This window comes from Zeus faber (assembly GCF_960531495.2).
Source record: "Zeus faber genome assembly, chromosome: 19".
NCBI classification, from domain to species: Eukaryota; Metazoa; Chordata; class Actinopteri; order Zeiformes; family Zeidae; genus Zeus; species Zeus faber.
Genome location: NC_137206.1, coordinates 4,580,610 through 4,652,698, shown reverse-complemented (window position 1 = coordinate 4,652,698; position 72,089 = coordinate 4,580,610). Strand labels below are relative to the sequence as shown.

General features: G+C 48.3%; 1 protein-coding gene across 1 annotated transcript; it reads right to left on the bottom strand.

Moving 5' to 3' along the window:
* Nucleotides 1–29,258: 29,258 nt before the first annotated feature.
* Nucleotides 29,259–53,928, bottom strand: dipk2ab (divergent protein kinase domain 2Ab). The gene is made up of 4 exons (XM_080020310.1): nt 53,474–53,928; nt 41,688–42,571; nt 32,598–32,901; nt 29,259–30,903 (listed from the first exon to the last, which is right to left on the bottom strand). The coding sequence occupies exons 2-4, from the start codon at nt 42,339–42,341 to the stop codon at nt 30,554–30,556; spliced, it is 1,308 nt and encodes a 435-aa protein (XP_079876436.1). The 5' UTR covers nt 42,342–42,571; nt 53,474–53,928; the 3' UTR covers nt 29,259–30,553.
* Between the last annotated feature and the right edge of the window lie 18,161 nt (nt 53,929–72,089).

Below are 72,089 nucleotides of genomic sequence, written 5' to 3'. Positions count from 1 at the left end.
GATCCTTCACATGGAAGCAGAGTGCAGCTCGGTGACCTCCACCTCGACTCTGCAGGCGCTGAATTGTTAACCGGCGTCGCTGTCTGACCAAGTCTGCTTGTAAAGAGATTTTTCGAAGCCGTGGCCCCCCTGCGGCCACCGGCCTCCTGGCTGCCGGCGGCAGGGCTGCAGCTCCTAATGAAGCAGAAAATTAAAAACGTTCGCTGGAGTTTGACCTCGGAATCGGAGAATCAAACCTTCCAACGACCGAATACATCAAGTTAAGTAGAACGCTTCAACATGGCCGATGGCCAGCCATGCCATTTCAGCCATTGCAACCAAGTCCAAAAAGAACCCAAAAATAGCCCTTGTTCATAAATTAGCGTATTTCCTATTGATAGGATTTTGAGGAGCATAATATGTTTCAGTGAAGCATTGGTTAATACAGTAAGATGATGGGAGACAAGATAAGATATAGTAATAATATGCAATGATAGTACTAGCAAATATGTATTATTCATATTGTGTAAATATATCCATTACAGGAAATCTGGGACCTGTGTGTGCGGTGTATTTTATCCGTCCATAACTCCACATCTATGTCTATGTCTGTGTTAAAATCCAGTATTCCTTCACGAGATTCATGTCCAACAAGCTCTGAGAAGCTCCACTCCTCGCCACGACTCTCCACATTTAATAACCCTCACCGCCGCCACACCCTGGCTTTCCCACGAGGCCACTTAAAAGCCGTCGCAGGCTAAAAACATTCTCTGCCTTTAGACGTGGTCGCAATTGAGCGCACTCCTGGATGTTCAGAGGACGCTGAAGAAGCCTCTTCACCAGAGGAAGGGTGACAGACTGCCAGTGTCTCCAGCCCACTACCCCCAATTAAACACAAGCAGCCGAGCCCTGGCAGAGCCACAGAGGCACCCGGACCGGCCACGGACCGGTCCGTTGAGAAACCGACCGGTCCCATGATCGGTTGCCATGGGACGAGAATGATTAGAACCAACGTAAGAGGAGCTTTGCTGCAGGAGGCGAACTGAGAACTCCTGCGCTGACCTCAATAGCCCGTCTCCCCGGTCTCCCACAATCCCTTTGGCTTGTGGCAGCTTTTCTGCGTTGCCACAGCACTGACCTTATCTGGAAAGGTTGCCGTTAAAAGGAACAGAGTGAGGACTGGTCACTGGAGCCCCCGGCGCTCTGCTCCGGTTCCTTCTGCTTCCGGAGCTCTGAGCTCTGGGAAAGGTCTCACATCGTCCGGACTGAGCTGTCGTTTGTTGGAGCTCACGTGTCAGCCTTGTTGTGGTGTAACACTCCATTCCAAGTCTTTCTATCACATACAGTATATTCACTGTATGTTGTGTGAAAACATGTTCTGACGAGGATCTTTATTATGTGCTTTGGCATTCAAAGGTAATTAGCGGAAGAAGCATGCAGACACAGGTGTAAAACTCCATTATGGTCTAAGATGAGTCATTTACACCTGCAGTAGCAGCGTGGTCTCGGAGGACGGCGTCTTGGCAAGGAAATTTAATAGGGAACATTGAATATTTTGTGACAGTGTTCACAAACTCTTGCTTTGTATAACGACTCACTAAACAAAACAATGCAAGTCCAAAAACTCATTTACAGCCCTGCTGTCTCAGAGGCACACTGAGCAATTGAAATTCTTTCTAATAGTAAAATAACGAAGGGTGGAAAGATCTGCAGGCGTATTCCTATAATTAGCCTCTGTCACTGAGCGTAACCTCGGAGAATTGAGAGCATTTTGTTTCCGTGCAGATAGGATCCTTTCAGCTCGTATTATCTGCCTCTGTGTTTGCTTGGGGCCTTGAAGTCGTTCCCCGAACGGAGGGAAATGAGTTCTGTTTCCTCGCCGTCTCTCCGCAGGGGACTGCAGCCATCAGTGTTTCCAGCTTCATACAAGATGTTCCGCTACACCGACTTCTCCCCGCTGACGGCGTCGTGTTCGGAGAAAAGCTCAGAGTGATGGAAGCCGGTGCTGCCCGAACCTCCAGCCCCGGGGCGGGAGCTGCCATGTTTTGCACAGTATCAGCTCCAATCACCCCCCTGCAACAAATTCCAAAATAAAGTTAAAATGCTGAACGGGGCTGGAGCGACTTGGTCGCCAGGAGTGACTGTGTCTCTCAGTGATGGGATGGTTTGTGCCATGTTTAAAAGAAGATTCAGCCTTGTGTTTAAGAACAACTTGAACCTAATGTCTTTCAAAGCCTTGGATAAATGGTGGTAGAGGAATAAACACAACGAGGTTCAAGATGTTTGGATGTTGGGCTTTGTTTCATTTAGCGGCCGCTGAGTTGGGCTGCTTCTCTGATTTAATGTCAATTCATTAAATGTTGTTTCTTTCTCATCCAGGATCTCTTTTGGTTTAAGGCCCAGTTACATTAGTACCCACTGGGTCTCAACGGTTTGATGGTTTCCTGCAGGTCTCAGTCCGTAGGTCTCCGTCCAGTGGTCTCCGTCTGGAGCTCTCCGTCTGGTGGTCTCCGTCTGGAGCTCTCCGTCTGGTGGTCTCCGTCTGAAAGTCTCCATCCGGTGGTCTCCGTCTGAAAGTCTCCATCCGGTGGTCTCCGTCTGGAAGTCTCCATCTGGAGGTCTCCGTCTGTAGGTGTATTTCTGATCCCTGAACCCTCGTGTGGTCCTGGGATGTGTACAGGTTGTGACGGTGTGAAGAACAGAAGCTTTGTGCGTTCTCAGATGAGATGCTGCATCAAGGCGTCTTTCCTCGTCAATAAAACAAATGGAATCAAACTTACGATCAAAGGAAGGGAGCAGCCGCACCCAAAAGGTAAGAAAGAGCAAATTGAAGTGAAACAGCTGGCGGTGAAGGTCACCTTTAACCACGACGAAAATACAACTTTGTTGTTGTTTACCAGAATTGTGTTTAGCCCGACACATCGCTGGCGGCGAACCCGCTCAGATCACTTCGCTGCGACGGCGACTTTGATACTGAAGCAGAGCTGCCACTCTCTCCCAGGAACCATCACCTACATCACAGATGGGCTGTCAAGACGCTTAAATCCCCCACCACCCTGCGGGCTATAAATACTGCAACAATAAAACCAGCTCAATCGAAGTTTTCTGTAAAGTACATGGTGTAATAATCTGTCTGGTCTCTTTAAAATGACCTTTCCACATCTCGTGGTTGAAGCCTGTTTGGTGTTTGATCTTCAGAGAGCTGCTGAGGTTTCCATCCTCAGAATGAGAAAAGATCAGTGAAGAGTTTAGTTTCAAACGTGAAAGCCAAGGACCCGGGACAACTCCGTCAGACACGACAGCAGGGTGACTGGATGAACTCAAATATTGAATTACGGGACATGAAAGTCCTGATGGTCCAAGTATATTTTAAGGAGGTAATTAAAAGTTGATGGTGAGGTTCCCGTCCGAGCCTCATCAGGGAGGAACCGGCCGGGGGCAGAGCAACCAGTGAAATGTTAGATGTTATTCTTAGAAGCAGGAGGCCAATGGAGACACGGCGAAAATAGGAGGAAGATCTGCTTCTCTTTCTTACTTCCAGTTCAAAGCCTTTCTGCAGTGCTCTGTGCACACTGCAGTTCAGCCTCTTCGGGGTTAAAACCGGTAAAACTATGATGTTAAATGAACACATTGATTCATGAAGAAGAATAATTTTTGCCACATTTCTTAATAAATCCAGACCGGTCAAATTAAGGCTCAGGACCAATAGGACTGAATTCCTGAATCATGCTGAACTACAGGATCGAGCCCGACCGGGCGCTGTTCACAATAGCTTGAGGTTTGTGTGGATGAAATTGGGTGAATGATTTTGACGTTATACCCAACTTGGCTGAAAGGTCAAACGGTGTCAGCGTAGCAGCGGAAGAAGCTATGTCGTCTAATTATAAAGGAGTTCTCATTAATTATATCTAGGGGGAATAGAACTGGTCCACAGAGTGAGCCTTGAGGAACACCACGTGGAAACAAGTCCACACTAAGAATAACGTAACGTGAACAATGAAGGCGTTCAATAAATCCATTCCTCCATTAATGCTTTGACTGATGTTACAAACCTAGGTTTATTAAAGCATTTCTTCATGCCTCAGTAATCTGTTCATCATCATTATTTGACGCATAATCAATTTGTTAATTCATTAATGCATTAACTTAATGAAATTCATTATTCTGTTTGGGACTTTCACTGTCTGTTTCAGTCTGTATCTAACTATCATCCATCCACCCATCTATCATCTATCATCGATCATCTATCATCATCCATCTATTATCCATCCACCTTTTATCTATCATCCATCTCTCTCTCATCTCTCTTTCCATGGTTTCTGTCTTTGGGCTGTGAAGTTCTTCCTAGTGGAGCTGCTTTAAAGGTCTCGACTTATAAACTGGACTCGGTTCTCTGTAAAAAGTCTGAGCTGTAAATTAGCAGCTGCTTTAAATTTAGGATTCTACTTGTCCGAACTTTCAGCGTGTGACGTGACCTCCAGCCAGTTCCTGCACAAACCAGGAAAAGACTTGAATAATGAGCTGGAAAATGGGATTTCAATGAATATTTAACTCCTTCAGAGAAAGCAGCTGATGAACATCTCGACACATTTCCCGTGAATCAGACACAGACGTCTGTATTTACCGCCCTGTCACCCCTGCCCCGCCGCACCACCCCCCCTGCCCCGCTGCCCCTGCCCCACCCACCACCACCCCTGTCCCGCCGCACCACTGCCCCTGCCCCGCCGTCCCTGCCCCGCCGCACATCCGCCCCTGCCCCGCCGCCCCTGTCCCACCCACCACCACCCCTGCCCCACCGCACCACCACCCCTGCCCCGCCGCACCACGGCCCCTGCCCCGCCGCCCCTGCCCCGCTGCACCACCACCGCTGCACCAGCCGCACCAGCGCCGCTGCCCCGCCACCCCTGCCCCCGCCGCACCACCGGCGCTGCCCTGCCGCCCCTGCCCTGGTCGGCCGTCGCTGTGTACTCGCGCCTCGTGGTGTTGGAGAAAAGAAATGGTTGTAATGTGTTTTAATGAATGTTCCATGAAGAAGAAGCCACTCGGCCGTACGCGGCAGGACCAGAGTCTGACCCGCCATGTTTTCACACCAGCATCCTCATAATGACTCTGACTTTGACACGTTTTATTTCCAATAGGTTTTAATGAAGCTGAAGAGGCCCAAGGTCTGTGCTGGCTGGGAAAAGTGGACCCTGTTCAAATATTCAAATAGTAATAAACCTACTCTTAGGGTTGTGCACTTATTTTAAAAGGAAAACATTCATATCGTATTAACTGGGGGTGTAGGAGGCCTTCGCAAATGGAACAGGAAGAGTTGGATGTTTTAAAATTTGTTCTGTATTTTTTTCTTTCCTATTTAAATACGAGGGACCCGTGTGAAATATTAATTATTGCGATAAAACAGTATGTAGAAGGTTGAGCGGAGTGGAGGAGGCAGCCGCTGATAAATTATACACACATCCACCAGAAAGATTAGAAACGGAAAGTGAAATATGACTTGAACGCCTTATTACACGCTGCCGCGCTGGGGCGTGGACGTGTGATAAAGACGTTCAACACGTTCACTCTTCATTCCACCATTTACTGGAAAGTGTCACAAAGCGCTGACGAGAGACGCACCACAATCTGTTCAGGACGATAAGTCTGTTGACGGGAAATGTTTCCGGATGAGATGGAGGAGTGGGACCAGAACTCTCTCTCGTCTCGCCCTCCGTCTTGTCATCCTTCTTGTCCTCCGTCTCATCCTCTGTCTCGTCCTTCGTCTCGTCCTCCGTCTCGTCCTCATTTCCAATCCCATTTTCCAGCTTGTACTCTGCCTCATCATCCTTCTTGTCCCCCTTCTCGTCCCCCGCCTCGTCCTCCTCCTCGTCCTCCTTCCTGTCCTCCACCTCGTCCTCCCTCCCCGTCCTCCTCCTCGTCTTCCTTCCCGTCCTCTGTCTCATCATCCTTATTGCCTCCGCCTTTGTCTTCCTTCTCGTCCTCCGTCTCATTCTTCTTGTCCCGTGTCTTGTCCTCCTTATCGCCTCTGTCTCATCCTCCATCTCGTCCCTGTCTCCTCCTCCGTCTCGTCCTCCTTTCTGTCCTTTGTCTCGTCCTCATCATCCTTCTCGTCCCCCGCCTTGTCCTCCTCCTCGTCCTTCGTACCATCCTCCTTATCGACTCCGACTCGTCGTCCTTCTCGTTCCCCCTCTCGTACCCCATCTTGTCCTCCGCCTCATCCTCCTTCCTGTCCTCCATCTCATCATCCTTATTGCCCCTGTCTCGTCCTCCTTCTCGTCCTCCGTCTCTTCTTCCTGCTCCTCCTCCGCCTCGTCCTCCGCCTTGTCGTCCTTCTCGTCCTCCTTATCCCCTCTGTCTCATCCTCCGTCTCGTCCTCTGCTTCCTCCCCCTTCTCTTCATCCAACCCGTCCTCGGTCTCGTCCACCTTCATGTCCTCCACCTCATCCCCCTTCTCGTCCTCCGCCTCATCCCCCTTCCTCATTCTCTGCCTCCCCAATCTCGATCTCTTCCAACATGTCGTCCCTCGCCTCATCGTCCGCCTCGCTGTCCGTCTCACCCCCCTCCTCATCCTCCGTCTCGTCTCCGTCTCGTCCTCCGTCTTGTCCTCATTATTGTCCTAGTCCTCCATCTCATCCCGTGTCTCATCCCCACCTTGTCCTCCATCTCATCCTCCGTCTCGTCCCCTGTCTCATCCCACTTCTCGTCCTCTGTCTCGCCCTCCATCTCGTCCTCCGTCTCGTCCTCCTTATCGTCCTCATCCTCCGTCTTGTTCTCCGTCTCCTCCTCTGTCTCGTCCTTATTTCCAATCCCATTTTCCAGCTCGTCCTCTGCCTCGTCCTCCTTCTTGTTCTCTGCCTCATCCTCCATCTCATCCTCCGTCTTGTCCTCCTTCTCGTCCCCCGTCTCGTCCTCGTCCCCTGACTTGTAGTCCGCCTTGTCATCCGTCTCACCCCCCTCCTCGTCCTCTGTCTCGTCCTCCACCTTGTCCTCCGTCTTGTCCTCCATCTTGTCCTCCATCTCGTCCTCTGCTTCATCCCCCTTCTCTTCATCTGTCTCGTCCTCCGTCTCATCCCCCTTCTCGTCCTCCGTCTCGCCCTCCGTCGCATCGTCCGTCTCGTCCTCCTTATCATCCTCTACCCCATCCTCCGTCTAGTCTTGTCCCCCATCTCGTCCCCAGTCTCGTCGTCCTCCTTGTCGTCGTCGTCGTCCTCCGTCTCGTCCTCCGTCTCGTCCTCCGTCTCGTCCTCCGTCTCGTCCCCCTTCTTATCCCTCTTGTCCTCCAACAAGTCCTCGTCCCCCGTCTCGTCCCTCGCCTCGTTGTCCGCCTCATCGTCCATCTCACCCACCTCCTCGTCGTCCGTCTCGTCCCCCTCCTCGTCGTCCCTCTCATCCCCCTCCCCGTCGTCAGTCTCGTCATCCATCTCGTGGCCCTTCTCGTCCTCTGTCTCGTTCTCCGTCTCATCGCCGTCTCGTCCCCTGCCTCGTCCTACTTCTCGTCCTCTGCTTCGTCCCCCTTCTCTTTATCCGTCTCGTCCCCCGTCTCGTCCTCCGTCTCGTCCTCCGTCTCGTGCCCCTTCTTGTCCTCCGTCTCGTCTTCCTTATCGTCTTTGTCCTCCAACTCATCCCTCGCCCTTCTCGTCCTCTGCCTCATCCGCCGTCTCGTCTTGTCTCCAGTCTCGTCGTCCTCGTCCTCGTCATCGTCCTCCGTCTTGTCCTCCATCTCGTCCCTCTTCTCATCCCCCTTCTCGTCCCCTCCTCATCCTCCGTCAAGTCCTCCTTCTGATCATCTCTCCCAGTTAAAAGGCAGAGCAGACGGGGAGGAGAGGAGCGGTGCCCAAAACAGCTCCCATCACTTCTGCTCAGCTCATGCATGATTGAGGGGCGGCTGCCAGCGTGGACGATGCATCATTTATAGATCCTGCAAGAATCAAAAAGCAAGCAGCAGCTTGCTCAATGTTGACAAAGCATTGTCTAAAAAACAAGAGAGAGAGAGAGGGAGCGAGAGATTAAAGGAAAAGAAGACTCTAAATAAAGAACAAGCTGATCCCTCCTGGGTGCCGCTAATCTTTCAGATGGAATCAGATTGTTTGGCGATGGAGATTCAAGGATTCAGGGATTCAGGGTGGCTATTAGGCGACAAACTGAGTCATCAAAGGCAGCAGGGGGTGGGGGAGGAGGGAAGGAGGGAGGAAGCAGGGAGGAAGGAGGGATGAAGGAGGGAGGAAGGAGGGAGGAAGGAGGGAGGGAGGAAGTCATTCTCTCTGTTTCCGAACTGCTCAGAGCTCATTTTCACTCCTGACCCTCGTGAGCTCCGTGTATTTGTCCTTCATCACAGCAGCATCAGGAGCATGAAGCCCGACGTGCGCACCCGGCTGGGACAGTCCACATGTTGCATTAGATGTCTGGAGCTCCACCCGTCTGCTCCGCCCTCTCTGTTTGATGCCGCTTGCTTTCCACCCTAGAGAGTTGTGATTCTGTAAGGCGGCTGCAGTGAGCCCTTTCGGCCCGAGCCGAAGCCCAAGCGGCAGCAGCGTTTATCTTCAGCTTTTAGCAGAAAGAGAAACACGCGATCTCCAGAGGATGCAGCGTTCAGCGATCAATACTCTGATCAGCTGGAGCGTGACAGCTGTGCGGCTGGGACCAATGTGGAATAACTGGAAGACACGGAGTGGAAAAACAGGACTCAACTTTAGAAATTACTATGATTTTGCCCCCAATGCTCCAAAGGCCTTTCCATAGCAATCTTACAGATTAAATCAGATATTTGCAGCCTGGCATGGGCAGAAGAAGAGAAGGAGGCAAAGAAGAAGAAGAAGAAGAAGAAGAAGAAGAAGGATCACCACTTTATTTGGAAATTTAGCACCAACTTGCTCAAAGGTACAGTATCTGCAACACATCTCTAACCTGTCGTGCATGTCCTTAGGGTGGAAGGAAACCCACAGGAACATGTGGAGAACATGCTGAGAATATGTGGAGAATTTGTGGAGAGCATGTGGGGAACATGTGGGGAACATGTGGAGAACATGTGGAGAACATGCTGAGAGCATGTGGAGAGCATGTGGAAAACATGTGGAGAACATGTGGAGAACATGTGGAAAGCATGTGGAGAACATGTGGACAACATGTGGAGAACACAGACTCCACACAGAAAGGCTCGAGTCAGGTACAAACCCAGAACCTTCTTGCTGTGAAGAAGCAGTAGAACTACTGAGGCACAATTATGATCTGCTCCTGATTGGTCCTGACCCTGAGCAGAACCTGTTCGTCTGAACTCCAGTTCAGGAAAGGGAAGCCATCCTATTGTTGTTCTGTTTGAAGCGACCACAGCACGTGGGTCCATCACTGTGAGCAGAAAATTTTCTCACATTACTTCTTTGTGCCTTTCTTAATTTCCTCCCTACTTCTTGTTCTCACTCCTTCCCTCTATAGGAAGTACAGCTCCAGATTCAGTCTGCTTCACACTTCCTGTTCATATAAATCTACATCAAGGCTGAGGGACATATAATAATAATAATAACAATAACAATAAAAATAATAATAATAATAATAATTATTATTATTATTATTATTATTATTATTATTATTATTTTTATAAAATTATAATACTATAAATAATGATTTGCAGCCGAGCAGAGCAGCATGCTTCCTGCTGCCCTCGCTCTGACCAGCTGAGCCCAGCGCTCTGTGAGTGATCACTTCAGCCTGGCTTCTCAAGGACTCCCCACCTGGGGGGCGGGGTTATCGATTCATTCCGCCTGATTTGTGCCTCTCCGGCAGAGAAGAGGAGAACACTCTGTTTTCCACTTTAATAACACCACAGTTAGAAAAACCTCTCTCCTCCTCCTCCACCCTCTGCCATGTGGAGCTCCATCAGCTTCCACCACCACCCTCGCCCTACATTCTGATGGACTGACACCCGAGGAGCAGCAATCCCCACAGGGTGTCCACCTGCGGGGTGTCCACCTGCGGGGTGTCCACCTGCGGGGTGTCCACCTGCGGGGTGTCCACTTGCACGGTGTCCACCTGCACAGTGTCCACCTGCGAGGTGTCCATCTGCAGGTTCCGTCCACCTGCAGGTTCTGTCCACCTGCCGGGTGTCCACCTGCTGAGTCCACCTGCAGATCACTGAATGGAAACAGCCTTAGATGGAGGTCTATGGATGGAGATCATTGGATGAAGAAGATGCGAGGACAGGCTGCCCTGTAGCCCCGCCCCATGGCCTCTTGTCCAATCAGCAGAGCCAGGAGTACTTGGTACTAAACAGTACAATGATTCTACCACTTCACGACAGTGACCTGTTCTTCTGAGTGAAGACCATTGTCTCTGTTCAAGGATTTTAGAACCTGGACATTTTGTGTACTGTGTACTGGATAGTACACGGTGTACTGGGTAGTACACTCCCTGGATCACTCATTACCATGATGCTAAAAGCCTGAACGTCCTAGGGGAATAATAAAATATATAATACAATGGGATCTGACACACCAAGCTGTATAAATATATAATAAAACATAATAATATTATAATGTAGTAATGATGAGGGAACACGGGTCGAACCATCTGTCCAGGACAGAAAGAGTGAAAGGACAGGAAGTAGTTTATCCTGAGCTGTGTGTCAGGGGGCGGGGTCACAACGCATTTGCAGGTGTCTTTGCAGGTGAGTTTTCCACCTGATTCTGTATTTTCACTGTTTTATCATTTTCTTTTTCTCTCTGAACAACGTTCTTCACGACGTCGACTCCTGCTCAATAAAGCTCCAAGTGGCAGTGAGTTCAGATACGAAAAGTAAAGCCTGATAAATGAACAGATAAGTGTGAGTCAGCAACAATCCATCATCCACCCATCAACATTCCCGCCATCCATCCATCTCTCTACAGACCGTGGCATCAAGCCACTGAAATCCTGCTTATTTCCGCCACAGAATAATATTTAAATTGACTTTTCTGTTCACACACTTTTATTTAAGGTCCATGTATTTCATAAAAGACTATTTCAGAGAAGAGTCTTTCAGATAAGAGTCTTTCAGGGAAGAGTCTTTCAGAGAAGAGTCTTTGAGAGAAGAGTCTTTCAGAGGGCGTTTACTGTCTGGATAAGGATGTGGTTCGGGCTTTTCACCAATAAACACAACTTGATTGTTGAAGGGAAACAGAAAGTGGGAAACAAGCTGAAACTGGAGTTTTATCTCAAACAGTTTCAGACGGAGGGAGGGAGAGAGGGAGGGAGGGAGAGACAGAGGAAGGGAGGGAGGGAGGGAGGGAGAGACGGAGGAAGGAGGGAGAAGGGAGGGAGGGAGGGAGGGCGGAGGGAGGGCGTCAGCAGAAACCTCCGCCACCGCTCGCTGCAGATAAAAGAATCAGCAAATTCCTGTAATGATGGTTAATGGGATCTTTATTAAGCAAATTATGGTCCCACTGATAACGTCGCTCTCAATGTCGAGTAACTGCCGTCAAATTAATTTAGGGTTCCGACAGAGTTGATATCCCACACCTCCCCCCCATCCCCCCACCCCCGGGCTGGAGGAACGTGGAGGTTTGTAACACACAGAGTTACACGATTTTCAGCCCAAACTGTGTCGACGCCCTTTAAAGCCTGTTTGAAGGGCTGTGAAAAAATGGACATTTAGAATCAGGACAGTCTAGTTCCACAGAGTTGAACCAGTTCGAACTGGTTTCAGGGGGGAGCAACCAGATCTGAGCTCCGTGAACGCTTCAAACATTATAACTCTATGTTTGAGATTAATTTCAATATCGAAATGAAATGGCATCCGGCCGAGACACTTTCCTGCTTCTTCACTGAATATTAAATAAAATGAGATCAGTCCAGATCTGAGCTGGATCAAGCTCTTATTGGGAGGATTATAATACTTATTATTATTATAAACTTATATCTCAGGCCTGGATCGGCAAATCTTTTTCAAATCTGGCACAGGGAGAGTAAACCCCGATAAAGTCCTGCTACCAATTCAGCTACAGGGGGCGCTATAATAAGTGGTCAAGCTTGAGAAGTCGTCCCTACTGCCCTGTTTGACCTAGAGACCAGACTTGGTTTATACTGTAGGTGTCATTTTGTATGATGAATAGAAAGTCTGTCTGATGGATTTTCACCATCTTCCAAAATCTTGTCACAAAGTCCAAATTACATCTAGTGTCCAGGTTCCAAAGGCCGAAAGCTCAGGGATTGGGTGAAGAACCAATTGAATTCTGATTTCATGTTGTAAGAAACTTGGGAACTTGGCAAACTTGGCAGAACTACCAGGGACAGACCTGCCAGGCATGGGGACAGACCTCCCAGGCGCTGGGGACCGACCTCCCAGGGACAGATCTCCCAGGGACCGGGGAAAGACCTCTTAGGGACAGACCTCCCAGGGACCGGGGACAGACTTCTCAGGGACAGGCCTCCCAGGGACCAGGGACAGACTTCTTAGGAACAGACCTCCCAGGGACCGGGGACAGACCTCCCAGAGACAGAGGACAGACCTCTTAGGGACAGACCTCCCAGGGATCGGGGACAGACCTCCCAGGGATCGGGGACAGACTTCTCAGGGACCGGGGACAGACCCTCCAGGGATCGGGGACAGACTTCTCAGGGACCGGGGACAGACCTCCCAGGGATCGGGGACAGACCTCCCAGGGACTGGGGAGAGATCTCCCAGGGACAGGGGACAGACCAATTAGGAACAGACCTCCCAGGGACCGGGGACAGACCTCCCAGGGACCGGGGACAGACCTCTCAGGGACAGACCGCTCAGAGACAGACCTCCCAGGGACCGGGGAAAGACTTCTCAGGAACCGGGGACAGACCTCCCAGGGACAGGGGACAGACTTCTTAGGGAGACCTCCCAGGGACCGGGGACAGACCTCTTAGGAACAGACCTCCCAGGGACCGGGGACAGACCTCCCAGGGACCGCGGACAGACCTCTCAGGGACAGACCGCTAGGGACAGACCTCCCGGGGATCGGGGACAGACTTCTCAGGAACCGGGGACAGACCTCCCAGGGATCGGGGACAGACTTCTCAGGGACCGGGGACAGACTTCTCAGGGACCGGGGACAGACCTCCCAGGGACCGGGAACAGACCTCCCAGGGACAGACCTTCCATGGACAGACCTCCCAGGGACAGGGGACAGACCTCTCAGGGACAGACTTCTCAGGGACCAGGGACAGACCTCCCAGGGATCGGGGACAGACTTCTCAAGGACAGACCTCTCAGGGACCGGGGAAAGACCTCTTAGGGACAGACCTCCCAGGGATCGGGGACAGACTTCTCAGGGACAGACCTCTCAGGGACCGAGGACAGACCCGTCATGGAGCATCTGGAGGAGATCAAGTCGACTTAATTCAATTAATTGAATTGAACCCCCTTGTTTCTCAGGGCCGTTCCTCTGGCCGTCCGGTCGTTGTCCGCTCGCTGGTACTGGGAATAACCGTCCAGGCTCTGGCTGCTCTGGCTGCTCTGTATTATCATAACTGCATCATATTGTCAAAATGTTGTGGATGCTCCGCGCTGGATGTTTTGATCCTGTTTCTGTAAATTCTCTGGCGAATAAAACAGAATTAAATAATTTCCAGTGAGAAACTGCTTAAACTCCCATGTGGAGGAGTCGGATCAAAAGCTAACGAGCTGCAGTGTGTGTGTGTGTGTGTGTGTGTGTGTGTGTGTGTGTTTAATTAGTGTCCCTTGGCCCTGCTGCTCTTCGTCACTGAGGAAGAGGAGCTGAACCACAGTGTAATTGTTACAAAACACTGTTTTCTCGGGACTCTGCCACTTCGCCTCCGAGCGGCTTTTTTATTTTCTCCTGCAAATATTTAATCTGTGATGACGGCCACGCCGCGCCCACGTGCACGTCGCACCCACGTGCACGCTGCGCTGCAGGGCTGTGGAGCTCCAGTTTGCAGCTGTAAAACAAAGTTGTTTTTCTGATTCTGAAACATGAAAACCTTCCTGAGTTTGAACCATTTTATCTCGAGACACATCAAACTGTTTGGTCTGAGCTGCGTGTGTGTGTTCCTCCGCAGGGTTCTGAAGGTAAAACAGGCGATATTAAAATCGAGTCTCATATTACCACATGGATATTATAACGATCTTTCTCCCTCCACCGCTCACATGAGCTTCCAGCTGAACATCGATAGGAATAAAGTTTCAGAGAGCAGAGCTGTGAGCGTGCACGTGGGCGTGCACGTGAGCGAGACATAACCTCAAGACATTCTGTGTTTTCCAGATTCGGATCAAAAAGTTCAAGTTTCTAATTAAAAATGATCTCAGTTTGCACTACAACCCTGAGAGGCTTCCACCGGGAGGAAGAGGAGGATCTTTATGATGCAAAGCAACAAAACTCTTCTTCTTAATGTTCAATTCTCCTCCAAAGGCTCCACTCGACGTTCGAGGGGATCAGGGACGGGTCCGGGTCCTGCCGCCTGGGCCCGGGGAATGGTCCAGGTCCTGGCGTCAGACCCGTCCTAACTCCATTAGCGGCAGTGTGTCGGCACGGCAGACGTCATGCTTCAGTGTCGCCGCTCCCTTACTCCACTCCGAAAAGTAAAACCTCAGAACAGGAACTAGAACAGGAAGTGGAAGACCGGGCGAGCGCAGGACCAGCTAGCTAGTTGGCATCAGAATTTCTGAAACCACAGGGCCAGTGCTAGACTATAACGGTTGCCCAGTTGCCCCAGGCAACCATATTTAGACCATTGGCAACAATCTTGTGTGGTCTGGTTGCCCCGTTGATGACCACCTCTTCATGTTTAGACATTTAAATTGAGAGTTATCCTTGAGCATTGGCAACTTAGCAACTCTGCTGTTGCCAAATTGCCAACCACTGAAAGTGCATATGAGTGAGAATGCTCCATTTGTGAAAAGTACCAGGACAGCGTATGACTGTAGACCAGACACTCGGACTCTGATGCATAGATTTATTGTACATGAGAGACTGAGAGAAAATGAAAGAAAAAGAAGGAATGAAGAAAGAATAAAGCACTTGACATGAAGGTGGAGAGCTGTTTCGGAAACACCTCGGAAAATATGAACTATTTTCACCACTATGTGTGAAAAGGTAGATAATTCACCTTCTGACGGTAACAGCAGGACAACCTGTTATTGGATTAAAACCTGTAAACTTCCACACATCAGGAATCAGTTTCGCAGTCCCAGACCTTAGCCCAGTAACTTAACAGAACTGAAGGAGTAACTGTAACCATCCCATGTGTCTGGGAGCCTTCCTCCTCCTCCTCCTCCTCCTCCTCCTCCTCCTCCTCCTCCTCCTCCTCCTCATCATCATCTTCCTCCTCCGCCTCCTTCACCTCCTCATCATCATCTTTCTCCTCCTCCGCCTCCTCCTCATCATCTTTCTCCTTCTCCTCCTCCTCATCCTCTCAGCGTTCGGCGTCCAGAACCTTCCAACTGAGCTCGGCAGGGTTTCACTCAAACTCCAATCACTCCATCCTCCTAGCGCCGCCACGTAACCATGGCGACAATGACAATAAAGCACGGTGGTACTGCGCAGCTGTTTGCACTCAGGATTAAAATAGAAATCCACGAAGCTCCAGGTTCCAGCTCCTGTATTAGCGGCCGACGCCCGCTGCGCCATTAGCGGCCCTGAGCGACAAACGGAGAGAAAAAAACAAAACAAAAAACTCAAAACAGACAAGTGGCCTCGTCCGCACCTCTGTGAAGGGTTCAGAAGACATATTCTTTCCTGTTCCATCTAAAAAGACATCCTGTCCACACCAACGGGGTTCTAGAAAATCTCTGTCCACACGAGAACGTATAAAACAATTAAAGCGCTGACATGAGCACGCCAGGTCAGTAGGGGGGCGATGATGTCACCAAACTCCACGTCAAACACCACAGAAGAACCCGGGCAGCGCGTCGAGCGGCTTCATAATACTCAGAAACAAAAATGAACGGACGCCGTTCCTGAAGCTGGAGACTTCTAAGCCCCTGGTGGAGACACGGAGAACAGCACCACCACGCTGCAGGCTCCTGAGATGCTCCGTTCGACTTGCTCCATCAATACGCGTTTTTCCAAAAGCTTGGTCTCCACTTCCAAAAAGGCTGTTTTTCGTGTGGACGGGGACAAAAACGCAGAGAAAACACGACGTTTTCTCAAATATCTGTGCACAGTGTGGACTTGGGTAAAACCTGGAGGTGGCGCCGAGGAGGAGATTCATTCAGGCAGAAGCTGGTGCTGCTCAACCACGTTTCTCCAGAGTTCCTACGAATCTCATCGAACACCAGATCGGCTCCTTCAGCAGAGAACCGTCTGTGTTGCTGAAAGCTGCTGTTTAAATTATATCACGTCATGTCATATCACATAATATCATATCATATCATGTCATCTTATATCATATCTCATAAAATGATATTATATCATGTCAAAACATATATCATGTCAAATCATGCCATGTCATATCACATAATACCAAATCATATGTCAAATCATATATCACGTAATATCATGACATCATATCATGTCATCACATAGCATATCATGTCATGTTATATCGCGTAATATCACGACATATATCCCATATCATACATCACGTAATTTCATGTCACATCATTTCACGTAATATCATATCATGTCATGTCATTTATCACATAATAGCAGATGTCATATCACGTAATATTACATATCATATCACATCACGTTATATTATGTCATATCCTATATAACATCATATCATGTCATGTTATATCATGTAATATCATGACATATCACATAATATCATACTAGGTTATATCATGTCATATCACATACATGTCACATAATATCATATATCATATCACTTAATATCATGTCTTATTATGTCACATTACTGGATTATTTTACCCCCACAAGTACTATCTTTTCAGTTCACTCTATTATATTACATTATACTATATTATATAATTTACTATATAATATATTTAATATATAATACTATATAATATAGTACAGTTTCAGCACAAACTTTTAATTTATTTCACAGCAGCTGCACAGGCAAAAGTCAGTGTAGCCACACCTGAATCCTAAATCACTTCCTGTTCAGTAGTACTACTTCCTGCCAGTGTACTGCCCAGTACATAGTGTACTGCCCAGTACACAGACAGATGGTAAACCAGGCTCCCTGTGACGCATGGTGATGGTTTGATTTGGTCCTCAGATAAATATTTAACCCAAATCAACACCAACTGTCGTGGAGGAAATGCTTCAGTTCTCCCTCAGCTCCGTGACGGTTGACCTGCAGGTGCAGCGGGCGTCGCACTCCAATCTGCTGCACCCGCACGGATCAAAGGTGGGGGTGGGGGGGAGACGCCCCCACCCTAATCAAACCACCCGACCAGCAGGAGGGACTCATTGTTTTGCCGTCGTTTCATGCACCGCGTGCTCGCTGCAGGACGAGCGCAGGAGAGTCCAGAAGGAGAAGAATCACTTTATTAATCGATTCATGCTCCAACGCCTTGCTCAAGGGCAGCGGCGGGAGCGTCCTAACATGGGGGGTGGAGGAAAAAACCGGAGGAAACCCAAATGAACACAGGGCAAACACAGGTAGGGAACATGCAGACTGCAAGGTTCGAACCCATAACCTTGTTGCTGCGAGGGAACGGCAGAACCACTGACCCACCGCGACACCGTTCAATGGGAAATCAGCCAGGAGCAGCTCGGGGTTCAGCGCCTTTCACTAGGACGAGTAGGGGGGTTGAACCAACAACCCTGTGGACCATTAACCCACGACCCTCTGGTTGTCCCCGGAGTTCCTTACACTAGAACCAAGGAGGTGGTTCGGCGTTCGGTCCCATCAGCTCCCACAATGCAGCGGGGCCGGGAACAGCGTCAGCCCCTTGGTCTCTAAATGCAGGGTGCGGCCCGCCACACTAATTAGAGGCTCCCAACTCATCTCCTGGGGGCTTAATCTGAGCCTCTGTACAATCGAAAACCAGCGTTGAGAGTGTGCCCCCCTCACATCTCTTCACCCAAAAATGTTTAAAAAAAGGGAATTATTACAGGTTTTAAAGATCTGATTCCATTTCTCCCGGGATTTGTGTCACTTCCTCTCCCGGTTTCTACGTTTCTGAGGGAAAATTTGCATTTGAGTTATGTCTTTTCTTTCTCTGCTGCTTTCGCTCCACTCGCTCAAAGTGGATCCTGACCTGTGGCGTCATTCAGTCTCTCACGTTCAGCCCGTATTGTAAAAGCCTCTAGAAAACCTGCTGTGTCAGAGTCACCGTCGCTCTTCTCGGATTCTTCTGTAACTCCGTTTTAACTCCGAAGCCCTCTCAGCCGTGGAGGAGCGTTGTGGGAGGCAGGAGCGGTGAGGGGAGCTGCCATTGAGCTGCGGTTCCGGATGAGTCGCCTCTAGAAAACGAGAGAAGTGAGAGCGGAAGAGCACTGGATAGACCTACAACCAATCAGAGCCCTGTATAGACCTACAACCAATCAGAGCACTGGATAGACCTACAACCAATCAGAGCACTGGATAGACCTACAACTAATCTGAGCATTGAATAGACCGACAACCAATCAGAGCACTGGGTAGACCTACAGCCAATCAGAGCACTTGATACTAGGGGGACGGTAGCTCAGGAGGTAGAGCTGGTCATCTAGTAGGTCTGGTAGTCTAAAGGTTGCTGGTTGGATCCCAGGCTCCTCCTGCTAGCATGCTGTAGTGCCCTTGAGCAAGACACTTAACCCCTCATTGCTCCTGATGGCTGCGTCCGTCGGTGTTTGAATAATTGTAAGTCGCTTTGGATAAAAGCGTCTGATCAATGGCGAAATGTAAATGTTGATAGACCTACAGCCAATCAGAGCACTGGATAGACCTACAACCAATCAGAGCACTGGACAGACTACAACCAATCAGAGCACTGGACAGACCTACAACCAATCAGAGCACTGGATAGACCTACAACCAATCAGAGCACTGGACAGACTACAACCAATCAGAGCACTGGACAGACCTACAACCAATCAGAGCACTGGATAGACCTACAACCAATCAGAGCACTGGATAGACCTACAACCAATCAGAGCACTGGATAGACCTACAACCAATCAGAGCACTGGATAGACCGTCCGGTTGGTTTAAAACTTTCGAGATAGCAGATTCAACTCCGCCCGTTCCATGTCAGCGTGACGACCCGGGTCCGTCCGGGAGGCACCAGCGTCGTTGACGAACCCCAGGGGGGACACTTCTGAGGCGTCAAACTCACATTTCTCGGCCTTTTATGAAGAGCTGGTTCCCTGGAAGCCCCCGCAGGAACCACGTGCGATGCGGGTTCCTGTTCGGGCTTGGGAAAAACTATTCCAGTTGGTTCTGGTTCCAGTTGTTGATGTTCCCAATTGGTTGCAATTCCAGTTGGTTGTGTTCCCAGTAGCTTTTGGTTCCGGTTCCAGGTGATTCTGTTTCCCACTTGGTTCTGGTTCCAGTTCCAGTTGGTTCTGTTCCCAGTAGCTTCTGTTTCCCAGTGGTTCTGGTTCCCAATTGGTTCCAATTCCAGTTTGTTCTGTTCCCAGGAGCTTTTGGTTCCAGTTCCAGTTGGCTCTGTTTCCCAGTTGGTTCTGGTTCCCAGTTCCAGTGTGTGTGTGTGTGTGTGTGTGTGTGCGTGCGTGCGTGTGTGTGTGTGTGTGTGTGTGTGTGCGTATGTATGTGTGTGTGTGTGTGTGCGTGTGTGTGTGTGCGTGCTTGTGTGTGTGTGTGTGTGTGTGCGTGCTTGTGTGTGTGTGTGTGTGTGTGTGTGTGTGTGTGTGTGCACGTGTGTGCGTGTGTGTGTGTGTGTGCACGTGTGTGTGTGTGCCTGCATGTGTGTGTGTGTGTGTGTGCACGTGTGTGCCTGCGTGTGTGTGTGTGTGTGTGTGTGTGTGTGTGTGGAGGCAGGAAACAGCAGCGAGCTTCAAAAGGAAAATCTTCACAGTAAATAACAGCGTCACAAATGGAACGTCCCACACGAGGCCGGAAGAATCTCATCAGCTGGTCCAGGACCAAATGGGTTTTCTACCCCTTCACATATTTCTCATTAATTTGGGGGGAAATGGAAGACCCCAGCGGGCGGGGGGCGGGGGGCGGGGGCGGGGGCGCGGGGTGTCGCCGCCCGACGTGCTCAGATTCTGCTGCTTCAACTGATTCTAAAGGTAATTTAGCGACGGAGCCGAGGCAGAACGAGCCTCCAGGGGGCGACGGAGGATTCTGCTCCAAACATCTCAGCATCTGGAGGAAGAAGGAAGCGCTGTTCCTGTTCGCTGTGCTCAGATTCAAATGCAGAAATATTTGGAAAAAATATCAATATAAACGGGATGTTTCTGCACAAGATGAATAAATATGATTACAACCATACAGGCAAAGATAACAATAGATGTACGAAAATGATGATGTTATTACTACATTTTTACGCTTCTAATAATTAACTAATAATTTAGGTTGTATTTATTACAAGCTCTCGCAAATATTCAACAAAAACACAATGTTTTCACCACTCAGTGAAGCCTGTAAACAGAAAATAAAACATGAGCAACTTCCAACCTCCTAATACGCACTATTCAGCAAACACAGGGTGGTGTACAGAGCAGGGTACAGGACAGGGTACAGGACAGGGTACAGAGCAGGGTACAGGACAGGGTACAGGACAGGGTACAGAGCAGGGTACAGGACAGGGTACAGGACAGGGTACAGAGCAGGGTACAGGACAGGGTACAGGACAGGGTACAGAGCAGGGTACAGGACAGGGTACAGAGCAGGGTACAGGAAAGGGTACAGGGCAGAGTACAGGGCAGAGTACAGGGCGTGGTACAGGACAGGGTACAGGGCAGAGTACAGGACAGGGTACAGGGCAGAGTACAGGGCAGAGTACAGGACAGGGTACAGGGCAGAGTACAGGGCGTGGTACAGGACAGGGTACAGGGCGTGGTACAGGACAGGGTACAGGGCGTGGTACAGGACAGGGTACAGGTCAGAGTACAGGGTTGTTGGGTACAGGCCGGCAGGGTTCAGAAAAACTAGAAGAAAAGCAGACACGGCGGTCCATGGTTCCGTTTATGAACATGAAGTGGACACGTTAGGTAAGTACTGTAGTCAGCACATGAGGTTAGTAGGAGGTAGAAAGTCAACTATAAATAATATTACATGTTGTTATTAATTGCATTATTAATATACATATACTGTGTAATGTACATGTATTCTACCTTCACCATGGAGGAGCCGTCCCTCAGTCGTCTGGACCCTCTTGGGATAACGTCACAGCAAGATGGCTGCCATGTCAACACGGTGCAGGAGCAGAAAAATGTTTCAACTGTTCCTCCACCTTCAGTCGATGGATCCCTCTTTTCCTCCACCTTTACTACAACTAAACTTCACTTCAGCTGCCAGGGCGGGGCATCGGATTGTATGTGGGCAGGGCATCAGACTGGGGCATCTGATCATGTTCAATAAAGTTTTGTTAAAAACAATAAAATACACAACACTCAACTGTTTTTTTGTATGAAAATATCCATTTAATTGAATCTCTTCAACTTTTAAACCGAGGAAAATTAAAAAAGGAGAAGCTGCTATGAGCCCAGACGTTCAACCATATCTATACACAGTACACAGAGATATATAGAGATAGAAATAAAGATAGATAGCCCCAACCCTTCCTTTAACTAGTGCACTCACGACCACATGATGATCTCCTTCATTTCGTTTTTTTTAAATTTCTTGTCTCTGGAGCTCGAACTCTGGGAGGAGACCAGTTTTTGTTTTGTTGATATATTATTATTAGTTATAATAATAATAATAATAATTCGATGGAGCAGAATAATTTAATTGCATAAAAGTAATTGCATAGCCTATATACATATATATACAGTATATACTGTATATATATGTATACACACACACACACACACACACCGATCAGCCACAACATTAAAGCAGTGACAGGTGAAGTGAATAACATTGATCATCTGGCTCCGATGGCACCTGTCAAGGGGTGGCATATATAATTATTATATATATACTGTTATATATTATTATTATTATATATATACTGTTGTATATTATTATTATATATATATACTGTTATATATTATTATTATATATATACTTTTATATACTATTATTATTATATATACTGTTATAAATTGTTATTATTATATATTTTTTTTAATATATTATTATTATTATATATATACTGTTATATATTAATTATATGTGTATACTGTTATAGTATCAGTGACTCAGTAAATATACTGTACAGTGTCAGAAACATTCATAGATAAAACTGATCAAACTATTCTCTCCCTCCCTCTGTCTCTCTCTCTCTGTCTCTCCCTCTGTCTCTCTCTCTCTGTCTCACTCGCTCTCTGTCTCTCTCTCTCTGTCTCTCGCTCTCTGTCTCTGTCTCTCTCGCTCTCTGTCTCTCTCTCTCTGTCTCTCTCTCTCTGTCTGTCTGTCTCTCTCAGTGAGCGAAGGGAGGGGGGGTATTGACTATAATCACACATAATGAAACATCAATATATTTGATCAGCTCTGTGGATCATTAGGACTCAAGATGAACGCTCTCTTCTCTTCCTCAAACCTTTCATCGCCCCCTGTTCATCCCCCCCTCTCTCTCTCACCCTCTCTCTCTCTCTCCGCCCCCCCCCCCCCCCCCGCTCCTTGCTTTAGGATTATAACTCCCTGGACCCCCCTTCTCCTCCAGCTGCTCCTCGTCCTCCCACTAAGCCTCTTACGCCTCCATCTTTCCAATGCTTCATCTTCGCACAAACTTCATTATTAATCAGGAGTCGAGGGCATCTGCTTCTCCGCTGATTCAGAGACCATCTTAAACACAGGAAGACCCTCCTGCTCCTCCTGCTCCTCCTGCTCTTCCTGACCCTCCTGCTCCTCCTGACCCTCCTGCTCCTCCTGACCCTCCTGCTCCTGCTCCCCCTGACCCTCCTGCTCCTCCTGACCCCCCTGCTCCTCCTGCTCCTCCTGACCCTCCTGCTCCTCCTGACCCTCCTGCTCCTCCTGCTCCTCCTGCTCCTCCTGACCCCCCTGCTCCTCCTGACCCTCCTGCGCCTGCTCCCCCTGACCCTCCTGCTCCTCCTGACCCCCCTGCTCCTCCTGCTCCTCCTGACCCTCCTGCTCCTCCTGACCCTCCTGCTCCTCCTGCTCCTCCTGACCCTCCTGCTCCTCCTCAGCCCCCTGCTCCTCCTGCTACTCCTGACCCTCCTGCTCCTCCTGACCCTCCTGCTCCTCCTCACCCTCCTGCACCTCCTGCTCCTCCAGACCCTCCTGTACCTCAAGACCCTCATGCACCTCCTGACCCTCCTCACCCTTCTGCACCTCCAGACCCTCTTGTACCCCCTGCACCTCCAGACCCTCCTGCACCTCCACCTCCAGACCCTCCTGCATCTCCAGGTCCTCCTGCACCTCCAGACCCTCCTGCACACTGAAGTCTTCCTGCGCATGGAGGCTGATGGGGTATGAGGGTGATGGGGTGTTGGTTGGGTGCAGGGTACACTCCTGGTTTGGAGCTGACCCCAAACAGTCTCAGTACTGCTCTGTACCCAAACTGTCAGGTCAGAATAGTGGAACCGTCTGTTACGTCTTCCTTCCAGTTGGAACCAGCTTGGGCTGGGCAGCGCCGCTCAGCAGGACTGTCCCACTTCACGCCGGTTTGATGTGCTTCCGTTTCACTGCTTTCACAACTTCTTTAAGAACTTGGCTTTTAAACTCCAGGCAGCCTTCAGGGCAGAAGATCGACTTGACGTCTTCTTAGACCCCATGTCTCCACTCCTACCATAACAATATGGCTGAAATATTTATTAAGTACTGAGGTTGTTCTGCACGAGTAACTCCTGTGAAGCATCTCCCCTCTCGGCTTGACAAAACAATGTGAATGGATTTAATGTCAAATAAAGAACAGTTTTATTGATGGAAATGTGGGATAATGAATAAAACCCCAATATTCATAGATTCTTTGGAAGCAACAACACAACGTAATGTGGATATCTGATTCAGTTTTCATTCCAGAGGTCGTTCTGGATCGATGCTCCGTCGGCCAGGCAGGATGCTCTGCATCGATCGCTGTGTTGCCAAGCAACAGCATCAACAGCAGGAAGCAGGACGCAGGAAACGGAAAGCAGGAAGCAGGAAATAATATTTGGAAATAATTTGTGAGAAATAATGTTTGGTTCATATTGAAAATCAGTGAAATGTGAATGAGGGAACGCAGGTTTCACATCGATCCGACCCGAGGGAACCAATTACCTGCTGTGTCAGGTGGAGCACCCTACACCACCTCCATCGCAATACACCCTGCTCCACCTCCATCACATTTCACCCTGGACCACCTCCATAACAATTCACCCCGCTCCACCTCCATAACAGTTCACCATGGGCCACCTCCCTGACTGCACGTCTAATAAAACAGCCTTGTTCAGACACGAGACGCTAGAGTGTGATGGAGTGATGTGATCAAGATGTAAGAGATGACATGGAGGAGATGGAGGAGCAGGAAGGAGTTGTAGCGATGTGAAGATGTAAAGGTTGTAGGAGGTGTAGATGGTGTAGAAGGAGTAGGAGATGTAGGAGATGTAGCCGTTGTATTGTCAGCCTGTCTCTGTTTCCTGTACGCCTGTCTCTCTGTTGCCTGTTTCTCTGTCTTCTGTCTGTCTGTCTGTGTCTCTGTCTCCTGTCTGTCTCTCTCTCTCCTGTCTCTCTGTTTCCTGTCTGTCTCTCTGAATGTGTGTGAATGGATGAATGAGGTTTGTTGTGTAAAGAGCTGTGGGTCACAGGATTAGAAAAGCAACACAAATTACAGAAGGAGGATGGATGGAGGATGGAAAACACAAAATCAGCTGTTTCTCCCTCTCTCTGTCTCTCTCTCCCTCTCTCTGTCTCTCTCTCACTCTGTCTCTCTCTCTATACCTCCCCCTCGACCCCCTCTCTCTCTATGCCCCGTCTCTCTCTCTCTCTCTCTCTCTAAAACAAAGGGATTCAACAGGGCAGGGACAGTTATTTTAAGCATCCCACTGACCGTTCCCCCCGACTGCACAGTAAATACCGTCGGCTACGTGGACACGATGCGGACAGGCTGCATGGCACCAGCAGATGATCCACCAGAGATGATCCATCAGGAGATGATCCACAAAGCGACGATCTACCAGGAGACGATCCACCAAGAGATGATCCATCAGGAGATGATCCACGGTTGTTGTTCCTCATATCACCCGTCCTCTCATAACTGCAGCTTTCAAACAGCCTCAAGAATCACTGATCAATACAAACAATACAAGACTGACCTCTAGTATGAGCAGGTTCCATAGAAAAGATAGCGGCTAGGTTACCATGGAGAGAGGCGAGTCACTTAACATGTTGTTTCTCTTAACATGACGTTTACCTTATCGTATAGTTTCTCTTAACATGTAGTTTCTCTTAACGTGTAGTTTCTCTTAACGTGTAGTTTATCTTAACATGTAGTTTCTCTTAACGTGTAGTTTATCTTAACATGTAGTTTCTCTTAACGTGTAGTTTCTCTTAACTTGTAGTTTCTCTTAACATGTAGTTTCTCTTAACGTGTAGTTTCTCTTAACATGTAGTTTATCTTAACATGTAGTTTCTCTTGATGTGTTGGTTCTCTTAACATGAAGTTTCTCTTATCGTGTTATTTTTCTTAACGGGTAGTTTCTCTGAATATACATTTTCTCTTAACATGTTTCTCTTAACGTGTCATTTCTCTTACCATGTTTATCTTAACATGAAGTTTCTCTTAACATGTCGTTTCTCTTAAGGTGTTGTTTCTCTTAGCATGTAGTTTCTCTTAATGTGTTGTTTCTCTTAATATGAAGTTTCTCTTAACGTGTAATTTCTCTCAACATGTAGTTTCTCTTAATGTGTGGTTTCTCTTAACATGTATTTTCTCTTCACATGTTTATCTGCACATGTACTTTCTCTTAACATGTAGTTTCTCTTAAAGTGTTGTTTCTCTGAACATGAAGTTCTCTTAACGTGTTGTTTCTCTTAACATGAAGTTCCTCTTAACATGTTGTTTCTCTTGACGTGTAGTTTCTCTTTACATGAAGTTCCTCTTAACATGTAGTTTCTCTTAACATGTAGTTTTTCTTAACATGTTTCTCTTAACATGAAGTTTCTCTTAACATACTGGTTCTCATAAGATGAAGTTTCTCTTCACATATTGTTTCTCATAAGATGAAGTTCCTCTTAACGTGTTGTTTCTCTTAACATGAAGTTCCTCTTAACGTGTAGCTTCTCTTAACATGTAGTTTTTCTTAACATGTTTCTCTTAACATGAAGTTCCTCTTAACGTGTTGTTTCTCTTAACATGAAGTTTCTCTTAACGTGTTGTTTCTCTTAACATGAAGTTTCTCTTAACATCTTGTTCTCTTAACATGTAGTTTCCCTTAACATGTTTCTCTTAACATAAAGTTTCTTTTAACGTGTAGTTTCTCTTAACAAGTAGTTTCTCTTACCGTGTTGTTTCTCTTAACATGTGGTTCCTCTTAACGTGTAGTTTCTCTTAACGTGTTGTTTCTCTTAACATGTAATTTCTCTTAACGTGTAGTTTCTCTTAACATGTAGTTTCTCTTAACAAGTAGTTTCTCTTACCGTGTAGTTTCTCTCAAGTAGTTTCTCTTACCGTGTTGTTTCTCTTAACATGTGGTTCCTCTTAACGTGTTGTTTCTCTTAACATGTAATTTCTCTAAACGTGTTGTTTCTCTTAACATGTAGTTTTTCTTAACATGTTTGTCTTAACATGAAGTTTCTCTTAACGTGTTGATTCTCTTAACATGAAGTTCCTCTTAATGTTTTGTTTCTCTTAACATGAAGTTTCTCTTAACGTGCTGTTTCTCTTAACATGAAGTTTCTCTTAACGTGTTGTTCCTCTTAACATGAAGTTTCTCTTAACGTGTTGTTTCTCTTAACATGTAATTTCTCTAAACGTGTTGTTTCTCTTAACATGTAGTTTTTCTTAACATGTTTGTCTTAACATGAAGTTTCTCTTAACGTGTTGTTTCTCTTAACATGAAGTTCCTCTTAATGTTTTGTTTCTCTTAACATGAAGTTTCTCTTAACGTGCTGTTTCTCTTAACATGAAGTTTCTCTTAACGTGTTGTTCCTCTTAACATGAAGTTTCTCTTAACGTGTTGTTTCTCTTAACATCAAGTTCCTCTTAACGTGTTGTTTCTCTTAACATCAAGTTCCTCTTCACATGTTGTTTCTTTTAACATGAAGTTTCTCTTAACGTGTTGTTCCTCTTAACATGAAGTTTCTCTTAACGTGTTGTTTCTCTTAACATCAAGTTCCTCTTAACGTGTTGTTTCTCTTAACATGAAGTTCCTCTTAACGTGTTGTTTCTTTTAACATGAAGTTTCTCTTAATGTGTTGTTTCTCTTAACGTGTAATTTCTCTTAACGTGTAGTTTCTCCTAACGTGAAGTTTCTCTTAACATGTAATTTCTCTTAATGTGTAGTTTCTCTTAACATGTAGTTTCTCTTAACATGTAATTTCTCTAAATGAGTTGTTTCTCTTAACATGTAGTTTCTCTTAACATGTAGTTTTTCTTAACATGTTTCTCTTAACATGAAGTTTCTCTTAACATGTAATTCCTTTTGACGTGTTGTTTCTCTTAACGTGTTATGAAGTTTCTCTTAACATGTAATTTCTCTTAACGTGTAGTTTCTCTGAACATGAAGTTTCTCTTAATATGTAATTTCTCTTAACGTGTAGTTTCTCTTAACATGTAGTTTCTCTTAACATGTTTCTCTTAACATGAAGTTTCTCTTAACGTGAAGTTTCTCTTAGCATGTTGTTCTTCCAAGGTGTGAGTGTGTAGTGACGGAGCGTGTTGGAGGCGTGAAACGCGCTGACAGGAACATGACCGACACACACGCATACACACACACGCCCACACACACTAAAGCAGATATAGGTCACTCAGTCTAAAAATGGCCGCCTCCCCTGAGGCTGTGCAGCGTGAAATAGACTTTTCGTTATCACAGCGACTTCCTCCTTCTTCACCTCTTTTCTAACTCTAACACCTTCTTTCTCTCTTTCTTTTTTTCCCCTCCCTCCCCCCCTCCCTTTACCTCGCCCCTCCCCCCCATCTCTGACCTGGATTTCCTATCAGTGTTTTCCAGGCTTGGGGGGGGGGGGGGGGGGTCATGTGTTCGGGTTCAAACTGAGCAGCGTTTTGGGGAGACTCTAGATATGTGTGTACTGTGTATAGTAGTACTGTGTGTACTCTGTGTAGTAGTACTGTGTAATAGTACTGTGTAGTAGCGGTACTGTGTGTACTTTGTGTCATAGTACAGTGTAGCAGTAGTACTCTGTGTACTAGTCTTGTGTAGTATTAGTACTGTGTAGTAGTAGTACAGTGTAGTACTGTGTGTAGTAGTACTGGGTAGTAGTAGTACTGTGTGTACTGTGTATTTGTACTCTATGTAGTAGTACTGTGTAGTAGAAGTACTGTGTGTAGTAGTACTGGGTAGTAGTAGTACTGTGTGTGCTCTGTGTATTTGTACTCTGTGTAGTAGTTCTGTGTAGTAGTATTACTGTGTGTACTCTGTGTAGTAGTACTGCGTTAGGAAGCACCCTGCAGACTCCAGGTACATACATATATAGATCTCTTCATTTATTCATATTTAAAACAGTAAAAGTTGTCGTTGAAAGGCACAGCTGATACTCAAAGGAACGTCACGGTACTAAAGCACGGAACCCGTCCAACAAGGAGCGTCCCGACAGGAAGTGATGTCATCGCCGCGCCTCATTATTGCATTTGAAAAGGTGACGACACCCCGGGGGGGGCTGCGGGGGGGGGGCTGCTGGGCTCCGGACGGGGGGGACATTAAACACCAACAGGGGGTGGAGTCTGTTCCGGGTAAATTCTCCCATGATGCAACAGCAAACGAGCCGCTCAGGTGGGGTTCGATTCCGTCGACTCGTCCAAAAGCAGCGAAACGCTCCTTTCCCGGAGAAGAAAGGAAGTCGGCGCTGGGTGTCGGGAAACAGAATCCGTTTCCATGGCAACGTCCATTAAAGCAGAAGAAAAACAGTTTCTCCTCCTTTACATCCCATAAACCGTCATCATGTGACTCCAGATGAAACCAGAGAGGAGGAAGAGGAGGAGGGGGAAGGGGGGAGGAAGAACAGGAGGAAGAGGATGAAGAGGAGGGGGAGGGGAAAGAGGAAGAGGAAGAAGAGGATGAGGAGGAGAGGAGGAAGAGGAGGATGAGAAGAAGAAGAGGAGGAGGAGAGGAAGAAGGGGAAGAGGAAGAGGAGGAAGAGGAAGAGGAGAGGAGGAAGAAGAGGATGAGAGGATGAGAGGAGGAGAGGAGGAAAGGAGGAGAAAGAAGAGGATGAGGAGGAGAGAAAGAAGAGGAGAGGAAGAAGGGGAAGAGGAAGAGGAGGATGAGGATGAGAAGAAGAAGAGGAGGAGGAGAGGAAGAAGGGGAAGAGGAAGAGGAGAGGAGGAAGAAGAGGATGAGAGGAGGAGAGGAGGAAAGGAGGAGGAGAAAGAAGAGGATGAGGAGGAGAGGAAGAAGAGGAGAGGAAGAAGGGGAAGAGGAGGAAGAGGAGAGAAGGGGAAGAGGAAGAGGAGAAAGAGGAGAGGAGGAGGAGGAAGAGGATGAGAGGAGGGGGAGGAGGAGAGGAGGAAGAAGAGGATGAGAGGAGGAGAAAGAAGAGGATGAGGAGGAGAGGAGGAAGCGGAGGAGGAGAGGAAGAGGAGGAAGAGGAGGAAGAGGAGAGGAAGAGGAAGAAGAGGAGGAGGAAGAGGATGAGAGGAGGAGGAGGAGAGGAGGATGAGGAGGAGAGGAAGAGGAGGAGGAGGAGGAGGAGGGCAGCACACTGTAAAGAACCAAGCCACTGGAACCTCTTTGGTTTAGAAACCGACCAATCAGTTTCATCCGTCTGTTCCATCCCTCGCTCTCTCTCCGTTTATCTCCTCCTCCATCTCTCTCTGGTTTATCTGTCTCTCTCTCTCTACTTCCTGTAAGATGTGAAAGCAGGAGGAATGCGACAGGTCAACGGAGGACAGACCATCTCCGGAGAGATGGAGAGAGAGGGGGGGAGGGAGAGAGAGAGAGAAAGACAGAGAGATAGACAGATAGAAATCCGACATTAATAAAGTAACACGACGGAGCGACTGGGGACTGGGTGTGGTCAGGCCAGAGCTGAGCTGTGATTGGCTGGTTTGGACGCCCACACGTTGATGCTAATGCTAACGCAAGTTAGCTCCGAACGCTTGTTTTTTTATTTTATTATTTTTTTTCTTTCCATTTTTTAAAGTTTTGTATAAAAGGGAAGTCTCTCTGCAACCAGGAGTTAGACTGATCCAACACAACACCGCACTGTCAGCAAGGGTTCAGATCAGACTACTTTCTGGTTTCGGTTACAGTACTTTACTTTGTTGGGCTCAGACTACTTCCTGTAGTCACGCTGAGCGTCTCAGTGCCTCTCTTTTGTCACATGACGTCATAGTCCAGTTGTGTGTGTGTGTGTGTGTGTGTGTGTGTGTGTGTGTGGGTGGGAGGGGCTCTTATCCCCGCCTCCCGTGGCACTCTCCAGAGGGGGCGGGGTTTAGGCGGCGGCTTCGCCAGAGGTCCCGCCCCCCGCACTACCTGGCGGGCGCCACGGGGGGCGGCCCGGCCAGCTGGTTCAGGTAGTCGCGCAGCTCCTTGGCGGCCTGGAAGCGTCCGTAGCGGCGCCGAGGGTTGGTGCACTCGTCCAGCAGCGCGTCCAGGCGCCCGTCCCGCGCCACGTGGGCGGGCGGGTGGTGCAGCAGCCCGCCGGTGGTGCCGCGCCACGTGGCGTAGCGCGACAGCAGGTTCTGGCACACGGCGTAGTAGTTGTGGTCGACGGTGACGCGCGAGCACAGCGCCTCCTTGGAGAAGGAGAGGCACGCCTCCTTGTTGTCGCACTCCTCGAAGCGGCTCTCGTACCACACGTCGAAGCTCTCCGGCTTGTCTGCGGGGGAGGGCGGAGGTTAGAACAGCCGATCAACCCAAAAAAACACATTAAGGTGGATGTCGAACAAGAGCCGGAGAAGATTCCACCGGAGCGGGGCTAGTTGATCCCATCTGCGGCCATGCACTGAGCTAACACAGTTAGCACGCAGACCTGGATTTACCCTTTCAGCCGTTCAGTGTTTTCCATTTGGGAGACGTTGTTCTCACTTTTTGAACGGCTCCAGGGGCTCGAACTTGAACCCACAGGAAGTGATGGCGTGATGTCACTTCCTGGATCTGTGCTGAGAGCAGCCTCGTTATGCATTAGAACACATTGTGCTAAAAGAGATAAATGAGGGAGGCGGATTCAAAGGAATTTCCCGACTCGACTGTAGTGAACCTGAAACAATCGTCGATTCATTGACAAGATAAAAGCTGATGACATCACCAGGGGGTGGGGCCATGGCGGGCGGGGACCTACGTCACCTCGCGCTCCTCATTTAGTCTCGTTCGGTTTCCACTCTGAGCTGGTTCCATCATTTCAGAATGTTTTGACTTTGTCTTTGCTCAAGTTGAATATTTTAACTTTTTTCTGCAGTGACGTCTGGTACAAAACGAGGACAACGAGGGGTTAATAAAATAACGAATAAAACCACTAATAAAACAAATAATAGAACAATAACTTATTACTAATCAAACAAATAACTTCTAAAATGACTAATAAAACAATAACTAATAAAATAATAACCAATAACTACATTTACATTTAGTCATTTAGCAGACCCTAACTAACTAATAAAACAACCAATAAAATTACTAAAACTAATCAAACAACTGAAAATTTAATTACTAATAAAATAACTCATGAAATAACTGAAAGAATAACTAATAAAACAGAAAATAAAATAACAAATAAAACAATAACTAATAAAACAACAAATAAAATAACCAATAACTAATAAAACAACTAACAAAACGTGTCCCCTCCTCCTCCCCCCTCTGCAGGTGTCATCTCTTTCCACAATCTCGTCTGCCCCCGAGGAGGAGGTGGAGGAGGAGGTGAAGCCCCTGGAGGCAGAACCAGCTCAGTTCAGAGGACAACGGCCTCACTACAACTGATGTGGACACATTTAAAAACACTTTTTCCAACGCACACACACACACACACACACACACACACACACACACACACACACACACACACACACACACACACACACACACACACACACACAGACACACAGACACACAGAGCTCAGTGTCCAGCCTCAGCCTTATCACTTCATTAGGATTTAGTCTGACATTCCATGTGGGTGGTCTGCCTGCCTGCCTGTCTGCCTGCCTGCCTGCCTGCCTGCCTGCCTGCCTGCCTGCCTGCCTGCCTGCCTGCCTGTCTGCCTGCCTGTCTGCCTGCCTCGGGGGTGGGGGCTGTCTGCGGGCCGGGCCCAAGGCCTCTGAACACCGTGGGGCGGTGGTAGGACTGGGGGGGTCGTCAATGGTTTCTATGGCCAAGAGAAGATCATGAGTGATTTAAATTCCAGGTCCTGATCGCTGCTTTTCTCGGTTCACGGTTGTAGGAAGAGAATTATGGGATATGTTAGCCAAATAAACAGTATTTCATGAATACTTGTTATATTCCTTGTACACTGTACTTGTACAGTGTACTTGTACATTGTACCCTGTACTTGCGGTGCTGGTGGCGGTGCTACTCACTCTGCTTGATGAGCCTCTTGTCGGCCACCAGGACGTTCTCGGCGTCCACCACGATCACCTTCCCGTCCCGCGGCCCCACGGCGAAGTTGTCGAAGCTGACGTCCAGCAGGTAGAGCGCGAAGTCAAAGTCGTTGTTGGTCAGCTGCTCGGCGATGTCCATCAGCTGCCGCGCCAGGTCCACGCGCTTCCCCCAGGGGGCGTCGTAGAAGCTCCACAGCTCCTCCCCCACGTAGTTCACCGCCACCACCCGCCCGCAGGCGCCCAGGTACTTGGCGAATGGCCAGCCCTCGTCAGACGGAAAGCTCTGCAGGGGGGAGGGAGGGAGAGAGAGAGAGAGAGAGAGAGAGAGGGTGGATGGAACGGCAGCTCCACCTGCTCCGCCCTCGCACCTCCTGATTCAAGAGGTATTGATCCCAACCTGAGTGTATTGATTGCATCATATTGTTGCCTGTGTTCAGCTCTGACTGATCCCAGGTCTGTTCAGTGTTACACCATCTGACTGCAAGATGGACGGTGGGCGCACACACGCACACGCACACACACACACACACACACACACACACACACACACACACACACACACACACACACACACACCTGCAGAGATGAGGATCAGACAGGTGGTGGAGACGCCTGGAAGGGATTCTGTTCATCTCATTACTGCTCCATCTCTCCTCAAACGCTCTATCCTTCCCTCCACCCCCACCCTCAGTTTACCAAGCAAGGAGCTACATATGAAGGAGGAATAATTAAGAGAGGAACGATAATACAACACCAAACAGGCAACACGCTGGTTTGATATGAGAGAGAGAGATGGAGAGAGGAGGGGGGTGGAGCGAGGGAAATAGAAGAGAGTGATAGAGAGAGGGCAGAGAGAGAGGGGGGAGGAAGAGGGGGAGAGAGAGAGGGGGGAGGGAGGGGGGAAGCAGGAGTTTCCAAATTTGACCCAATTATTCTAATTAGGTTACACGGAAACAATAGAAATACCTTTTTAACCTTTTCAAAACAATGTTTTTTCCAGTTTTAGTCCACAACAACAGGGATCTCTCCGTCCCTTATTCTCCTCATCTCAGACGGATGGACGGACAGACAGACAGGAGGACAGACAGGAGGACAGACATCTTTAAATATACATGAAACACGCTGAGCTTAAGCTTTGATGAGATTCATTATTTAAAAGGCAGTTTAACGAACCTGCCCACAGACCACACCTCCCACCGAGTAGTACTACTAGTACTGCTAGTACTACTACTAGTACTGCTATTAGTACTGCTAATACTAGGACTTGTACTGCTAGTACTACTACTAGCACTGCTAGTACTGATATTAGTACTGCTAGTAATGCTAATACTACTGCAAGTAATGCTAATACTACTACTAGTACTGCTAGTACTACTACTAGTATTGCTGCTAGTACTGATTTCTAGTAGTACTAGGAAGCAGGGACCTAGGAAGCAGGGACCTAGGGGGCAGGGACCTAGGGGGCAGGGACCAAAGAAGCAGGGGCCTAGGGGGCAGGGACCAAGGGGGCAGGGACCTAAAAAGCTGGGACTGACGTAGCAGGGACCTAGGACGCAGGGACCTAGGAAGCAGGGACCTTGGTAATAGGGACCGAGGTAGCAGGGACCGAGGTAGCAGGGATCTAGGAGGCAGGGACCTAGGAAGCAGGGACCTAGGAAGCAGGGACCTAGGAGGCAGGGACCTAGGGATCTAGGAGGCAGGGACCTAGGAAGCAGGGATCTAGGAGGCAGGGATCTAGGGGGCAGGGACCTAGGAAGCAGGGATCTAGGGGGCAGGGACCAAGGAAGCAGGGATCTAGGGGGCAGGGACCTAGGGGACACCATTAAAAGCTTGATCAGATCAAGCGCTTCCCCTTGTGATCTAAATGGCCGATGACCAGTGATGGGGTCCGCTCCTCTGTGACCAGCGTTCTGATTGGGCGTCCTCCTGGGCGGGGCTCCAACTGATGGAATGTGACCTGAACCCATAAACCTCCCGTAATAAAAGGTGACGGCTGTTTCCTGTATAAGGCTGTTTCCTGCTTCCTGCTTCCTGTCTGAACCTCTAGAAGCTCTGATCCGCGTCCAGGGAGCAAGGGAACATCCAGCGGAAGCAGAGTGACCCGGCCTGGGCCGACAAAGGGGGATTTTGTTGTCAGAGATTTTCGGATTAGAGCCTTAAAAGCTAAATATCTGAAAATTCCTAATTTCCCCGCTGGGTGCGTGCTCCACCCAGCGGGGTGCTCCACCCGCCCCGCCCCTGTGACCCGGATCCACCACCCAGAGGCCCCTGGCACTGTTGGCAGGAGCCGGCCTGTCAGCTCGCTGGGTAAAACCCCCCCAAAAAGCCCCGAAGCTCGATGGCTAGCTATGAAAGGAGGACGAACAGAGAGAGAGAGAGAGAGAGACAGAGAGACAGACAGAGAGAGACAGACAGAGAGAGAGAGAGAGACAGAGAGGGAAAGATGGATCGAATGAAAGGGAGCTCAACCAGTCTGCAAATAAAAGAGACAAAAGGGGCGTCTTGCATTTCTCCGCTCCAGCGCTCCGCCCACTGCTAAACACCATCCGCTCTTTGTTGACCGGTGGAGCGGAGCGCAGGCAGACGGGGGGCGGGGGGTGGAGGAGGGGCGGGGGGGGGGGGGGGTAGGGGGGTGGAGGTGGATGACCTCAGGCTGTTCTCAGACACGGTTCAGCTGCTTTGCGTCTCTCAAATGAACCGAAAAAAGCTGGTTATGCAGCTACGGAAGTGACCACGTACATAACGTACGTCAGACGTGAAGAAACCTTTCAAAGAATTTGAAATGCGACATTTAAACGTTAAACGTCACCCGGGGGGTGAACGACGCTTAGAACCGGAGAATCGACCTCAGAATTTGAATCTCGAACACGTTTTAACGAGGCCCCGGCGTATGTTGTTGTTTTTTTTGTTTTTTTACTTGATTTCCTGTTTGACGCCTGAAACCTTCCCGGGAAACGGCGTTCCAAGCGCTTCCACCCGCTGAAGAAAAAAACCCAAAAAACAAAAAAAAAACCTGCGTGAGACGTGAGTGCCGCTCCGCCCGAAGCACCGCCTCCAGTGTGGGGGCGGCAGTCACTGCAGAGTGAGCGGGCAAACCCAGCCGCGCTAAAAAACAACTGCACCCCGACGCGCCCTGATCACAGCCCTCTTGGCAACGCGGACATTTTCTCTGGAACGCCGCGGCAGGAGCGCCGCTAACGTGGCTAGCGGCGGGCGTGGCAGGAAGTGGAAGCGAGGGGCCAACGAGTCAAGTCAAGTCACACTTTATTTATGAAGCGCATTTCATACCAGGGCAACAAAACCCAAAGAAAATACATTAAATATCTGTGCAACCATAACAACAGTCAGTGCAGAATAAACACATCTCACACACACACACACACACACAACAGCAAGGTTTTTACCCGAATACCTCCAGCCGCTGCTCGCTGATGTTGACCAGCCCTTCACCGCCTGATTAAAAACAACGACCTTCATGACAGAAAGTCGACCTTCAGAAACGCCCCCTGGTGGACAGCGTCTGCCAGCGCCGGTCTTGAAGGCTCCCAGTGACGCGATGAAGGGGGAGGAGTGAAGGCGAGCGGCTAATACCAGCGCTGGTTCGCCCTCCGGTGGGGTGGGGTGGGGTGGGTGAGTGGGGGTGGGGCAGGGTGGGGTGGGGTTCAGGAAGCTTTACAGCGTTCACAAACGCTGAGGTCGCAAAACGGCCCTGACACGAAGCAGCAGTTTCAGGACTAGACACTAATTTAGAGACATAAAAATAGATTTATTTTAATGAAACATAAACTGGACTCACGTCTCAACAGCAATGAGCTTTTTAAAGGAAAGTGAAAGTTAAACACGGACCCTGTGCTGCCTCGCTTCACTGTCCAGTTTATGAGGCACGTCGAGTTTGTTTTTAAAGGAACATTGCGTAAAAGTCAAACTTTCAAGGGAAACATTTTTAAGTTTCGACTTTCACAGAAAAATCGGATTCTATGAACGTTCACTATAGGTCATTGTGTGTGTGTGTGTATGTGTGTGTGTGTGTGTGCGTGCGTGCGTGCGTGTGTGTTTCCGTTGTTAATACAGAATCCTTTTTATTTGATTATCGTATAATTTAGTGGTATTTGCCGACTGCTGCCTTGGGTTTCCGCCTGCTGCTCCGTGCAGGTCGGACTAACGCTCCGGTTTCAATGGAAAACAGTTTCAGCTCCAGGACACTGGAGGGGCTGAAATGAAGCAGCAGAACAGACAAACGGTCGATCTCTGGAGGAGAAACAGACACACCTGCGTCTTCCATCTGCCAACAAAGAGCTTCCATGGGGGGGTTCAAGGGAAGATTAAAGGTTATGTGTGTGTGTGTGTGTGTGTGTGTGTGTGTGTGTGTGTGTGTGTGTGTGTGTGTGTGTGTGTGTGTGTGTGTGTGTTGTGTGTGAATGAGCAGCATGACCAGGGCTGATAACAGCTTCTATTCAGAAACAGTAAACAGCAGAAAAGTCCCAAGATGTCAGCCTGGCTGCCGCACGCACACGCACACACACACACACACACACACACACACACACACACACACACACACAAAGGGATATAGGGTGTTTTGCAGGGACGTAGTTTTGGAGAGATGCAGGGTGTTTGCAGGGATGCAGTATGTTTTGCAGGGATGCAGGATGTTTTGCAGGGATGCAGGGTGTTTTGCAGGGATGTAGGGTATTTTGCAGGGATTCAGGATGTTTTGCAGGGATGCAGGATGTTTTGCAGGGATGCAGGGTGTTTTGCAGGGATGCAGGATGTTTTGCAGGGATGAAGGGTGTTTTGCAGGGATGCAGGGTGTTTTACAGGGATGCAGGATGTTTTGCAGGGATGAAGGGTGTTTTGCAGGGATGCAGGATGTTTTGCAGGGATGCAGGATGTTTTGCAGGGATGCAGGGTATTTTGCAGGGATATAGGGTGTTTTGCAGGGATGCAGGATGTTTTGCAGGGATGCAGGGTGTTTTGCAGGGATGCAGGGTATTTTGCAGGGATGCCGTTTTGGAGAGATGCAGGGTGTTTGCAGGGATGCAGGGTGTTTTGCAGGGATATAGGGTGTTTTGCAGGGATGCAGGGTGTTTTGCAGGGATGCAGGGTGTTTTGCAGGGATGCAGGGTGTTTTGCAAGGATGTAGAGTGTTTTAAAGAGATGTAGGGTGTTTTGCAGAGATGTAGGGTGTTTTGCAGAGATGTAGGGTGTTTTGCAGAGATGAGTGTTTTGCAGGGAGGCAGGGTGTTTTGCAGGGATGCAGGGTGTTTTGCAGGTGTGCAGGGTGTTTTGCAGGGATGCAGGGTGTTTCGCAGGGAAGTAGTTGTTCTTTGTTTTACTACAGATGTAGTACAGATGTAGTACTACTAGCCAGTACACAGTAAATCCAAAGAGTCTCACTGTGTCGCATTACATTGAGGGGGGGCATTTACCTAAACAAACACAGCTGCTGTGTGTGTGTGTGTGTGTATGTGTGTGTGTGTGTGTGTGTGTGTGTGTGTGTGTGTGTGTGTGTGTGTGTGTGTGTATGTGTTTTCCTGATTTTGAATGAGCTGCTCATGTTACACACACACACACACACACAGGGCGGTCATCCAGGGGGGTCTTGGGTGGAGGGGGTGGGGTCCAGTTCTAACAGGATTCAGTTTGAACAAAGGAGCAGCAGCAGATTTAAAGGAGGACGACTCGTCTTGGGGTTAAACGACAAGAGCAGAACCTCTCATTCGGTGAGTGGAGATCTTCTGCACGACATTTAAGTGGTACTACAATGGTACTACAGTATTACTACAGCGGTACTACAGTAGCACTACACTAGTACTACAGTATTACTACAGTAGTATTGCAGTGGTACCACAGTAGTACTGCAGTGGTCCTACAGTAGTACTACAGTGGTACTACAGTAGTATTGCAGTAGTACTGCAGTGGTACAACAGAGTAGTACTACAGTTATCACTGAGTCAGACCAGGCAGTCACACCGCGAGGCTCCTAAACTCTCGCGTTTCTTTCGGACTCGGCTCTACTTTTCCGTGCGCAAAGCGTAAACTGGAGCTTCCATTCCCATAGCGGTCCATTCAAAAGACGTATTTAGTGAAAATATTGAATTACCAAGCCTGGTATGCATCAAGCGCATATCTAAAATGGCTGCCGTGCAGTCCTAACGTGGATTCCCTTTTCACAACATCACCGCCGCGGAACTCTTAATGATCTGGACGGAGGAAGCGGATTCAAGGCCGTGACTGCTTCTTCAGGGGAGACGCCATTTAAAAAAACGTAAATAGGTTCATTTGGAAGAATCTATTTTCATAAAGGTATTTGTGACAATTTCTCTTCCTGTTCATCACATTGAACCAGATCAGACATCAACAAGTTCCCTCTCGTATCTTAAAGCCGTTATCGGGCCAAAGGCGGCGGTAGCTATGCTAGCTGATCCCCTCTGCAGCTTTGCTCTTCAAAGATCCAGCGTTCTGTGTTGAGCAGCGTCAAGGAGAAACAGGAACCAAACATCAAGTGTAGATAACTGAAGGTTAAAGACCAAATTTTCCAAACCCTTTTCCCAGCGCCGGCCCCGCGTGACCGAGCGACGAACCGGGGGCCGGACCGGGGGGGAACAAGAGACCAGACTGTTTCCAGGGACAAAGAGCTGCAGAGTCCATTTAGCATCTGTGGCCTCAGACAGAAGCTGCTCGACTGAGCAAACATCAACCCAGAGGACGGAGATAAACAGGACGTAGCCGTCAAGCAAACGGCGTGCAGTCGCCACGGTTACTGAAGAGCTGAGAAGCTTTCCGAGAAGGTTCCTACATGTCAGACCTTCTACCACCTGGACCTGGACCTGGACCTGCTGCTGCTGTTCAGACCAAACACACGGACCGTAAACTGGGAAACTCTTCAGCAGAAAGTTCCTGGTTCTGCTGCACTTTACACTCAAACTGTCCCGATTCAGAGGAACCTCCTCGATGTTCTAGGTTTGAATCAGACGTTTAAACATGTTGTGACCATGTTTTCGGTCAATAATACAACTATTAAATTATTAAATTATTACAGCGTCATTCCTGACGATATAGAGCAAAGCAGAAGGTTCTGACGGGCGCCTACACCTCCATCCCAGCTCAGCCCAGCGACTGTGAATACACCAGAGGTTCAGACAGGAAGTAATGATACTTCCCGGACAGGAAGTTTACTTCCTCTATGAACCATCTCATCGGATCCCGGGTGACATTTTACTTCCTGTCTGAGGCCTCAGTTCAGGACCTGAGCCACGATTCTGGGCTTCCTGTGAGGATGGAACAGTGGGGAGAGGGAGGCAGAGGGATAAGAGAGGCAGACAGACAGACAGACAGGTGGAGGGGGTCAGAGTGGCGACCACACGAGGCTAATCGCATTTTATAGATCATCCGGCGTGGAAGGCTGATGGGGCCTTTTGTCCTCCCAGAATGCCCGGGGTTCTGGGGCAGCGGGTGAGGGGCGGGGAGTGGCACGGGGTGGGGTGAGGGGCGGTGGGGGGTGGGAGCGGCGGGCGGAGGTCAGGGAAACGTATCGAGTGTCGGCACGGAGACGGACTGCTCCTGCATCCCACAGACGCAGTCGATGCCAAAGTGAAATTGCGATCGATCGTCTGTGGATCGGCCGCCGGCTGCGGGGGGGGCATGCCTGCTGGGAAAGGAGGATCGAGCGGGACACGCGGCCGCTGATTCGCCGATGCTGTGTGATTGGCTAAACTGAAAGACGGTTTGGACTGTTCCCCGCCAACAACGGCGGCGGCGATGCAGACGCAGGGAGTCGCTGTCGGATCAGTGACCCGTCGCGACGTAAAGAAGCATCTGAAGTTCCACCGGCGCCCGCGGAGCGCCGTGTTTATTATTGATGGAGAACTAATCAAAGATTAACCGTATTGGTGCTAATAACTGTAGGGGGCGCTCTGGGGAGCGCTCCACGCCTCGGGTCCGACTTAAAAGCGGCCTGGACCGTTTACAGATGCGCACGTGAATAATTCAAATCTGCCCCAAATATTCTGTTGAATATGCAGCGCTGCCGCCGGCCAAACGCACTCATCCTCTGGGAGGCCAGCGGGGGACACGCAGTACACGCAGTACGCACGCGGCGCAGGGTACACCCTGATGGAGGTTCAGATGGAGGGCGGAGGACCTCCACCCTGTAATCTTCTGGGTTTGGTTCGTCGCGACGCTATTCAGAGCTCAGCGGATCAAAGTGCAGGAAAACGACTGGATACGAACACGACAACCAACGTGATCATACCACAAAGCCGACGCACTACAATATCCGTAATGCACAGGGTACTACTCGGAATTCCTCAACATCGATAATTGATGATTTATTTTAATATAAATAAATGTAATAGATTACTTTACTGTGATGCTCCTTAAACATTTAACTACACTATGGTCACCGGAAACGCAATCACAGACATAATAGTCTCACATCACCATATCATATCATAACTGCCATGTATTACTGTGTTATGTACAGGTTTGGGTACTGAAGTACTCAGCATTGTACTACAAAAGGCTTTTGTCCAACCCCTGACCTCGCAGCTTGAACAGATGGCGACAGATTAGGGGCACTTTGCTGTTCCTACACTCTTCAGTGTCGTAGAACAACGACGCACAGTTAAACAAAATAGACATAGTATATATGAAATAAATACAATTCTTCCATCTCCCTGAAGACAGAAGTCGCTCTGAAATGATGTGGACTCTCAACCTCTGATGTGAATTCCTGAGCAGATATTGTGACTGTGTATTCCTCCTCTTCATCCTCTGTGGCTCTCATGATGAATTCCTTATCATCATGCAGCGCTGCATGCTGCTGCAAGTGAGAGTTAGTACTACCCAGTGCTTTAACGCAGTAATACAGACAGATCCTACAGGTAAAACACATTACTACAGCACTGGAACATTACCTCAGTAGATAATGGAACATAGCACCAACGGTTCCAACACACAGTACCTTAAACACACAATACTTTTACACAGTACTGTAACTCACTGTACTATAAAACATAGCACTGCAACTCACTGTACTATAACACACAGTACTATGACACACAGTACCTGCAGGACCAGCGGCTCGGGGTTGAAGGCCAGCGTCATCAGCAGCTGCATCCTCTCCGTGTCCTTCAGGTTCTTCAGCAGGAAGCTTCCAGAGTCCTTGGTCTCGGCGTAGCGCCGCACCACGCGGTCCAGCAGCCTCTGGGAGGGGCAGTGCACCAGATCCGACCAGCCCTCCACCACGTCGGGCGTCAGCAGCCGCACGTCGCCGTTCAGCCGAGCGAACTCCGTCTTGTACATGGCCTGGATGAGGTCGCAACGCGGCCGCCCCGTGGCCCGCTTGCAGATCTTCTGGTCGATGTCGGCCAGCTCCTGGTTGGAGCCGAGGCGCTTGAGCACCACGCGGCGCGTCCCCTCGCGGGGCTCGCCGTACTGCGCAAAGTACACGTTCTTCACGTTGAAGACGTCCAGGAAGCGCAGCCGGCCCCAGGTCTCGAACGACACCTGACCATTCATAAACTTCCTGCACCAGCTGGTCCCGAAGCAGGCAGGACACTTGTTGAGGTTGATGAAGCGCCGGTCGGTGAGCTCGTTTTTCTGGAAGGAGGCGAAGAGGCTGTGGGTGTTCATTAGCAGGACCACGAAGAGTCCGACCACCAGCAGTAGCTTCAGAGTGCGGTACAGACGACCCAGCTTGAGGGGAAGGAAACGCAGCATGTTGGGGCAGGACAGGGGGGGAGACAGAGGTCTGGAGGGGAGAGGAGGGGCGTCCAGATGAAGGTCAGGGTTTAGACCAAACAACCAGCGGTCATGGTGCGTCGAGCTGGTGTCTAGAGCTGCGGGCGGGGTTGGAGCTGGAGCTGCTGCCCTGCGCTGAGGTCGGGCTGAAGTCGGTGAGTCATGGTCTCCCCTCCGGAGTCGGAGCGAGGAGCTTCCAAGCGTCAGGCCTGGAACCAAACACATTACGTCAGGGAGAATTAAAAGGCTGCGTTTCATAATCAGCAGGACATGAAACGCGACGCGTTAAGCCGAGCTGTTGATCACCAATCAAACAAAAACGGGTTTATTTTAACACTTGGCCTCGAAATGCGAGCCTCCGAGTTGAAACAGGAGATTCTCTGATGGAACAAAGGAGCTTGTTGTTGGGCAGAAAAACAGCTACATAAATTGCATTTTCTCGGGTCATTTGAGGGAATTCATTACTTTCTCGGTAGAAAGGAAGATGGCCTGAAGCCAGGCCTCGGCCCGTGCCAGCTGGTTCCCTTTCCCTCTTGGAAAACACACCTTTTACTACAAGGTTAGAAAATAATTAGTAGAGGTTAAAAAAATGGGAAGAATCTAATTAAAACATTAACAGGATCTTCAGCTATCTTCAGCTCAGTGCAGTGTTTTTGGACGGCGATCAGCCGATCTTCCGTCACCTCGGTCCCGAGCCTGTGGCGTCTAACCAGCGCACTGCTCCCAGATTGAGTCGTAGCCTGGGTCCAGCGGCGGAACGTGTCTTTGCATCGAGAGGAGAGCGCCGGCGAACGCAGTTTAACCTTTGATCAAAGCCGCCCGCTTGCCTTTTAAATCCCGCTTTGAAGTCGTCTCTTTGAAAGGAGCCCGTGTCGCAGAAAAACCATCTGGGAGAGAGCGATGCGTCTCCTCCCGCAGCGGGGCGAGGATGCATCTGCTCAGCAGGAGGCGGCGAGGCCGGCGGAGGCCACCGCGCAGCCATGTCACTGCGCCGATCAGCTCTTCAGAAAGCAGGCTTCGGCAAAGTCTCTTTGAGAGACACACAATGGCTTTGACCGTGCAAATCAGCCATCCTCAATTACAACTCATTAGGACACGCCTGTTAGCGGATGGCTGGCTAACAAGCAGCTCACTGCTCAGATTAGCCGGCGTGTCAGCCGCTCGCCGGCATTTGGACAGAAGAAGCCGAGACCTTTAAAAAGGAGCTGAAAGTGGCCAAAAGCGCAGAGATCCAGAACAAGCAGCGCAGTGTGTTACAGCAGACCCTTGTCTCCAAATAGGTCAGAAGGAAAACACTGAAATTACCACATTCTCCGTGCAAACAGCCCGAGGTGGAGCAGTGAGTCAGCAGCGACGGGTTGTTAAAATGTAAAGCTGGCAGGAGCACTTGAGCTGAAAACTAATAATTGATGTAATCTCCATTTAATCAGGTTGTCTCACTGAGATCAGATCTTTCCCACAGAGACCTGGAAACAAATTACGTCTAAAAACCACAGACTTGAGAACGCGGCCGTTTGCCGCAGAATCACAGACACCACGCGGCTTGTAACAAGGACCTCAGCGGCGTTAACGACGTCCGGTCATGGGAACCAACCGTATCGCAGTGTGTACATTCGGTCCCATATAGAAGACGCCATTAAAAAGGATATGACACGCTGGGATACGCTTATGATGAACTGGCTATAATTGGTAAAGCACTCTGTTCTTCCTTTAGTATCTTACGCTTCTACATTGAGAGCATGTTTTATTTTGCAGAACTGCAATTTGAGATGAATACTGCGTTCCCAGCTAAAAGCTTCTAATTCAAGTCCGTCACGCCCGTGCTCCTCGGAGCCGTTTCTCCGGCTTCCCTCGCCCTCGCAGCGTGTTCGGTCCTGAGCTGCTTGGATTTAGATTCCTGCCTCTGGCAACGACCGTCAGCCGGCACAGTTTGCACATAATGCTTTTCTGCTTGAGGTCGGCCTTGTTTAAATCCAGGCCATGTCCAAACCATGAATGAAGAACCCGATTTTCAAACGTTTTCTTCATGGTTGGCTCCCGCCTCGCTAGCGCCGCTGTTCTCCGTCTCCGTCTCCTCACTCGTCTCCACGTATTTGAACAGGTGCGTTGCTTTTCATCTAAAGGGAAGCGTACACCCACATGTTTTTATCGACCAATCATGATGCTGCCTCACTAAACAGCTGCTCACGGTGATGGATCTGTGACCACAATATACTGTCTCCGGGTACAAATGACAGCTAAATCCAGATGGCTGCGCATTTTTACCTGTATACCCGTTGACAGAGCCCGGCATTAGTTAGCAAAACATTAACTGTGAAATCATCCAGAGGATAGAGTAATAAAGGTGCACCGTGGTGAAATCCTGCCTTCCCAGTTCAGGGTTGGACCAGGGAACCAACCAGTTCTGTGATCTGGGGTCATGATTACTCGTTTTGACCTCGATTAAAGATGTTCGACGTTATCCAGGCAGGTTTAATGGCAAAGCCTTGTATTTTAACTTCACTGAAGCATCCTTAAAGAGCATGGCTGGGAGTGGGAAATCTGAAAACGGCATACATTGGTTTTTCTAAGGTTGAATGAAGGTCATCAACAGCAGATTATGAACTGCAGCAGGTCTCATTAGGGGCGGAGCTATCACCATACAAGATGGTGTCATCAGCTTAGCGATGATATTACAACGCTGAGTTGCATTGCATTTAGTGAATACTGTAGGAAAGGCCCCAGTATCGACCCCTGTTGGACACCTTCACTGACCTTTCAGATGCTTCATCTCACACCATCAGTGGCGAGACTGACTTCCTTTATAGAGATATGAGAGAAAGTGGTTGACAGCACAGAACTTGAACCCTTTGTAAAGTAGCTTATTTTGAACCACAAGCCAAGTATCAAAAGCGCCTTAATCATGTCATCTGTCACTGGTGTCACAACCTTCCTGCAAAGGGATGGCGGGAGCTGCTTCCCACACTGGAGGAACGTGACTGTAAATGTCAAGTAAAATGAGAGGTGAAAAAATGATGTTCTAAAGAAAGAGGAGTTCCGGGTTTAAAGTTATCAATGCTTGATACATTCCTGAGTGAAAGGCTGTTATTGGAACTAGCAGCAGGTAAATAGCCGTCGAGTTCGGGTGTATGGAGTTGTTGGCTTTGACAGAATTTGTAGATAATTTGTCAAACAAATCACTGGAGCAGATGAAATGGTCGTTTAAAGCTTCAGTCACTTCAGCAGGTATACTTTCAAAGACGACATTTATCATGAAAGATATGTCTGTCAGGGATTTTCTATTCCTCCCTCCTGATACCGCGGCTTCCAGATTTAACCGTTTCCTGACCGAGCTCCGATTGTTGAACGAATTTTGACTTAACAACTTCAGTTCAACTCATTATTTTACAGAAGTCACTGAAGTCAAACTGGATTTTTGAGATATTTTATCATATTGAATTTCGGAAGTGAAACCTGCTGAGCATGTACAACTGCCCACTGTTTGCTGTAATCAAATCACAGCCTAAACACACGTAAAACAACTGATTCTGTGATTTAATAAGAGGAAAAGAAAATTCGATTCTGAAAGACGAACACATCCATTCACAAACAGAGAGGGGGATGGAAAGATAGACAGATGAGCAGGAGGATGGAAAGATAGACGGGTGAGCAGGAGGATGGAAAAAAAGACGGGTGAGCAGGGAGACAGTGGAACATCAAGAGCCCGTCCTGGTTTAAAGTAAGAACATCCTGTTGAACATCCCGAGCACGAAATGATCTGAATGCAGGTATCAGAGCCAAGCAGCAGCACCACTGGGGCAGAAACCCAGGATCAGGGGCAGAAACCTGGATCAGGGGCAGAAACCCAGGATCAGAAACCTGGATCAGGGGCAGAGACCCTGGATCAGGGGCAGAAACCCAGACTGGGGCTACAGATCCGGGTTCAGGCAGCGTGGAGCGGGCTGCTGTACAGACCTGGATCACGGGAGGCGGTGAAGAACCACAGCGCCACAGCAGAGAGGAAGGAGCACCACGAGCTGGAGGCTCACACGCCATTATTCATGGCATCAATAGATCTGCTTATTCATAATACCAGGTTAGAGAATCAAGCTGAGGTTCCGAGCACTGAGATACACAATAATGTAAAGTAGAGAATACTGACAAAGTGAAATGTTGAGAACATTTTATCTTATCAGGACAACTAACAGTTTTCCTAAACTGATAGTATCAGCAAAGTAAAGTATGATATCAGAGTGGAATATTGTGTGAGGTGTCAAAGTAAAATCTTCCCATTTTTATCAATTATTTTCATTAGAGCAGAGAACGCTGTATCACAACACAACAATGTCTTCATTTCTCCCCGACACGATCCCCCAGTCGGGCATGTTTCATCCCGTCCTGACGCTCGCTCCTCTGGGAGAACGCGTTCGGCATCAATAACCAACGGAGCTGCGTCGCATTGCGCGAGCGACCCGGCTAATTACTGGAATGACATCGGGGGATAACGAGTGCAAAGCTCCGCTGCAGCTCTGTTAATGAGGGAAATTCAGGGCGTCAATGGGATGATTCAACCGTTACCATGGAAATAAGTTAACAGTTGCTGCCAATTGTGACCTGAGAAATTAAAATTTCCAAGTAGCATGTTGTTACATGCCGGGGAACAACAGGTTCTAATGAACGTTGTGAACCTAATGATCCGTCATGGAGACGCCCCCGCCCCCTCCCCGCACCCGCCCCAGACGGTTCCACCTTCAGCCCCCAGAGAATCGTGTCTAAGGCGAGTACAGAGCGGTGGCTTAGCCCAAATTGCATCCAGATGTGGTTTTATTCCAACACAGATGTGATCCGTCCCGAAAGGAAGGCAGCAAAACACAGCGCCATGTTTCCTTCAGGACCAACCTCACCGTGGCCATGTAACTCCCGAATGCCTCCAAAACCCCCCAGAAAGCCTCCAGAACCTCCCAGAATACCTCCAGAACCCAGAGAATACCACTGGAACCCCCCAGAAAGCATCTTGAACGCCCCAGAAAGCATCTGGAACGCCCCAGAGAGCCACAACATACCCCAGAATACCTCTAGAGCCCCCGGAAACACTCAGAACACTGATAGAACCCCCCAGAACCTGTTATTTAGTCAACAGTAATTAGTTTGTCATTAGTTATTTATTCGTTAGTTATTAATCATTTGTTAGTTATTAGTCATTCGTTATTAGTCAAAAGTTGGTCATTACTTAATTCTTAGTCATGTTAGTTCTTGGTCATTAGTTAGTCATTACTTGTTTCTTAGTCATTAGTTATTTCTTAGTCATTAGTTATTCATTAGTTTGTTCTAAGTTAGTTGGTTATCAGTCATTCGTTAGTTATTGGTTAGTCATTAGTTAGTTCTAAGTTAATTATTAGTCATTAGTTAGTTCTTATTCATCAGTTAGTCATTAGCCATTAGTTAGTTATTAGTTAGAATGAGTCTCCCCTTTTGGAAGACGGTTCCTCCTCTTTCTTACGTATGCGCGGAGCAGCAGCTCCTCCAGAGACTCTGAGAGAAGAGTTTGAATCAAAGTGCGACACGACTCCTTGTGCATGGCAGATGAAGTTTGGATGATAAGACGCAAAATGAGTCATTAGTGCGACGGGCGAGGCTCAAAGTGAGGCGCGGGGCCCCACATCGGCTTGAAACGGAATGACAAAGGTCGCCACAAAGGAGGGTGACATTTTCAATCTTCTGACATCTCAGCTCTGGTAAAACTAGTCCAACAAAACGATGTGCACAAGAAAGAAGGGACTTAGGGAGAGCGAACCCTTTGAAAGAGCCGCTCGTCATCCAGACAATGAGGTTGGAAGTGAAGCGCCCCCTTCAGGGAACCTGAGGCGGAAATTCATTATGGAATAATGAAGTAGGGCCGGACGCGAACACGCCTGATTAATTTCAATGGCGACACCAAACAGAGAGTAGGACGAGTAGAACGGGAAGAGAACAGCAGAAAGAGGAGTGCAGAGAGAACAAGAAGAAAACGAGAGCGAGAGCGAGAGAGAGCGAGAGAGAGAGACGCAGCTTGCAGTTTCAGTCTGTGTCACATCAGTGAACATCATGATAGAGCTCAGCGTGTCCCGCTGATATTTCAATGGTTTTCTTGATTCCAAGTTTGTCAGGATCGCTAAATGACTTGCAAATGAAATCCATCACTACCCACCGAATCAAACCTCCAGATCTATTCAATATGGACATTGATTCATCTGTGCATACCTTCTCAATACAGACACTAATTCATACAGACACTCATCAATATATAGACTGATCCGAGACTGAGCCCCGAGCAATTACTACCCCTACCGTACACCGGGCATTATGAGGGCTCCAGCCCGCAGCCCGCTATGGTTCTAAAACTTTGATCCCAAATATTCAGCTGGTCCTGCATAACTGACATGCTGCTGTTCGTAAACAAACTGACAGGGATGAGATTTACAGTTACAGTGTGCGGCATGGCCTCGGTCACTCTGTAGGGTTTCAACGTTACCAAACTATTGATTTACGTGTATATTTATATAACTTCCAACCCGGTAGATGTCAGTAGATCTGTTAGATTGATGTTTTATCTCTTTGGTATCATAACTTTGCCAGATTCATGAAAAATACAATAAACCGTAATCCACAAAAACTGGTGACCAAGTCAAGTCAAATCCACTGTAATGGCATCCGAGATATGTGTTCAAGATCCAGAGAGGCGTCGGAAAAATAGAAACCGGGCAATGGTAATTACTCACTGAAAGACCACAAGGTTTTTGGTATTTCATGGAAATGTAACTTACTGAAAATGTGATTCAAGGAAAAAAAGTGAACAAATAAATTACGCAAATTCAACAGCTATCATAAATCTACATGAATACGTCATAATTTACAAATACCAGACACAAGTTCAACTACCGTCACTGTAACTCTAGATTGACCTATATACAAGGTAAGGTAATGAAAATATTTGTTTTAAAGTAAAAAAATAAACAACTATTTTTTATAAACTACATGTATAAATATTTTCATAAACCTAAACTTAACAAACTTTAATGAAAAGATAGAAAGTGTTAAGTATTGACAAGTTCTTCCAAAATAATTCTCATGACAAATTAATGTTAAAGTTCCATAAATGTCTGCATTAAATTATAGACAAGTCATCTATTAAACTGAATTTTCCAATTGTACATTAACAGAAAATGTCCGATAAAGTCGTAATTACAACTAACATATATTTATATATTTCTAAAATGAAATTAAATTATTATTGTTATGAAAAGCAATTATCATAAAAATAATCAGCTATTGAGAACTGTAATTTAGAACGGACCTCTCATACAACACTTACGTCACATTACAACTTAAAGATAATATTTGACGTGTGGTTGAAATGGAAATGCTCCATACGTAAGGTCATGAACGTTGCATTTGTAGAATTACATAAACGTAACTACATGTTAATTAGTTCAGTAGATTTCTCTGCATTACACAAAAAACAAAAACTGTAAGATGTGCCAGAACTAATAAACTGGACTCTGTGCATTGCTGCCTGCACCTATATTTATTATTATTATGGGTCAACCTGTAGGGTTTGACTAAAATATGTTCAAATTCTGGAATTATTGAAGATTGCCATTTTTAATAATACACAATTATTACATATGGTGTGATCTTTATAAATACTGTGATATTTAGTTTGATAATTTTGTTCAGATGTTTTGGCCAATTATCTGACCTGTTTTTTCATCTCTTCTGGAAATGTTGTCATTATTGGCAATATAATAAAATATGTTTTACCAAACGTCAATACCTTGTAATAACTATAATGGACAAAAAATGTACCTTTTGTCGCAGAAACACAGATTATGACACGCTAGACAGGACAAAGCCGAACAATTACAATATCGTCCAACGCGGCAAATTACAATGAGAATCAGGCTGAATCCCTGTAGTTTCATGTATCACTATGGAAAATCTTTCAAATTAATTGGTCACTTACATGACTACAATGGACCCTTTGTACTGCTGCCTGCAGCTTTTATAATTATTAATTATTATTATTATTATTATTATATTTATTATTAATTATTATTATATTTTATATTATTATTGCTTGTTAAACTATGTAAAGTGGAATGCAAAGGCTTGGTCCCAGGTCAAAGGTCATGTTGGCAGTGAAGGAAGCCGACCTCTGAACCACATCAAGTCAAACATGACGACATTTAAAGTGAGATGCCGTGTTTTTACTGTTTCAAAATACTTCAAAAGGAAAATGCTTCTGTGCCACAGTTTAGGAACAATGTCAATGAGAACTTTGTGACGCCTCCTTTTCTATAACAGCTTCTATCTCTACCACGGAGAGATGGTGTAGAAGGACAGAGTGACGGTGTAGAAGGACAGAGTGTCGGTGTAAAAGGACGGAGTGACGGTGTAGAAGGACAGAGTGATGGTGTACAGAGTGAGGTTGTACAAGGATTAAGTGGTGGTGTAGAAAGGTGGAGCGAGCTCAGTCTGGGCTTTTGGAATCATCTGCTTAAAAAAGGGACGGTTCCCAAACTGTGGCTCACGGACCTTGTAGCCGGACATTGTGTACAAAGGGTTCAAGGTGGAAACAGAAGACGTTGTACATGTTGAAGGAAGACGCTTCAGGGCTCAGATCGGCTTCCGTCCACTGACAGATTCATTGTTACATTTACATGCACCATCTTTTTCTGACTGAGATCACACACCACCGAACCAGGTCTCACCCCCCCCTCCCCCTCTCGCCCTCTCGCCCCCTCGCCGGGGCGAACGACTGCTGTTGCCAAGGTTATCGACTGCAGGAGTCAATAATGTTTGATCACTAAAACATTGGCTTCCGTCCGCTGACGGATGGAAGCGACGGAGGCGTTCGCCCCTTCATGGAAAATGGAGTCGTCAGGAGTCCGAGCGCCAATTAGCAGCTCTCCCCCTTTTACCAGTATCACTCCTTTTACCTGCCGCCCAAAACAAACGCCGCGGCTTTTAATGACGATATCCATAGCGTGTGTTTTGCTGGAGAGACGTGACGAAAGGCGCTGCGGTGCTCGCCGGCTGACCAGGTTTCACCGATAACCTGAAACCATCCCAACGGTCAGGCAGTTTTAAAAACGAAACGTGCACGGACAGAGTGTGCGAGAACAGACGCAAACGTGCTGATGAGGTGAGACGGGTCTGGGATTGTGCTCCCGGTGACGTGCCGACGGACGTCTGTGTCGTTCAGGCCTCGTCCACACCGATGGGGACGTTTCTGAAAACGTATTTTTCCTCCTCCGCCAAAAATGTTTCAAATTTCTGTCCAAACGAGATAACAACAACACTTACACAAGCATTCCAGGCCAGTAGGGGGCGATCATGTGTCATAAGACCTGTTCCTGACGCCGGCGCCAACACAAACACGACACTTTTCTGAACTTCATCTGTTTTCCGACGGGTTCTTGTGTGTGAGTATCTGGTGAAAGCAAAATAAATATCTAGAATTGGCAACAGCGAGGCACCCGCTCAGAGGGTATCACGACGCTTGATCTCGCCCTGGTTGAAGGTCTGGAGGGATAACTTCTGCCCCTGAGGGACGCTCAAACGGCACCGGGGCAGCGTGACCCCGTGTCGAGGAGCCCTTTCCATTTCACCGCGCTGCGAGACTCATCGCCAGCCGCCGCACTCCCGCCGCTTCCCCGGTGCTCCGTCCGTCCGTCTCCCCCTGTAAATAACTCCTTTCGTTCTCCGAAGCCGCGTGTTCCGACACGACGCCGGCTCAAAACACCACTCGCCCAGAATCAAAATCACATCGCCGGGCCAAGCGGGAACTTGTTGGGCTGCGTTGTTGACGGGGAGGGAGGAGGAGCGTGACTCAGGGAGCTTCAAGTCACGACAGCTCCCCTGGGAAAAAAAAAAAAAAAGTAAATAAAACAAAACAAAAAAAAAGGTGTTGAGGTCAGCGCGGGTCAGCACGGGCGGCTTTGGATTTCGCAGGTTTCTTGTTGTCGAGGCCCAGCGATGATCCACACCATCGTCTTTTCTTTCCTCGTGATAAGGATCCTAACTGTCTACATATATGATCAGGGGAGATATTTTGGGGTTTTATGAGGAAAAACTAGAGTTTCCCCTCTGACTTCGGGCTTTACATCATACACACCGACGCACCTCGGCCGGATCCCGTGACGTGGGATCCACGACTGATGAGAAGATATCGCAATCTATAATAATCATGCATTTCCCTGCACGGCGAGCCCTCCTAACAGCATCTAATGAGAGGAATGTGGATTAAAGGACGGAGATCTTTCCAGATTGAACTGGCATCCTCCGCTTCCCGCTGCAGACACCACCCTACCACCCCCCCTCCCAAAAAAACCCCCAAAACACTTAATCAACATTTGTTCCGTTTTCGTCTCTCGGGTCAGGAAGCGTCAGGTCAGGCCCGCTCCCGTCCGTCTGATCCGTCCCTGACTCCTGGCCGGGAGACGGAAGGTGCAGGCTCCGGGTCAACCGGACCGGCGGGTCTAACGTGGGGTCCGGGGTGGTCTCCCAGGAGGCCCCGAGCAAAACCAGTACGAGTTGAACCGACGCTGTTATTTCATTGAAAGGAGAGGATGCCCAATCATGACTGTTTTGCGTCCTAGTTTCTCGTTAGGATCTCCCTGACTAGAGCAGAGACGCTGGATCACACCTGATAACACAAACCGATCCAGGGACCGAACCGAGCAGCCCGGGTGTGAAGAAGGCGGAGAGCCACTGTGCTCCACGGTCCAGAGAGTCCGTTTGAAGACAAATCTGGATGGGATTCCCCGAGGACTGTTGCTCCACACACTGTGACTCTGTGGAAACTCGGTGGTAGTTCCAGGAGGAACCACAAACTACAGTAAGTGGGGGGAGGAAAAAAAAAATAATAATAAAAAAAAAAATCACAGCTCACCGTGAGTGTTTCCTGCTGGAACGCCTGCAGACTGTGGTCCCTCCTTGCAACTGTGCAGCTCAACAAATACACAAAACCCACCTGGGATGGAGATCCGGGTCGGACCAGATCCACCAAACAGAGCCGTTTAAAAAGGTGAAATATGGAGAAGGCACCTCCAGAATCAGACAAAGAGAGAGAGGAGCGGGGTTCAACCAACCTGGAGGACTTTCAGTCCAGGCTCTTCATCGCCGCAACCAGATCCCAGAGGAGATCCTGAACCAGGGTTCACCAGATACGACCAGAGGAACCTCCAGATCCAGCTCAGTTGGACCGATCTGGAGGACTTTCAGTCCAGACTCTTCATCACCAGATCCCAGAGCAGCAGACCAGGGTTCATCAGATATCTCCAGAGGAACGTCCAGAGGAACGTCCAGAAGAACGTCCAGAAGAACGTCCAGAGGAACGTCCAGCCAGCAGGCCGGCGACTCCGGCACTTGAAGCCGGGATCAGGGCTCCTCCTGCGGGGAAGCGGTGCTGCGGGCTCCCGGAGCTGCTTTAGTGCGGACGGTGGCTTCCACGGCGGCCGCTTAGCTCCATATGTGTCCGGTTCGGGGCTGCGGGCGGGCGGATCGGCGTGTGCTGTCCCTCCGTCCCGCTCGGTCCTTCTGCTTCTGCTCCTCTCCAGCACCAGGCGCTTGTGCTTTCGCGACAGCTGGCGCCGCTCTACGGTGGCCGTTGCTAAGAGATTTTTCCTAATGGCGTCTCGCTTGGAACGTTTTTGCTTTTTACGACGGCTGCCGCGTGTCTACGGCAGCTGTTGCTATGTGATGGTTTTACTGTTTTGTTCTTCAATATTTTCTATATATTAAACAATGAAATGCAATTAATGTTATCAATAGTACAACATTATAACAACAATAATAATAATAATAATAATGACAATAAATTATGTTTTTTATGATTACTATGATTATGATTATGATTCTTATTTATTTCATTATTATTATTATTATTGTTGTTGTTGTTGTTATTATTATTATTATTATTATTATTATTTTAATTAATATTATTATTACATTTGTCTTGAACGACTCCAATCTCCACTCACTCACAATATTCACGTTGCTTTTCAGAAGATTACTCTGTTAATTCAGGTTAAATGACACAATCGGATCGGAGCAGAAGGAGAATGCAAATAAAATAAAATATACCGAAAGTGGGACTTGCACAGAACCAGTGCAACTGGAACTGGGATGAGCTGCACACTGGGCCCTGTCCTGCAGAACCACCATGACCCGTGGAACCAGGGACACGTGGAACCAGGGACTCGTGAAACCACCACAACCGATGGAGCCAGGGACCTGTAGAACCAGGGACCCGTGGACCCAGGGACCCATGGAGCCACAACAACCTATGGAGCCAGGGACCTGTAGAACCAGGGACCCGTGGAACCAGGGACCTGGGTCACACTCACACATGCACGAGCCTCGTGCACTTGCTCCATGTGGTGTTACCTGTTCAGAGGCTTCAGCTGCATTAGCTTGACTCTGCTGTCACCTACTGGTGGAGCCAAGACGGTACTGCTTGTCTGTGGATGACAGTTGTTCCGACTGACTGTGGATCAGAGATATCCCATAATGAGTAACATCAGTAGAACTGAAGGAGTTCATGGACAGGTCTGTTTGACAGGCAGACGACAGATGGAGAGATGGGTGGGTAGGTTAGTAGTTGGGTAGGTTAGTAGTCGGGTAGGTAAGTAGTTGGATAGGTTAGTAATTTGTAGATTAGCAGTTGGATAAGTTAGTAGTTGGGTAGGTTAGTATTTAGGTAGGTTAGTAGTTGGGTAGGTTAGCAGTTGGGTAGGTTAGTAGTTGGATAGGTTAGTAGTTGGGTAGGTTAGTATTTAGGTAGGTTAGTAGTTGGGTAGGTTAGCAGTTGGGTAGGTTAGTAGTTGGATAGGTTAGTAGTTGGGTAGGTTAGCAGTTGGGTAGGTTAGTAGTTGGGTAGGTTAGTAGTTTGATAGGTTTAGCTTAGTTAGACAGCTTCTATCCCAACCATGAAGTGATGGTGTAGAAAGATGGGGTGATGGTGTACAGAGTGACGGTGTCAAAGTACAGAGCGATGGTGTAGAAAAACGGAGTGATGGTGTAGAAGGACAGAGTGACGGTGTAGAAGGACGGAGTGATGGTGTAGAAGGACAGAGTGATGGTGTAGAAGGTGTAGAAGGACAGAGTGATTGTGTAGAAGTACGGAGTGATGGTGTACAGAGTGAGGGTGTATAAGGTTTAAGTGGTGGTGTCTAAAGGTGGAGCAAGCTCAGTCTGGCCTTTGGGAATCATCTGCTTAAAAAGGAACGGTTCCCAAACTGTGGCTCATGGACCTTGTAGCTCAACATTGTGTAGAAACACACACACACACACACACACATACACACACACATACACACACACATACACACACACATACACACACACACACACACACACACATACACACACACACACACACACACACACACACACACACATACACACACACACACACACACACACATACACACACACACACACACACACACACATACACACACACACACACACACACACACATACACACACACACACACACACACACACACACACACACTCTTTCATACAGCCACCATCGTTTTACTGCACTTGTTTGACGGCATGTGACAGATAAAGAATCTTGAACCACCAAAAAAGGTCTCCACCCCCACCCCCCCCACTCCCCCCCCCCCCTCCCTCCCCCTCTCGCCCTCTCGCCCCCTCGCCGGGGCGAACGACTGCTGTTGCCAAGGTTATCGACTGCAGGAGTCAATAATGTTTGATCACTAAAACATTGGCTTCCGTCCGCTGACGGATGGAAGCGACGGAGGCGTTCGCCCCTTCATGGAAAATGGAGTCGTCAGGAGTCCGAGCGCCAATTAGCAGCTCTCCCCCTTTTACCAGTATCACTCCTTTTACCTGCCGCCCAAAACAAACGCCGCGGCTTTTAATGACGATATCCATAGCGTGTGTTTTGCTGGGGAGACGTGACGAAAGGCGCTGCGGTGCTCGCCGGCTGACCAGGTTTCACCGATAACCTGAAACCATCCCAACGGTCAGGCAGTTTTAAAAACGAAACGTGCACGGACAGAGTGCGCGAGAAGCCTGTCCCGGGTTAGTAGTTCGGGTAGACTAGTAGTTGGATAGATTAGCCGTTGGGGTACACTAGTAGTTGGGTAGGTTAGTAGTTGGGTAGTTTAGTAGTTGGGTAGGTTAGTAGTTGTGTAGACTAGTAGTTGGGTAGGTTAGTTATTGAGTAGGTGAGTAGTTAGGTAGGTTTGCAGTTGGGGTAGACTAGTAGTTGGGTAGGTTAGTAGTTGGGTATGTTAGTAGTTGGGTAGGTTAGTAGTTGGGTAGGTAAGTAATTGGTTAGGTTGGTAGTTAGGTATGTTAGTAGTTGGGTTAGACTAGTAATGGGTAGACTAGTAGTTGGACAGTTTAGTAGTTGGATAGGTAAGTACTTGAGTAGGTTAGTAATTAGATATGTTAGTAGTTGGGGTAGACTAGTAGTTGGATAGGTAAGTGGTTGGGGAGACTAGTAGTTGGGTGGGTTAGTAGTAGGGTTAGGGTTAGGGTTTGGGAATGGTCTGGTTGAGCAGCCACACCTGACCTGGATCTAGGTGATTGGGTTAGGGTGGCTGCATACCTGTTGCTCATTGGTTGGTCTAACGAGCAGCAGGTAAAACCCCTGTCCCCACACTCACTCAGGAGAGGAGCCCTGTCATGACGTGTTCTATCTGCTCCTGGCTTGCTGCACCTGGCCCGACTGTCTACAATAAACTGGCGTTTACAACCCACCGTCGTCTGTGTCTCTGTGCCGGGGGTCCCTGAAACACCACCTGGGAGGCGTGTGGCTGGAGAAACCGCCACAGTGTTCTTTCCTCACAATAACAAAACCATCATTATGCTCATAAAGATAAAAACATTTTGATGTGAATCATATTTGAGTCAAAACCTGGAACAGATTAAAGTCCCATGAACTGTGTTTCCAGGCTCCAGATGTTCCAACCTGAGCAGACCAGCGTAACTAGCAGCAGGTCCTTCTACAGAACATCTCCAGCGTTGGAGGAACACCACCCTTCCAGGTGGGGCAGAAAGAAAATGAAAAAATCGTACATTTCTCAAATTGTTGGGTTAGAAGGAAGGGAACACAGCAGTCAGTATGAGGAAGACTCTGGAGCTTCATTAGAGGTGTAACCACCATACATGTAGGGAAAGCAGCTGAATTGGGGCCCGCACGTCCCTCTCTCTCTCACCACCACGGTGTCGTAACATCTGGAGCATCTCAAGCTCTGAGCCTACAGTAAACACATGGCCACGAAACTTTGATGGTAGGCGGTAAGTATTTCTAGTTCTCAATGAGTCAAGTCATGCCCACTCTATGGTGTCATGTACATGATGTCATTCAATCACCAAATGAATAACAGTCCAATAACAATACAAGTATATGGTTTAGGTTACATTTCAAAATGAAGTTCGAATGAGGATTCATTGGCGATTTGACGTTCAAAATTGTGTGTGTGTGTGTGCCCACCTGGAATTCTGGGTTCTGGTCATTTAGACATGGCTAATACTGCTGCGTAGCAAATGCACACAGTAGAGTGAAGACAGGAAGTCAGCGAGACAGGACGGAGAACAAACACAAGAGCGGGTTCCAGAAGCTGGAACATCTAGCATCCAGCATCCAACATCCAGCGTCCAGCTGGATACAATATTTGTAATTTATAAATACATTTTTCTTATTTAAAAACACGTAACAAAAAAACATTGGGGTGGTTATTTCGGGGGCTGGAACGGATGAATGGCATTTCAATTAATTTCAATGGGGAAAATTGATTTGCTATACGAGCAGATTGAATAATGAGCTCTGTCACGGAACGAAGTAAACTCGTAAGTCAAGGTACCACTGTAGGTGGAGCTCTTCCACTTTGAGGAAGTAGGTGGAGCTCTATACCTCGGAGAAGCCAGGTGGAGCTCTCAGATAATGAACTGCAGTTTGTTTTCCTCTCAGACGATAGATATGACGGCAGCACATCAGGATGATGTCATCGTCGTCACATCAGGATGATGTTATCGTTATGATGGAGAGAAGAACTTTATTTTTAAATGTAGGATCTGAAATATCAGAAAGTTTTCGTATAAAAACTGTCGTTAAGCTCTGAGATCAAGGTTATACCACAAACCGCCCCCCCCCTCCTCACTCTTTCACCCCCGTCTCCTCACCCTCCCTCTCCCCCTAACCCTAACCCTCTCTCCTCACCCTCCCTCTCTCCCTCACCCTCACCCTCCCTCTCCCTCTCACCTCTCCCTCTCTCCTCACCCCCCTGCTCTTCTTGTTTTTCCAGGGTCTCTCCCCGGGGGGAGACAAGCTCTGACACGTTGCATCACGTTAACATTCCTCTGAGGAAACACAACTGTTCCGCTGGAGCCTGGAGCCTGGAACCTGGAGCTTTAAGAAGACATTCAATAAAATATTTTGTTTGGTGTGTTGCTCGAGGGCACTATGACAGCTTTCATCACATGGTCAGATAGATACATACAGAATATTTTAATATTATTTTAATATATAAAATAAAATATTATTTTAATATTTCTTTCTGACCGATACACTTAATGGTCCTCCAGTTGGTATCAGTCCGTGTGAAACGCTGCACCTTGAATCTAAATTGAACGAGAGAAGGCTTTTCCCATCGATTAAATTGTCATCATCATAATACCATATACATAAATAATATATACACAGATATGTAGGAGAAACGAAAACATGTATCCACAGGAAGCCGTCACCACAGGGAGTCCACCCGACTGGTACTGAATGATGCGTTCATGTACGAGGAACGCGTAGGAAAAACAGACCCGTGAAATTGTAATAAGTCACAGAAAGACGTCAGTGCTGTTTGGATGTCATGGAAACCCAAACCATCGGAAAATTTAATCCACAGAAAGGTGTGACCACCAAAATGACATGAGTTCACTTCCTGCTTCCCTGCCTGCAGTTGTATTTAGGGGGTGGACTCCTAAATATTGTTATTGTTCCGGGAAATTTCTGGAACTATCTGGAACACAACATCAGCAGAATCTACAAACACGCTTTATGTCTTGTTTGAACCGGTATGTCACAAATATCTGGCGGTTAAGTTTCAGCCAATTTGATCAACATATAGAGCAGATATCAGCGAAAAACCGACCAAATTTGACTGATATCACAGCCGCGTTTCACGCCAAAATATGTCCAACCAGGCTGAAAACATCCGGATCACAATAATGACAGAAGCTACGAATACCGTGTCGTTGAGGTGTCGTTTAAACCGCTACGTCATAAGGATCTTGTGGTTTAAATTTCATCCAAATCGATTCACATGAAGAGCAGATATCAGTGAAAAACCAAACAAATTTGACCCAAAATATTCTGTTGGTCTTGGAAAACTGACACGTCACACGTTTGGTTATAAAACAAAGGAGATGATATTTACAGTAAGACACTTTATGACGTCATCATATTGTTAACTATAAATGATATTTACAGTAAAATGCTCTATGACATCATATTTACTATAAATGTAGAGATTGTGATTGAGAATGTCCAGTTGGGCCGTGTCCAGTGTGCGGCGTGGACTCAGTCGCTCTGAAGTGTTTATACGTTACCAAAGTATTGATTTACGTGTATATTTATATAACTTCTAACCTGGTAGATGTCAGTAGATCTGTTAGATTGATGTTTTATCTCTTTGGTATCATTACTTTGCTGGATTCATGAAAAAAACAATAAACCATAATCCACAAAAACTGCGACCACGTCAAGTCAAATGCACTGTAATGTGCAACTGAGTGATGCGTTCAGGATCCAGCGAGGCGTTGGAAAAATGGAAGCCGTGCAAGAATAAATACTCACAGAAATACCACAAGGTTTTTGGTCTTTCGTGGGAACGTAACTTACTGAAAATGTGATTCAAGGACAAAATTGAATAAATAAATGACGTAAATTTAACAGATATCATGAATCTACATAAATGTGTCATAATTGTAATGTACAAGACACAAGATCAGCTACCATCACTGATACTCCAGATGTACTAACACAGTAAGTTATAAAAGTGAAAATATTATCTTTAAAGTAAAAAATAAACGACTTTTAAAAATAAATGTAAATGTATAAACTTTTTCCTACACCTAAACTTAGCAAACTTTAATGAAAAGGCAGAAAGTGTTTCAGATATTGACAAATATCACAAACAGGAGGGTGTCGTCCAATCAGGAGAAGGTCTAGATGCAGGAGGGTGTCATCCAATCAGGAGAAGGTCTAGATGCAGGAGGGTGTCGTCCAATCAGGAGAAGGTCTAGATGAGGAGGGTGTCGTCCAATCAGGAGAAGGTCTAGATGCAGGAGGGTGTCGTCCAATCAGGAGAAGGTCTAGATGCAGGAGGGTGTCGTCCAATCAGGAGAAGGTCTAGATGAGGAGGGTGTCGTCCAATCAGGAGAAGGTCTAGATGCAGGAGGGTGTCGTCCAATCAGGAGAAGGTCTAGATGCAGGAGGGTGTCGTCCAATCAGGAGAAGGTCTAGATGAGGAGGGTGTCGTCCAATCAGGAGAAGGTCTAGATGAGGAGGGTGTCGTCCAATCAGGAGAAGATCTAGATGCAGGAGGGTGTCGTCCAATCAGGAGAAGGTCTAGATGAGGAGGGTGTCGTCCAATCAGGAGAAGGTCTAGGTTTCTCGGGTCATGTGATGTTGACCTGGTTCCTTCCTTCAAACATCTTTGCTGACTTTGCTGAGGTTGAAAAAACAACCTTTGAGCGAGAAGTGTGTGTGTGTGTGTGTGTGTGTGTGTGTGTGTGTGTGTGTGTGTGTGTGTGTGTGTGTGTGTGTGTGTGTGTGTGTGTGTGTGTGCGTGTGCGTGGGTGGGTAGGTGTGTCTGTGTGTGTGTGTGTGTGTGTGTGTGTGTGTGTGTGTGTGTGTGTGTGTGCGTGGGTGGGTAGGTGTGTGTGTGTGTGTGTGTGTGTGTGTGTGTGTGTGTGTGTGTGTGTGCGTGGGTGGGTGTGTGTGTGTGTGTGTGTGTGTGTGTGTGTGTGTGCGGGTGGGTAGGTGTGTGTGTGTGTGGGTAGGTGTGTGTGTGTGTGTGTGTGTGTGTGTGCGTGTGTGCGTGTGTGTTATGTGTGTGTGTGCGTGTGTGTTATGTGTGTTATGTGTGTGTGTTTGGGTGGGTAGGTGTGTGTGTGTGTGTGCGTGTGTGCGTGTGTGCGGGTGTGTGTGTGTGTGTGTGCGTGTGTGTTATGTGTGTGTGTTTGGGTGGGTAGGTGTGTGTGTGTGTGTGTGTGTGCGTGTGTTTGGGTGGGTAGGTGTGTGTGTGTGTGTGTGTGTGCGTGTGTTTGGGTGGGTAGGTGTGTGTGTGTGTGTGTGCGTGTGTGTGTGTGTGTGTGTGCGGGTGGGTAGGTGTGTGTGTGTGTGTGTGTGTGTGTGTGTGCGTGTGTGTGGGTGGGTAGGTGTGTGTTTGTGTGTGTGCGTGTGTGCGTGTGTGCGGGTGTGTGTGTGTGTGTGTGTGTGTGTGTGTGTGTGCGTGTGTGTTATGTTTGTGTGTTTGGGTGGGTAGGTGTGTGTGTGTGTGTGTGTGTGTGCGTGTGTGTGGGTGGGTAGGTGTGTGTGTGTGTGTGTGTGCGTGTGTGCGTGTGTGTGTGTGTGCGTGTGTGTTATGTGTGTGTGTTTGGGTGGGTAGGTGTGTGTGTGTGTGTGTGTGTGTGTGTGTGTGTGTGTGTGTGGGTGGGTAGGTGTGTGTGTGTGTGTGTGTGCGTGTGTGCGTGTGTGCGGGTGTGTGTGTGTGTGTGTGTGTGTGTGTGTGTGTGTGTGTGTGTGTGCGTGTGTGTTATGTGTGTGTGTTTGGGTGGGTAGGTGGGTGTGTGTCATTCCACAAGACCATTCAACTCATGAAGCTACTGACCTGTTTCTATTTCTACTTGACCTGAAATCCTCCCTCCTCCCCCTCTCTCTCCCCCTCTCTCTCCCCCTCTCTCTCCCTCCATCGCTCAGAGAAGAAAAGAAGAACAAACCTCTCCTCTGCTCCTTCCTCAGGAAAGACGTTCCTCAAATAGGAAGTAGATTTATAGCGCTTCCTGTTGGCAGCGAGCCGATGTGCGGGACGAGCAGGAGACGGATGTTATGCTGTGAAGAGTCACAAACTGGCGACTGGAAACTGGAAAATGGAAACTGAAACTGGAAACAGGAAGCTGCAAAATGGAAACTGTAAGCTGGGAACTGGAAAATGGAAAATGGAAATTGGAAGATGGAAGATGGAAACAGGAAGCCAGAAACTGGAACATGGAAACTGTAAAATGGAAACTGGAAACAGGAAGCTGGAAAATGGAAACTGGAACATGGAAAATGGAAACTGGAAGAAGAAAACAGGAAGCCAGAAACTGGAACATGGAAACTGTAAAATGGAAGCTGGAAACAGGAATCTGGAACATGGAAAATGGAAACTGGAAGAAGGAAACAGGAAGCCGGAAACTGGAAGATGGAAACTGGAAACTGGAAACTGGAAGCAGAAACTGGAACATGGAAACTGAAACATGGAACTGAAACTGGAAAACTGGAAAATGGAAACTGGAAAATGGAACCTTCCTTTCTTCTACCACCAGGAGGCAGACCTTCCTCTCCTCCACCTCTCTACAAGGCTTCTATACTGTCAGCCCCCCAACACAATTATCACCTCTGTTGTAATACATCCATCCATCCACCCATCCATCCACCCACCCACCCATCCATCCATCCATCCATCCATCCACCCATCATCTCCATCCATTCATCCATCTTCTCCATCCATCTTTCCTTCAATCGATCCATCCATCCATTATGTCCATCCATCCATCCATCTACCCATCATCTCCATCCATCCATCCATCTGCTCTATCATCCATACATCATCTCAATCTATCTATCTACCCATCATCTCCATCATTCGTCCATCATCTCCATCCATTTATTCATCCATTCATCCATCAATCTTCTACATCCATCCATCCATCCATCATCTCCATCCACCCATCTATCCATCATCTCCATCCACTCATCCCATCCATCCATCATCTCCAGCCACCCATCCATCTATCCATCATCACCATCTATCACCTCAATCCATCATCCATCCATCTGCTCTATCATCCATCCATCTGTCCGTCCTCCCCTTACCTCCCCCTGTGTCCCCCTGTCTCCATCTGCCTCCCCCTGTCTCCATCTGCCTCCCCCTGTCTCCATCTGTCTCCCGTCTCACCTGTCTCCATCTGCCTCCCCCTGCCTCCCCCTGCCTCCATCTGCCTCCATCTGCATCCCCTTGCCTCCGTCCCCAGCGTCCTCTCTAATGCAGCAGCTAATTGCTTCAGTTTAGTGTGGAAGTGCTTAACGATCCAGAGCCCCCAGGGGGCGCCGCCATTAATCCTTTGCCTCCAATGCCACCACGGCCTCCATTACCCACCACAGCCTCCAGGGGCCCGGGCCCCGGGGCCCCAGGTGACCTGGAGGGTAATGGAGGCTGAAGAGGATCCTGTAAAACCAGGACAGGGGGCGGGGAAGATCTGCTGCTCTCAATCCGTCCATCAGCCATCACGCTGTAGCACCACTCTCCTCCACCTCTACTCTACCCTACTCCACCTGTACTCCACCTCTACTCTTCTCTACTCCACCTCTACTATACCTCCACTGTACTCTACTCCACCGCATCTCCACCTCTACTCTACTCCACCTCTACTGTACCTCCACTCTCCTCCACCTCCATTCTACTCCACTCCACCTCTACGATACCTTGATTCTACTCCACCTCTACTCTACTATACCTCCACTCTCCTCCACCTCCATTGTACTCTGCTCAACCTCTACTCCACCTTTACTCTACGTCTGTCTGTCTGTCTGTCTGTCAGAAAAGTGACTGTTAGACTTTTGACACACAGACAGGAAGACCCAAAGACAGGAAGACAGGAAGACAGGAAGACAAGAAGACAGGAAGACAGGAAGACAAGAAGACAGGAAGACAGGGAGACAAGAAGACAGGAAGACAGGAAGACAAGGAGACAGGAAGACAGGAAGACAGGAAGACACGAAGACAAGAAGACAAGAAGACAAGAAGACAGGAAGACAGGAAGACAAGAAGACAAGAAGACAGGAAGACAGGAACACAAGAAGAAACAGAGAAGAAGGAACAGTCTTTATTCATCACGCAACACACCACACTACAACACATGCTTGCACACACACACACACACACATGCTTGATGGTGGCCGGTGAAATGGATTCTCTGCTCTTGACCCATCCTGGCTTGTCCTTCCTCCGGGGGCACAGCCAGGAGCAGTGGGCAGCGTACGTGGACGCGCCCGGGGACCAGGTGATAAGTGTCCATCGCTGGTCAGATGATGATGGGTGCATGTTTTGGGTGGGGGTCCTTACTGACGTGAGGTGGAGGAAACCCCATGTGAGCACGGGGAGAACATGCAAACTCCACACAGAAGGCTCCTATTTGGGAGATACAAGAAGACAGGAAGACAGGAAGACAAGGAGACAGGAAGACAGGAAGACAAGAAGACAGGAAGACGGGAAGTATTGCACTGATTCACCTTGTAAAGTCTGAGGTGAAGCTTCCATCGTTTCTTGTTGTTTTTCTGGAGGAACCACCGAACGTGGTCAGAACCAGAAGACGGAGGAAGCAGCAGCAGCAGCAGCAGCAGCAGCAGTTGGGTTACGTGAGTCTGAGTCCAAACTAAAGCAGAGTCACGGTTTGATCCTAGTCCTGGTGCCAACAGACCTGAAAGAAGACAGACAGGAAGAGGGAAGACAGGAAGAAGAAAGACAGACAGGCTTAGATCTTGATGGAGACTCAAAGACGTCGTCCTTCAACAGTGAAGCCTCACACTCTCTCTCTTCCAGGGATGGCCGCTGAACAGGCATGACCAGGTCCAGGAGCCCAGGGGCCAAAAGGCCCTGGGGGCCGTCAAGAGAACCCCTCATGAACTCAGATGCATGTTATGGACAAACAAAGCAGGCGACTGCTCTCTAAACACTAGGGGCCCCCTTTCCTGACAGAAGAGCAGCGGATGCGATCCCGTGGGGCCGTTTCCTTCTTGGGGCCCGAACCTTTTGTAGAATAATCTTGAGGTGGTTCTGGTTTCCCTCAGTCTTTAGACCTCTGGTGAAGGTCCCGCAGGAAGCCACTGTTTCCTGTTTCCTGTTTACTGGTAAACAGGAAACAGGAGGTTGAACAGTGTTCAACTGCAAGAATATGTCTGTCTGTCTGTCTGTCTGTCTGTCTGTCTGTGGAGAGGAACTGATATAAAGTGCAGAGCAGCCTGCTTTGCATGCTGTGATACTATCCGTGTGTGTGTGTGTGTGTGTGTGTGTGTGTGTGTGTGTCTGTGTGTGTCTGTGTGTGTGTGTGTGTGTGTGTGTGTGTGTGTGTGTGTGTGTGTGTGTGTGTGTGTGTGTGTCTGTGTGTGTGTGTGTGTGTGTCTGTGTGTGTGTGTGTGAGAGCATCACTCTGTTTCAGGTTGAAAGAGACTCTACACAGAGAACTAAATAATAATATGCACAGTAACCATATCACACACACACACACACACACACACACACACACACACACACACACACACACACACACACACACACACACACACACACTCCTTCAGTTGGCTGAACAGTCCTATCCTGGAAGCACAAGCTCTATTGCAGGTGGGGCAGGTGTGTCCACGCGGTGGCGGCGGCAGCCATGTCGTCTGGTCGTCCTCCTTCTTCCTCACTGTGCTCTTCTTCCTCACTGTGCTCTTCTTCCTCACTGTGCTCTTCTTCCTCATGGCGCTCTTCTTCCTCACTGCGCTCTTCTTCCTCACGGCGCTCTTCTTCCTCTTGGCACTCTTCTTCCTCATGGCGCTCTTCTTCCTCACTGCGCTCTTCTTCCTCACTGCGCTCTTCTTCCTCACGGCGCTCTTCTTCCTCTTGGCACTCTTTTTCCTCTTGGCGCTCTTCTTCCTCACTGCGCTCTTCTTCCTCACGGCGCTCTTCTTCCTCTTGGCACTCTTTTTCCTCTTGGCGCTCTTCTTCCTCTGCGGCTGCAGCCGGGGCATCATGGCGCACGCTCGCAACAGCTCATTTCAAGGATGCGCTGCAGGCAGCTCATGTGGAGGCGCTCTCAGGACTTGACGGTGACCCAAGCTCTCACAGCTATGGAGGAGAACGCTTGGTGTACAGCGACCTTGGTGGAGGAGGTGGAGATTGTTGTTGTGGAAGACTCTGTGTGGAAGTCTCCCAAAGGCAGATGATGCCTGTTCAATGTGGCTCTGGATGTCGTCGTCCTCAGAGAGGATGTTCCCCAGATATTTGAAAGACGCCACAGCTGACAGCTGTCTAAACAGACTCAGCACAAGGCAGTTGGGCTATTTCCACCCCCCCCCCACCTCCCCAAATAAACACACACACACACACACACACACGTACACAAACAGGCACACTGACACACACACACACACACACACACACACACACACACACACACACACACACACAGCAGTTTAACCATCATGCTTTGCGGCCTAACCCCCTCCTATAGGAACCTTTTATTTAGAATTGCGATGTGAAATATCTGCACTTTGTAAGATTCTTATTTGACCTCAATCCGTTGCCAATCAACCTCAATGGGAACTTTTACGCTTGCAATTATTTCTTGCTCCAAAATATGCATTTAAAATGAGAAAAAGAAGAAGGACATTGTCAAACTTTTGGGAGCTCAAAAACGTCTGTCTATCTCTCTGGCTGTCTGTGTGTGTGTGTGTGTGTGTGTGTGTGTGTGTGTCAGTGGAGAGGAACTGATATAGAGTGCAGAGCAGCCTGCTTTGCATGCTGTGATACTATCTGTGTGTGTGTGTGTGTGTGTGTGTGTGTGTGTGTGTGTGTGTGTGTGTGTGTGTGTGTGTGTGTGAGAGAGCATCACTCTGTTTCAGGTTGAAAGAGACTACACAGAGAACTAAATAATAATATGCACAGTAACCATATCACACACACACACACACACACACACACACACACACACACACACACACACACACACACACGCGCACACACACACACACACACACACACACACTCCTTCAGTTGGCTGAACAGTCCTATCCTGGAAGCACAAGCTCTATTGCAGGTGGGGCAGGTGTGTCCACGTGGTGGCGGTGGCAGCCATGTCGTCTGGTCGTCCTCCTTCTTCCTCATGGCGCTCTGGGAGAGGTCAGGGGCGTGCACGGAGGTCAGGGGCGTGCACGGAGGTCAGGGGCGGGCACGGAGGTCAGGAATTGCACAGAGATCAGGGGCGTGCACAGAAGTCAGGGGCGTGCACAGAGGTCAGGGGCGTGCACGGAGGTCAGGGGTGTGCACGGAGGTCAGGGCGTGCACGGAGGTCAGGGGCGTGCACGGAGATCATGGGCATGCATGGAGGTCAGGGGCGTGCACGGAGGTCAGGGGCGTGCACGGAGGTCAGGAATTGCACAGAGATCAGGGGCGTGCACAGAGGTCAGGGGTGTGCACGGAGGTCAGGGCGTGCACGGAGGTCAGGGGCGTGCACGGAGGTCAGGGGCGTGCACGGAGGTCAGGGGCGTGCACGGAGGTCAGGGGCGTGCACGGAGGTCAGGGGCGTGCATGGAGGCAGGTTGGCTCCGCCCCCAGCAGGGGAACAACAGGCATTTAAACAGCAGCAGAAAATCAAATCCGCTCCCTGTGGATCTGCAGGTCAGTGCAGGAGGGAAAACATGGAAACGGGAGCTTTACTTTCTGGACATGGGGTGTCTCACTTCTGCATAACGTCATTTGGAACAACAATAACAATATATACTTAAAAATAACTCACTTAAATGAATTCAACAAATAAATAATATATATATATATATATATATGTATATATGATATATTTATATGATATATTTATATGTATATATATATACAGTATATGGAAAAAAAAAGAGAGAGAGCAAAGCAACATGAAATGAGATCTTCACTGAAAGCAACTGGTACATAGTCAAGTAGTGTCTAGTGTGTTTGTGTGAGTGTGTGAGTGTGTGTGTGTGTGTGTGTGTGTGTGTGAGTGTGTGAGAGTGTGTGAGAGTGTGTGTGAGTGTGTGAGTTATTGATTTCTGCCTCCAGAAGCCACTACTTTCATAAACCTGCTAAATAATTCACAAACGGTCTCCCGTCATCATCACCTCCATCCTTCAGTTTAGCCTCAGTCACACTTGGGTGAAATACTCAAATTAAAAGTACTTTCACTGCGGTTTCCAGTCAAAAGTAGCAGTAACAGGAAGTGTTTTGTGATTGTTTCAACTTTCAAAATCTGGGTTTTGCTCTGACTTCAAACTTGTCGCGCAGTTTGAGTATTTTAGGATGATGTTTCAGTGTTTTTAGACTGAATTCACTTCTTAGATATAACTTGAGTAAAAGTCTAAAAGTCGCTGATATTAAAGGGATCAAAAACGAGAGTAAATGCTGTGGAGAAAATAAATGCCAGACTTTTGGCTTTGAGATTTTTTTTATTCTCTGATTTTGAAATTGTCGTTGCCAAAATTTCCGTAATTTTCGGTAAGCATCAGACGCATCTTTAACTCTGACATAAACATTTGTTGTAAACGTGGTCGGGGGTGGCAGGTGCAGGTGTGGGTACGGGTGCGGGTGGAGCAGAATCACCGCTGTAGGAGGCCGTCGCTGTGGGCATGGCTCTCCAACACGCTGCTCCAATTGTGGCTCTCTGGGACACGCCCGCGCTGATTCAGCAGCAACGCCGCAGAAACTAAGCTGAACACGGGCAGGGTTGGCGGGCAGCGTTGCCGGGCAGGGTTGCCAGGTTTCCACGAAAAACCCAGCCGACAAAAAAAAAAAAAAAACAACGACATTTGCAAACCAAACCACCACCCTCGTGTCTAGTCTGGTGGTGTCAGAAGGACACGGACAGGATGGAGGCGTAGAGTGATTGGAACTCAGCGACATTTAAAGAAGATTTAAAATCAGTGCCCACATCATGGACCAGAAGAACACCAGAACATGGACCTGCTGGAGGAGCTGGAACCAGACGGTGGAGCAGGGGGAGCAGGGTCGGAGCAGATGGAGTCTGATGGAGTCCGTGAAGATCTCAAACCCGGGACCGAAAACTCATGATCGTATTGCCGCGCTGATGATGAGGCACCGACCAGACACCACCCTCCGCCCGACCGCGCTGGGTAGCGCTCGTTCGCTATCCCTCTGGAGCTTGTTAGGAGGCTCCACCTAACCAGCTCCAGCTGAGGCCTCGTCGGGCTCCACCTTCAAAAGAAAAGCTCCAGTCGTGGAAAACGTTCAGGACTTGAAACTCGTCGTTAAATTCACTGATTTCGTTTAATTTAATTGGCTTGTTTTTCATATTTTCCATTTTCTCCCTCTCGCTCGCTCTCTGGGGGAGGGTGGTTGTTGTTGTTGTTGTTGTTGTTGTTGTTGTTTACTTTCTTCATCCTGATGCTTCTGCTGCAGTGACCAGCGTCTGAACAGTAGAATAAACTGAAATAAACTGAAAAACTAAATACACATCGTTTAATATCTTTATAAAGTTCAGTTGTACGATGACGAGGCGACGTGGAATGTCTCTCTGGTCTCATTGACTTCGATGGAGAACAACGCGGTTTGACGGCGTTCTGAGAGCAGCCAGCAGGGGGCAGCGGTGAGACAGGGTGGATTCACTGTTACGCACGGGCTACACACACACACACACACGCGCACACACGCACACACACACACACACACGCACACATTTCCATGTTCTCACTTACCGAGCGTACAGTATATCCCAGTGTTTCCATGGTGACCAGCTCCTCTGTAGTTCCGCCCACACAGGAAACACCTCACACCGTTTTACACCGTCTTCGTCTAAACGGCGACGCCGAGGCTCCGCGCCGGACTCAGCAGGCGTCGGCTGCGGGAAGATGCTGCGCCGAGCAAGTGTGGGAACTTGAAGTGATATAATATTACAGTAATATAATACATAAAGTATCAGCGGACACCCCGGGGGGGGACGGTGGTGTTCCTGCTTTGTCCCCGGGCTTTGTCCTGCAGGGCGAGGCCGAGCGCCCTCCACAAAGGGTTGTCTCACCCTCCGTCTGTTCTCAGCGTCTCTCGTTCCCGTGTCGCCCAAAGCCCTTTGTCATCCCTCCACCTGACTGTCGCTCGACGCTGCGGAAGGTGGAGGAGGAGGAGGATCTCATCTTTTAACATGTTGGACGAATTCAACGACCCGTCACTTCCCGATTGGTCGTCAGGACATGACGCATGACGCACGTGTCGACACGTCACAGCCTCATCTCTGCCCCGCCCTGCCCCACCCTGCCCCGCCCCACCCTGCCCCTCTCCTCTCTCTATCAAAGGGGTGACGGAGACAATAGAAAATACATCTATTTTTTTTATTCTAATGAGAAAACAACTGCAAAATAGATGTTGTAGAGACTGACATCACGTTTTGAAAAAGATATGTTGATGACATCATGTTGTGGCCATGTCGCCTTCTGCATTCCAAGAGAAAGGGGAGGAGGAGAAAAGGGAGAGTATAGAGCAGCAGGGGGAGGAGGAGATGTATGTTAGAGGAGCAGGAAGTGTGGGAGGACGCGTGGAGACGGAGCGAGGGTGGAGGGAAAAAATAGAGAGAATGCAGAAGTGGGAGGGAGAGAATGGAACAGATGGTGGAGCAGAAGGAGGTCAGAAGCAGCAGGAGGAGAAAGGCTTCAAGACGATGGAATGTTAAAATAACATCAGTATGGAGAATGGAGGGTGAAGAGCATACCCCTGGTCTACAGACCGACCATGGTCTACAGACTGACCGTGGTATACAGACTGACTCTGGTCTAGAGACTATCCCTGGTCCACAGACTGACCCTGGTCTACATAAAATATCTCTGGTCTACAGACTGACCCTGGCCTACAGAATATCTCTGGTCTACAGACTGACCCTGGTCTACAGACTGACACTGGTCTACAGACTATCCCTGGTCTACAGACTGACCCTGGTCTACAGACTGACCCTGGTCTACAGAATATCTCTGGTCTACAGACTGACCCTGGTCGACAGATTATATCTGGCCTACAGACTGACCCTGGTCTACAGACTGACCCTGGTCTACAGAATACCTCTGGTCTACAAACTGACCCTAGTCTACACACTGACCACTGCTCGTCTATAGAATATGAAGGGGAAGGAGAGGCTTACTGTAGCAGTAATGGAGGACGCCATGGGAGGAGATCACAGAGCTGAGGGGTGATGGAGGAGAACAGTAGAGGCCCCAGGACGAAGCCATAGGGACACCAGAGCCTGGAGAGCATGGGCTGCATGGAGATCCTCCATGGGGATGGAGGACCTGGTAGCACCCGGACCAGCAGAGTTCAGAGGGAAGAGAGGAGGATTAGATGCAGGGTTCACTGTGTTGAATGGAGGATGGAGGAGAAGGTGGAGCAGGGTCTCTGCAGGATCAGAACACCATCATATCATCAAGTCTGGGAAATATGTTATTTAAAGGTATATCAGTTTGGGTTTTACTCTCTCCCTCGCTCCTTCTCTCCTTCTCTCCTTTCTCCTTCTCTTCTTCTCCTCCTCTCTCCTTCTCTAATAATAAAGTTAATAACGTTATGAATTAAGTTATTATTATTATTATTATTAATAATAATAATAATAATAATAATAATAATAATAATAATTATCATTAAGTTAAAAAATAATATGGTTCAATCAGGTGCAGTAAAGTGGAAT

Coding starts and splice junctions, on each gene's coding strand:
- dipk2ab (XM_080020310.1), bottom strand. CDS start 42,341: ATGCTGCGTTTCCTTCCCCTCAAGCTGGGTCGTCTGTACCGCACTCTG. Junction 32,902..41,687: donor CCGAGCCGCTGGTCCTGCAG/GTACTGTGTGTC, acceptor TCCCCCCTGCAG/AGCTTTCCGTCTGACGAGGG. Junction 30,904..32,597: donor CAAGAGGCTCATCAAGCAGA/GTGAGTAGCACC, acceptor CCTCCCCCGCAG/ACAAGCCGGAGAGCTTCGAC.